The 72,089-nt window shown below is 39.0% G+C and overlaps 1 protein-coding gene across 2 annotated transcripts; it reads right to left on the bottom strand.

Annotated features, from left to right (window-relative positions):
* Positions 1 to 44,323: 44,323 nt before the first annotated feature.
* On the bottom strand, positions 44,324 to 68,332 carry NEDD1 (NEDD1 gamma-tubulin ring complex targeting factor). 2 transcript variants are annotated; one of them, XM_050323433.1, is made up of 15 exons: positions 68,187 to 68,332; positions 67,045 to 67,188; positions 65,000 to 65,094; positions 63,498 to 63,614; positions 62,221 to 62,361; positions 57,151 to 57,380; positions 55,945 to 56,146; positions 54,843 to 55,029; positions 51,994 to 52,125; positions 51,772 to 51,819; positions 51,082 to 51,314; positions 50,231 to 50,375; positions 49,761 to 49,917; positions 47,354 to 47,420; positions 44,324 to 46,660 (listed from the first exon to the last, which is right to left on the bottom strand). In XM_050323433.1, the coding sequence occupies exons 2-15, from the start codon at positions 67,178 to 67,180 to the stop codon at positions 46,556 to 46,558; spliced, it is 1,995 nt and encodes a 664-aa protein (XP_050179390.1). In that variant the 5' UTR covers positions 67,181 to 67,188; positions 68,187 to 68,332; the 3' UTR covers positions 44,324 to 46,555. The 2 variants fall into 2 exon arrangements, with proteins under 2 accessions (XP_050179390.1, XP_050179391.1); XM_050323434.1 differs by having other exon boundaries at positions 67,045 to 67,191; positions 68,187 to 68,306.
* Between the last annotated feature and the right edge of the window lie 3,757 nt (positions 68,333 to 72,089).

The following is a 72,089-nucleotide window of genomic DNA, read 5'->3' as shown; positions in this document are numbered from 1 at the left end:
TAATTTTCACTCAGAATATTCTTAGGAATATAAATCGCTCTAATACAAAGGTTGCTAGCCGGTGAGATCAGATGTGCAATCTGCCTAATACCACGTGTTGGATATAGATAATAACATGTTATGCCTTATTTCTTGTTTTAATTTTGGCAGTGGATTTGTAAGGCTGGACTCTTCTATGAGTGATGTGATTGCAAACACATGCCTTAACCTTCCATTCCAGCCTCTGCCCCCCAGGTGTTCTTCAATGCTTGCTATGGAAGATCGAGTAATTACTGACATTTCTCAAAGGAAAGGATAAAAAAAGTGGTAAATGCAACAAAGAAGTGCCATAGTGGCCTGGAATAATTTCAGAAGGGAAATTGAATGCAGGGCACAAAAAAATTTATATTGTATTATACAAGTCTCATCAGTACAACTGAAGAATAATTAGAAGCTCATAAACAACCCTTCTGGATTAATTGCAGTCTGTGTGTGGTCATCTGTGACTGAATTTCAGCCAACAGAAGGAACAGAAGAGCAAGTACAGGACCTTAAACTAACTGTTCTTCAAGCAGCTAAACTAATTTGCCCGAGGTCTCCCATGTCCCTCACAAATCCCAGTTTTCCTCCATATTCCTAACACGTGTCATTGTAACAGCCCATATCCTCCTGACATTCCCAGAGCCATACCAAGTTTATATGGATTTCTTCAGTTTCAGACTAAGCCAGCTGATGTGCTTTTGTTCGATTTAAAATTCAATTCAATTCAAAATTTTGTTCAATTCACTTCTGCACACAGTATGATGTATTCAGGTTGATTCCTAGACTCCTCAACACAGTACTCCTATCTTGCTTCCTTTTCTCCCAAACAACGATGCATCTAGCTTTTTCTAACAATACATACTGAAAATAAAGGCAATAAGAGCAGAACTCTCCCTTCCTTCTTCACAGTGGGGACAGACATTAACGTGGGTCTCTACTCCATGTCAACACCAATTTCATACAGCCTCTAAGACCTCAAAAATGTTAAGATCCTGCTTTAAATTGGCCAGAAGATCCATTAGCTATTAGAGTGTAGATAGAGATTAAGTAACGGCATATGCCTCATTTCCTTAAGCAGGAAGGCAACAGAGTAGGTAAAAGGATGCATTTTACAGAAAAATGTTCATGTCACTCTGTGTGCCATCTAAAATTTTCAAATTTTTAACTTATGTCACCTAGTGCACATCCATTTGAAAATGGCAGACAAAAAAAGAATGTCAATATGAAAAATACTCAGAAACATTTCTTAAGCCTAGTGATACACATCCCAACATTATGCAGCTAGTTTAAATAAATAAATAAAACCTGTAATGTTTAGCTGGATAACAGCAATAAAATTACTAGTGCTTTGCTGCCTTGACAGTAACTCAACATAAAAGATTTTTAAAAATGTTTCCTGTCATGTAAATGAGCTAAAATGCTGCTTCCTGAATAATAAATATTTGGACCATGCTGTGCTATAGCAAGTCCTTATAAACAGAATATGCAGTTAACAATAGAGATAATGGAAAAGCTGACACCTTAAACATTTTGTTATTTTGCATTTTTTTTCTGAAATATGACAGTAAAACACTGTATGACACACTTCAGAGAAGTCCAAGAAAAGGACTCGGCAATTAAATTTCCCAAATTAATGACATTTTTGACATTTCTCTTCCCTTAAGAAACTTCATGACATATGGTGGTTTTTTTGTTCTGCTTTTTGCTAGAAAAAAAACAATCAGAATAATGATAGTAATTGGTAAACAGATGAGTGAGTGAGAAATCCCAGAAGCAATCTCATGTTAAAAGGTCACACTAGATATTACTGAGGAATACTGCTCTATAACATTTTTGGTTGACTCATAGATAGTTTATTTAGCTCTGAGTGGTTTGGGGTTTTTTTCTTCAAATAAAACTTTCCAGAAAACAAGATGACACATTAGGAAGGTCTGAGCAGGTCACATAATCCAGCTCCTGCCCCTGGTAGGATCAATCACTTCTGCTACAGACATCAACATAACTTCTCCAACTTAGACTTCTAGCAGCAGAGACCTCCACAACCCTCCCCAGGTGTCAGAGGAGGTTACTTCCCTCACTCACTTTCACAAAAGTAATTTCCTAACATCTAACACAAATCACTCTCATTGCAAAATAACTCACTGCTTCTCCTGTTCTCAAGTAGGCCTTGTAATTGCTCATTCTCCCTTCTGTTATTCTTACCTTCTCAATTCTGCTGTTTATCCCATCTTTCTTTAATTTTAGTGTCCCAAATGTGATACAGCACTTTTGAAAATATCCTATTATACACAACAAAATGTACTGCTATTTATAAATTACTTTTAAACAGCAGAACCGTGTTGATTCACATTTAGCATAGTATCCAATACGGCTATCATAACCTTTACTTCCATTTTGTCTAAGCAGGTGTTCCTTCACCTTGTATTTGTGCAGCTGATTATTCCAAAGTGTAGCACACTGCAAAAGTCCTTACTAAATTTCACCCAACTGTTTATGAACTATTGCTTCAGCACGTTTATCTTAATCCTGTCCTCCAAGCTTCCTGCTTCTTCCTCCTCATGAGCACCTGCAAAGTAAATACGTATGCTGAGCAGACCCAAACTAAACCCTCCAGAAACACATTCATTCCCCTATTCAATAGCAGATGCTTCACACAATTAGTATGCACAGCTTCCTAACTACTGGTTCATGCAGCTGTTTCATCTACTACATATTTCTTTTGCTTGCTTTTAAGTGCAGCCTGGAAAAAAGAGGTGTCCAGGTGTTTAATGCAAGATACAATTCTCATCCACAGCCTCTTTGACTCTAAGAGGCCTGCCACTTTTACTATATTAAAATTAAATAAGACTGGTTTGAAAAGAGTGGCTCTCAATCAAGACACCCTGTTTGTTGTGTTTTTTCAAAGTATTTGCCAAAGATTGTAAGCTCTAGCACTTTTCTCGAACTTAAGTTCAAAACTGCAAACATTGTTTGCATTTCTCTCATCCTCTTCTTTCTCTTCCATTCTCTTTTTCCCATCTTTCTGAAAACCCATTCTCTGCCAATGTTTCCTTGAACATGAATATTTTATCCGTTTGTCTAAATGGGATGACATTCATCATGATCAGCCAATACAACAATCTTTTTCTTCCTCTTTCTACCCTTATATCATTTACAATAATCATGATAGTTACATGAGGAGATCACCATTAAATCCCTTTATTTTCCTTTAATGATTACCCATAGACTTTCATGCCCAAATTCCACTGCAGTCTGAACCTCAGAACAAGCACGTACAACCTTGATAAACCAATGTCACTCCTGTTAAAAAGGCAATATAAATATTCAAGTCTCTTCACCAAATTTTTTTGAAGCATGTAACTTTGACAGTTTTTCCTCTTTATTTCTTGCATATCTTGTATGCCATTTAGAAATTTTAAATGGACAGCAGACTGCTGCTTTCTTCTGTCCTCTCCCCCATGAGCCCATCAATCATGAAGTAGATATCAATATGTCCCGAGGTTACCAATTATATATATTTTAAAATCATTATGCCATTTTTACAACACTTCCTTGACTCTCATATCGAGTTTTCCAGAAGAGAGAAAAGCCACATTCCCATCCCAACAACCACTAACTCAAAGTGTCATAACCAGTGTCATTCTTGCTCACCTACCAAACCAGATTTTAACAATGGGAACCCCAGAAACAAAAAGCCCAGCTGGCCAGTGTAAGTGTGAATCTTGGCTGAACAGCAATGTCTCCCCCCTCAAGCAGGACCTGTCTGTGATAAACCAAAGCAGTTTATCACCTCCAAGAAAAAGGATACACCCAAACCATATCTGTGACCCTTTCACCCTATTTTGCCTCCCCCACATACAAGAACTCCACTTTTTAAGTCCCCCAGACAAAGAAACTACATGCATTGTACTCTCTCAAATAGAAATATTTTTCATTGAAATCAGAACAGATTAGCAGCAGTCGTTTTGAAAAGAGTATTGAGACTTCCAAAACTGAAAACATCACTTTAAATCTCTCAAGTATATAGTCAATTGTATTTTGATTTTAAATGCTATGAAAGTATGCTGGAAAAACTGAACTGTCTGTTATTCTTGTTGTTAGCAAAAGATAAAAGGAAAGAAAATTAAAGCTTGGTTGTTTTGGTTTTTGTTTAACCTCAATGCTTCCAAGAAGTGAGATTCCAAGAAATTTTGCTCAAATTACTTTAAATCTGTCAAAAGGAAAAAAAAAAAAAAAAAAAAAACCACCACACCACAATGAAAACCAACAAACAAACAAAAAAAACCCACCTACAGTCTTAGACTTTACCAATATTTTTGGACTTCTAGAAACATGCAGATCTTATTGAGGTTGTAGTTTATTAGGACTTAGTAGGGTTTTTTTTTTACACTCCTTCAGACACCATATTTACAGAATAAATTACAGAAAATTTCCCAAGATCAGAAACCAATGACTATATACACAGTGTCAAGAGCCTGTAAGCAGTGAGAGATAGCAAATAAACATTTTTCTAACAGAAAAAAAAATATATATGTTTTTTACAAGTATCTATAAACCCCACACTAACTACACAGATTAAGAGCATGCATATGGATGTGCACACACAGATCCCCATCTCATTTTATTAGTAATGAACTAAATCATTGGAGATTTGTAATAAATGTCATTCATTGTACTCTCCTGTAAGTTGTTGGGTAGCTGTGGTATGTGTCCAAGTTGACTCTTCTATAAGCTTGTACTAGATCAAGTCCAGCTTGGAAAGTAGGAAAAAAGCATCTGCACTGATTGCAGTCTCCAGTCTCAGGGTATCACAAGCCCATAACTCTGCATGTGACCTAAGTTTAGCTATTATCTCAATTTCCAGAGATGCTGTGCTATACAAAAACAACTGGCTTCACTGGAATTTGGGGTGGTGAGTATAACTAGCAGAGTTAAAACATGGATTTTTCAGGGGTCATATTAAATTTTAATATCTAATACTAAACTAGAGTTTAGAAGACGTTTTAGCTGACAGACACAGGAAATGCTATATAACCTCAAATTTCTTCTTGTCTTTCCCTTCCTTTCTCTCCTCCCCCAATAGTAGATATTGTATTAAGCTTACATATGAAGATTCTGATTTCAGCAGTTCTTTGGGAGGGGAAGAAGGATTCCCCATTGTTTTCATTAAAGTTATTATATTGTAATCTAGAAAAAAGGCATCACACCTCACATAATGGATGCCAAAAAAGGAGTAGCAATAACTTTCAGGAATTACTAACTGCCAAATTCTTCTTACCAGCAAGAGCAGGGCATATGCGAGTAGTGGTACTATCTCAGCCACATTCTTTCCTGTGTTTCCTCACCCACCAAGATGTATCTGTCATCTTAAACACGTGACCAGCCGAACCTTAGCCCCATAGGTGGGAAGCAACCTGAACTGATTAATTTGTTTACCAAGAAGTGGAATGCCATTGGATTGCCTCTAGCCCACTGGTAGTAATTAATTATACAAACATGCCCTATATAAACCTTCCAAGGGGATTCTAACACCCACGCCCCCACAATCCATTCTCAAATGCTGTTTTATGTTAACTGCACAAAATACACAAAACTTCACCAGAACTGAAAATGGAAAATGCAGTTGCTAGTAAGAAATTAACTCCACTGTTAATACTCTCTGCCCTTCCCTGAATTACAAAGACAGGTAAAAGATGTACATTTTGCAGATTTCTACTCTTTCAGCTTTATTCTTTTGTCACTACCTTAGTATTGCCCCAATGTAACTACAGGATTTGGGGTTTTGTTTGGTTGGGTTTTTTATAAAAGATATTTGGTAAAGTCCAATATCACTCACAATATACCAAAAGCATAAATATTAAAAATAAAAAACAAAATTATATTGAAGTAGCTATAATATTAGCAAGCCTTTCTTCTTACTATGTAACCTTTTATTAAAATCTAATACTAACACCAGATTAATGTGACAGCCATGAGTATACAAACCAAGTTACAAAGGAAATAAGCTTTTATTACTTTTTCAAAGATACAGCTAGCTTAAAAGTAACAGAGGGATGATGAAAATTGCTAAGGGGGGAAAAAAAAACCAGAGTATTTCTGCAAAAAAAATTCAAATTCCTAGGCAGTTAATTGGATTGCCAGGCTCACATTTAATACAGCAATTCTCCTTACACAAAGTCTTTACTTGTCCCGTGTATTGCCCCATGTATAAGACAAGAGAATTTAAATAAAACTTTAGCATTTGAGGCATTTCAGTACTTATGATGGAGTTATGCGCTAGTACACAGCATCAATACAGACAGTAACCAGGACCTGTAACAAAAAATAGAACTGGATTAGTCAGACGCCAAAAATACGCATAATAAACCACCTCAAAATAGGTTTTGTCCTGCTGGAATTCTCCAGGAGTGCTATGACTTCAAATGCAACAGTTGCAGAGCTCCAGCTGGAAGATTCCTTCTCAAAAAGTCATCAGACATCGGTGAGTCATTCTTTAGTGAACACTAATGATAGGAAGCTTCAGTGCCATTAGTGAAGTCGAATGTTAAACTTCTTCTAAACCACTGAACAGATGTTTCAGCCTTTATGTTACCATGACTTTTTTTCTAATTGCCTCTATTACATCCTACCAGAAACCTGTTGTTCTGGCAACTCTGCACAGGACTTGAACTTCAGATGAAACTTTTCTCATCTCCTTCCACCTCTGCAGTTCCTTTTGCCAATTCCCTTGCAGAGGGAACAGGAGCTAACACTTATCCTGCTAACAGAGCGAGGCCTTACAAGGAGATGAAGAGACAAGACTACAGAAGTAACAGCAACAGAGGAAGGAGGAATATTTGTCACGGGTGTGTCTGAACACCAGAAAAGCACAGTGGTAGGCTAGGAGGGAGCACTGAGCAGAAAGGGGCCAGACACCAATCCAACTAATCCAACTATCCTGTTTACATTGGTCCCTCAGCAAAAATTCATTGTCATGGGTTAACGGCCTGCTAATCACAGAAGGGGTCTTCAGAATGAGATGTAACTAAGCCTTTTCTCTCCTTTACTCCTCCTCACCCTCCAACCTGAAAGGTTTAAATGAAGGCCATTTACTGCACATCCTTCTGCCGTTTAAGAGTCCTACAAGGTTAGGAATGAAACCAACACACTTCTTTATTTTGAGAGTACATGACTGCAAATGGCTTCCAGCTAAAATACCAGAAATCTTTTCAAGTAAAGTGACTTGCTATGACTCATTTGCTAATGTCATAAGCCTGTGGCACAAAGCATCTTAAACAGTTTTGTCTAACTCCTTATTAAATAGAGTCAGTTTTTATATTACTATGGTTTTGTTTTCCTTCTGCATCTCAAATAATCTAATTTCTCAACAATTAAGGAGTTTGCTTTAATATACTCCTGCTGATTTAGACAGGAAATAATATAATTAAAAGAGTATAACCTTTATTAGGTCAGTGATAGTTTCAATAGGTTGCAGTAAATTAAAAATTTCGTTATATGCAATTAACCAATTTCATCAATATAATTGTCTTTCTCTTCACTCTTTTGGCTTAGCATATTTACTATATGCAAATAATTATATTGAGATATACACTCAGACATACAATTTCCACCTACTAGACTTCTATGTTACTTGTAGGTAAAAGTCAGTAATGTGGTTCTGAAAACCAGTTTAAGAAACTACACCTAAAAAACAGCTTCCCATCATGGACAATAGTGTAAGAATCACCTTGACAGCTGTGTAAGTAAAACACATATCTGTCCCATACTGGCTCATTAGTTAATCCTTCTCTAATTAAGCAGAGCCTATTTGTTTTCCAGTTAGAGAGCCATGACAAGAGTCAGAAGCTGGACTGAAATCTGAAATGCCATGCCACAGTGCAACACTGCTCCACTGGTTGATAGAACATTGGTCTAAAACTTCGTGTTTCCAACTTTGCAAAAGAGGGAGTTATGTTATGAAACTAGTATTAAAAAAAAAAGTTCAAAAAATGTTATGATTGTCTATCTTGCAGAAGGGAAGCAATTTTCAGCCAAGTAATTGGTACATTTTCTTAGTGCATTATGTTTCTCAAAACATGTTACTGTAGGTGGAGATTAGCATCCCTTTTCTTCAAGAGGAAAATTACTTGTCTTCTATAGTGACTGGAGCTGTCATTCCAAGAGCTGACAAATGTTAACAATCTCTGGAGGTGTTCTTTACAAACATCTCAAAAATAAATAAATATATTCAGATAAAGGATACAATGACCAAAGAAAGGTTATAAATAGAAGAAAAATACCACAGTTTGAATATTCAGATGCATCATCCATTCCAACATAAGGACAACTATTTTAAACTATATTAACATAGCTTAATTGTCACAGTAACAACTAATATGGAACTTTGGCAGAGAAAGAACACATTATTTATTTATTATTTATTAACAAAACAAAAACTTTGCTGGACCTCCCATTTTGCAGATAACATCAAAGAGAAAATGAAATTAGATAATAGGGTTTTTCCAGCCATCTAATCCAGTAATCTGTGCAGACAGATTAGTAAAATCCTTACATTTGCATTTAGAAAACTTTTCTTTAAGAAATCATGTGTTTGTTGTTCCTCATCATATTCTCACTGCATTTTCTTGAAGCTGTTTCCAGTGCTTGCAACAACAAAACATGAAGCTGTACTGCATTATCTTACATGCTGAAAGCAGATCCACAAAATCCAAACAAACTAATTAGCTCATATCAAATTATTAAACCACAGTACCTACCATAATTTGTTCAAATTATGATGCCAATGCCCCAAAACATTTTCTATATGTATAACACACTTAAATATTTAAAATTTCAACATTAAAACTCATCTCTGTTTGAAAAATGTATAGTAATACACTAATATACACAACATGAAAAGACACACAAACACTTTTCCTTCTTTGCAAGATACTGTCAACAGCAAAACAAGGTGTTTTACTGAGATTCTTTCTCATACCATCTTTCTGTAATACTTTCAAGTAGCAGCTATTAAAATTAGTACCAAGTGGTGAAGCCTCTTTTCCCAAGGTGAGGCTTTTCCTAGGAGCCTAGGAACCTACCAACATGTCAAAAAACCTTAGCTAAAACTACAGCTATGCATGATGTAGGACAACCTTCAGAGAACTACAGTCTGAACAGCAATCAAAATAATAAGGAAAAAATTAGCAGTCAATACAGCTCACTAATACAATACCCAAGAAAAGTAGGAAAGAAGGAACAGACTAGGAGATTCTCATTATACTTTCAACTTTTCATTTCTCAATCTCCCAATGTAAACCAAGGATTTAATTTTAATATAAAATTTGTGCTCTATCAGATGAATAACAGAAATACAAATAAATCAGCCTAGCAACTAGTTTAGCCCAGGGCTATAAGTAACTCTTTCAAATGAACCAAGAAGCATGAATTCTCAATGCATTTAAAGAACCTCCTTCTTGGAAGAGATGGACCTCCTTCATCCTGCTCAGAGTTAGAATTGAGCACATAATCATCATGAGATGGGTTCTGGCCAAGACACAACTCCATGTAAATTCACAGACTAAACAACGCAATTTAGAAATTGCGGATAAAAAATTTGCTGTGGGGAGGAGAGGACAGAAAGCTTAAGATATTAATGACTTCAGTCTTACTACAGAATTAGTATCTCAAGAATAAAGAAGACAAAGTAATGCAGATTGAAGGCATGCAAGCAGGCAATGTTTTTTCAGGATCAGACTATACCTGCTTTGTGTAGTAAAACAAGAAATGACACCTTCAAATCAAGAACTGCAAAATACCCCATTGGATACAAGGCAGAGCTTCATGTGTTCTTAGCTTTTCACCTTCTCCATTAGGAGGTCTGAACTTTGCCAGATGCAGCGCCCGATTTCAGCATTTTCTTTCAGTTACTGTGGAAAAAGATCACATCCCCTCATTCCACAGGTGGAAGGGACACAAGGCAGCCCACTATGGATGAGGTACACCTGCCCCATCTAAGAAAAATGTCTCATGTATCCTCCCACACTTAGCCAATTATTTACATCCTACAAAGTTTAGGAAACAGAATTATTCATCAAGATCAGATTTGCAATGGAAAGGTAGACATCAAAATTTTCTTCTGCTGATTAGATGAAAAAAGAGAACAACCTAGACCATTTAAGCCTCTGAAAGGCTTAAATGAAAGACTCATTGTCATTTTCTTCATTCAGTTCACTCCATGAAAGTTCATAGAGTGGAGAAAGGAAGGAAGCTGTGATATCCTATCAGTCAATAGAAGGTCATTATTTAAAAAGTAAACATAATTAATAAAAAGAATAATATGTACTGTAGAAAATAATTACACAATATAATATGCACTATTTTATATAGAATACATTCTGCCTTTATACAGGTTAAGCGCCTGAGAAAAATACTGACTGTTTCTCCTAAAGACAGAATATCACATCCATACTTTTTACATCTGTAAGTAGAACTGGGTTTACTCCTTAGGTGACTGAAGCCTGCACTACAGTTCATACACTGACTTTGTGCAATGTCTGTTATTAGTGACTTATTTGATCATACACCTTCCTTGTTTGCAAATAGGAACAGCTTTTTGTCATTAGCCACGGTGAGGTACCAGTTTAACTTACACTGGAACAAGGAAAATTTGGGAGTAAGCCAAACTTAAAACTTTCTGATACTAAACAGCAGGTTGCCTGATGTCTTCAGCATTAGGATTTAGGTTCACTGCAGCTCAACTCATTTTGTATCAGAGGAGATTTATATCAAGCAGTGGGAAAGCATGTCGGCTTCTGGTTCTGTCTTACAGAATTACCATCAAGAACACAGATTATAATAAGCAACAAATAAAAGCAAAGTTAGGGGAACATTTCATGTGCTATCAAAAGTTGCAAAGGTTACTCTGGTGCTAGAAGTATTTTCTGAACATCTTGCCCTTTGAGATACTCTTGCAATGAAAGATTTTCTTTTCTTTTTTAACTGAATTGTATCGTGAAGTGGAACTCTATAAACATGCAAGCCAATATCAAACTACATCATTTTCTTTGTCCTACCCCGTTATGAAGTAAAATTTACTGTTCATTCATCCTTTTTTTGTCTTCTTAGGCTGAGTTTCCCAGCCTAAGGTGTAAAACAGTGCCAGCTGCAAACATTGACAAGGGCCTTTTGATGATCTCCCATTTAAGCTGAAGCTTGGTATGCACCATGCCCTTACTCACATTTTAGCTTAGACTGGTTTGGGTTGGAAGGGACCTTTAAAGGTCATGTAGTCCAAGCCCCTTGCCATGGGCAGGAACATCTTTGGTATTATGAAGAAGGCATCATTTTTTCTGCATAATCCTTTCCCCTGAAAATAGGTACTTTTGCTACACAGAAATTGAAATTTGTGTTCGAAAGACCAAGCCTCTTTCCTTCTTTTATAAACCACAAAAATAATTATCCCACCACAAACTCACCAAACAACACCAATTTACTTCTTTTTAAATACAGGTTAAAAACTGCCTATCTCATTAGCACGACAGAAATAAGGATTTCATCATCAAAAATCAGCAAAGTCTTCTGCAGAATATCAATTTAATTACAGTATATCAACCCTGCAGCTCTGACAGCTTACATTAATTTAACAACGAAGAAAATAATTAGGGTTTCTTCACTTAACCAGTTAATAAAAAATGTAGGACTAGCTACTGAAGTCTGGAACAGTTTGTTGCATGTAAGACCTGCATAAACATTCTTTAGAAACTACTACATGTCCTAGCCTTGCTTTGCAATTTTTGCATTATGGTATTTACATCCTTTACAATTTTTTCAAAAATTATTCCTATTATGAGCATTTTCTGGCTTTGAAAATGATAGTATTAGACTACTTAAATTGAGGAAAAAAGCACCTTAAGAGTGATACATAGCTAATTTATATCCTGAAAAGAAAATCACAGTTTCTATCTGGGAAAGAGCAACAGAAAACCCAAGTAATTGTGATATTTCCTCTCTGATTCGTAAGCAAAAATATTTTCAATAGCAATCTCAAATTTTCTCTTTGTTCAAATATACAGATGTGAACATACTTTTTCAAACACAACACAACTACATAAAAGCAAGGAAATTTCACTGCCTTAAGATAGAACTTTATTGGGAAATGTTTGACATCACCAAGTCAAAGAGAGCCCACATCCAAAAAAATCCCTATTGTTCTACCACATTCCATTCCCGTTACATCAGCCCAATATTTGTGACAAATTAACTCTACCCTGCAGCCTAGTGAATTTATATCAACGACTTATTATGGAGGAAAGTAAGAACAGCACAGTCAAGATCTCTGCCCATCAGACAAAGAAAGCTGTCATTCTGCTTAACTTCTACAATGAATGTCCCCAGACCCACGGGAGAGAAAAGAAACACTATTTGGCATTTAAACTTGAGGTGCCAAGGATGCATTAAAGCGGAAAACAAGCCTGGATTGATTACTCCGATTTAAAAGGTCACGAATTGCTAAGGTTTTTTTGTTTGTTTTAATGCATATTTAGTTGATTTACAAGGCAATTGTTTTAAATTGTAAATTATAACCTTGTATAATGGGTACTGCCTTAATTAGATTTTAACTATATGCTAATCTGAAAGGGAGGGGGTTGTTTCATGCTTTCTCAAGGTCTGCTAATAAAGACTGCATATCCCATAAAAATCCTGATTCAGAACAATATAACTAACTTTTATAATTGAGTATATTCTTATGGTTTAAAGTGCAGGGCTTTCACAAATGATTGCAGACGTCCACCTACAAATGATAGCCTTTCTAAAACATTTAAATTTCATTTGAAAGTACCATTTTTACTTCCCTCACATGACCAATGATTTACAACAACCCTTTTCCAAACAGACATAGAGAGGAAAGAAGAGCAGAGTAGAACACAGTTACAGTAAAATAAGTAGACCAACTCATAAAGGCTTCACCTGTGCTATGTGCTTTCAAGATACACCATTAAAATCAAAGTTTAGCTTGGTCTCAAAATCAAACCAAAGACCTTCTAGAATCAGCTCTAAAAAAACTTTTTCACCTTCAACATTTCACTCAGGCTTTGCTCATGGACTCACACAAACCTGTAGCTATCTTTTTTTCTCTTACAGATTGTACTGATAATTTCATTTTTATTCCTAACACATTTACTACAGTGATGACCAAAGAAAAGATAGAAAGCTTATCAGTACAATCAGTAGTAAAATAGCTGCAGCGCTATTTTCACTCATGACCTCATCTTTGAAAAACAAACTTTTTCAAAAGCATTTCTCCTTAAAGAAAATAAACGTTCTTTAGGCAGCAATGTCAAATTTAAGTCACTGGAAATGGAGAAGAAATAAGGCCAGGATGCCTGTTGCATCCATTAGACTAGGAAATTAATAACAACCAAACCAGCCTCACCCTTGAATGTCTGGATTTGAGTTTGCAGATCCCCAAGGCAGAGGAGCAGTCAGAAGAGAGCAGAGGATGGCTGCACAGCTAACAGGATGTATCAATCCAATACAGCCACCCCCGAAAAGCTGCTTTAATTTGGTGGTTACCACCTATTGCTCTAATATCTTGGTAACAGGAAGAAACATAAATATGTGCTTAAATATGCTGCTGACATCACACAAAAGTTAAAGGCTAATCTTACTTCCTTTACATCAATTACTCCAATGGAAAATTGGTATGGGGGCAGTTCTGTTGAACCTGACCTTTGCAGCTGCGTCGCTGTCTGCAACCACTGACCAAAATTACTGCATAAAGACTGCTCCACCCCTTCCCATATCTCAATTTTCCACACACAGCTACCCAATTTCATCTTTAGTGTTTTGATTAATAAAAGTATTATCACATGGTCTAAAATGTCTTTAAGGAAACTAGTTTAGACTTACTTAACTGTTTGAGAAAGGCTCTATGTTAGAGCATGATTAGCAATTTCTTTACAGGTAAGCTGTCCCTACACAGCATATACAAAACCTATGAAAATCACTAGTACCTTCTCATGCTTCTGAAATAGCTAAAGACCAAAGATTTAATGAGAAGAAAAATAATGCCCATACACTTTTCTCCATTATGCATAAGTTCAGAAGTTCTCTTCTGGACCAAAGTGCATCTTAAATTACTTCTAGAGGTTACCTGCACAGAAGTCCAGAAACTGATCCATCCAAATGCTCAAATAATGTGCAATAATGTGCACATCCAAATTCTCAAATGTGCACTGAACTCTGAGCAAAGCTGCACAGAAAGTCTTACCCAGCTATGCAATGAGATGTGGGAAGCAAATTAATTTTGATTTGTCAAAGCTGCCCATCTGGAGCTGTTAGTCACTTCTACATTTACACTGGAACTTCAAAGTGCACCTCAGTGAAAATACACGTTCCTCTTGAAGCTGCAGACCTAACATCCATCTTAGCACAAACTTACTTAATTTCTGTCCTGAGCAGCATTCCAGACACTATATACCATAACTGACTTTTGTTATGGCTTTTTTTGTTCTTGTTTGGTGGGTTTGTTGTTGTTTTTAACTTGGGGGTACTTTACCTCTACTAAAGCAAATTGCTTCTTCCCATAGTGCACTGTCAGTGCCAATCCTGCACACTAAAATAATGTTAAGTCTTCATAATGAGATTTTCTGTTGGGGCCCAGAAACACATCTGCAAGAAAGGATTTATTCAGAACTAGGTTTTTACACTAAAATATTATTGTTCCTGTTCCCTCTCCCTCACAGCTGTTGATGATTACAGACTCAAGATGAAACATAGGCAGAGGCTGGTTCTGAAATACAGACCTTAAATATTGCCCCTTTATATCACTATTTATCTTCTGATCTGACTCTTGGTATCCACAGTTTATAATCAACAAACATTTTTAAAATCTTTCATATTTTAATTACAGATACAGGTAGAACATAGGGAAAAAGACCTTCACACTCAAAGAGCTGGCTCTCTCCAAAACCCTGCCTGCCTATTTCACCCAGTAGATAGACAGAGTGCTGTTGGAAGGAAATTTAAAATGTCCTCTGGTGATAATAACTAGAATTTCCCAATGTCAGCCACACACTTGTGCCCAAAGTTGCTCCACTCAACATTGTTGTGTTTCTGCATGCTGCTGGTGCGCCTGTGAAGGAATTCACTTCAGTGTGCTGAACAGCTGATTTCTGAAGCTCTTACCTAGCAATGAAGAAAGTATGTACTCAGCTTCTAGGAATGAAAGGACCCTAGGGTTTAAGTGCATCATCCACACACATTTTGGAAACAGGCATTTGTTTAATGCACATGTTTGTCTTTAAACACAACCTCTGGACACCAATATTACATTAACAGTAACCACCATTAGTCAGGATGCAACAGTAAACAGAACTGATACAAACAATTACCAATTCTTTCTGACTAATTGAACAAAATTATTCATGTTGAAAGGGACCCCTGCAGGTCATCTGGTCGAATCCCCTACTTAAAGCAGGGCCAATCGCAGCAGGTTGCTCAGGGCTGCATCCAATCAGGTTTTGAACATCTCCAAGGATGGAGATGCCACAAAGTCTCTGGGCAGCCTGGTCCATTATTCAGTTGCCCTGAAAGAATAAATCGTTACTGCATCCAAACTTATTTTCCTGTATTTCAGCTAGTGCCCATTGCCTCTCATGATGCCACTAGGGACCAGTGAGAAGAGCCTGACTCCAATCTTCTTTACTCTCCCACCTCAGGCAGGTTGTTACACACAGGGATAAGATCTGCCTGAGCTTCCCTTCTCCAGGCTGAACACTCTCAGCTCTCTCAGGCTCTCTGTGCATGTCAGATGCTCCAAGGTCTTTGATCCTCTCCATGGCACTTTGCTGGACACACTCCAGTATCTTGTAGTGAGACAGACAGCACTAGACACAACCCTCTAGCTGTGTCTCACCAAGGCTGAGTAAAGGGGAGTGGGATAAGTGCGTGTCTAATTTTAACTAGTGTTCATACACTCTTCCCACATGGCTGAGAAGGAATAACCAATATAAAAGCAAGAGCAATCCTTTCTCATACTAAAAGCAAGAGCAATCCTTTCTCATACTTCTAAACTACAGAATTTGAATTTATACTTCAAAAGTTCACACTCCTGTGAAAGTAAAACAACTTTCATCCTGAGGTGTAAATCTAAGTTAATAAAATCTTTGGGCTTGTTACCACATAACCCATAAAGTAAAATACAATCACAACTGTCCTTATGCTTGTCCAAGCTTATCATGCTGATACCAAAAGCAGTATACCTGAACAAGTGTATTTCTCCAGTATCAGAGAATTACAAAAGAAAAGGAAATCATAATTCATATAAAACTGTTATGACCTCCAGCCTTCAGAACTTCTAGGAAAATAACACCAAATTAGAGACTTACAGCTAACAGTTAATAATAGTAATAGCTAATGCAAAATCTACACGACCCCATTTTTATATTTGTGTATGTATATAAATCACACACATACCCATACACACGATTCTAAAAAAGGACCCAGTTCATCTTAGATCTTAGAACTTCTGAGCAAACACAGGAGTAAATATAGCTAAAGTTTAAAACTCTTCCTGTGATGATTCATTTGTTTTTGCCATGTGTCTTGTGCAATGGGATCTATACATTAGGATAATGAAACTGCCTTCCTCTGCGTGGGCAGTACCTAGTGTGCTGTCAAGGCTACTGAAATACAAGTAGAAACAATAAGATTAGAACCAGCTTTTGAATTCAGGATATTTAACCAAAATTTAGAAAATAGATTTCCTGTCCTTTTTTTTGGAAGCCTAATTCCACTTTACCAGATCACACAGTTCAGCTCCTCATACCAGAAATTTATGTAAGACACTGCATTACAAAAACAACTCATATGAAGGGCATTTTTAAAAGAGTATTGGTGCAGTTATTAGAAGAAGCCACTTGCTCCTTAATGGGAATACAGGTTCTGGCTGCCTTTTAAAAAATCTGGTCTAACTTCACACAAGTTTTCACTTCCTAATGCTTAATATTTTAGAACAGAACTGAAAAAAATTAACAAATGCATGAACACATCCCATTTTGGTACTATTGGGAGAAATCCTTGTAAAGTAATGTGGTCCTATAATTCAAAATCTTGCACAGGCCCCCTCTATACCTTCAGGACTGTATATAATACCATACAAGTGGATGCCTGGAATATCCTTGACCTAAGAAATGCTGGAGTGACACACATGAACATATCCAGGAGACAGTCTCTAAGTAAGTGTCTGGTTAACTTCAAGTAATTGCCCTTTTCAAGATTATAACTTTTTCTTTGTCATCTGTGAGTATACATATAGATACGTATTTATCAGCAAAGGTTTAAAACTACAGCAGTAGGTAAATGCAAGCTCACTCTGTTCGTGGATTAGGAAGACATTTCTTAGCAGGATACGATCAGACAGCATCATACATACCCAAGTCCCATAGCTTTTCTGTTGATTTTTTGTTGGGTTTTTTTTCTGGTTGCTATTGTGTACCAGTAACCTCTCTGCAAAAAAACTTTTCAGTACCTATTCTCACCTGTTTAGGTATTTTACTGCCTTTTTGCTTTCTTTAGATTTTTCCAGATATAGTTATGAAGTACTAGTCAGTCAAAAAATCTCATTTTTCTAGCAGGCATTCATAAAATTGGAGTTTAGAGAACAAAAATCCCATACGAGCCATTACGTCTTCCTCACCACCTCTTAAAGTCCCAGAGTTAAGCTCTTGCGATCCAGCAAAAGATTGTATTTATAATCCAGGAGACATTATTTCAAGTTAAGGTAAAACTCTGCCAGTGAAGTTCAGTCAAAGCAGAAGGTATTTTCAGGTCCAGCCCTAACAGCATTTTATCTCTCTGCCCCCCTCCCTCCAGTCCCCTGCCACCAATTATGGTTCTCAGGTCCACGTACCTTCATGGAACTCAGTTTAGTTCAAGCGACAAACAGGAACTGTTTTGAAAAGTGATTAATTCCACAACAGCACTGAAGTACTCCAAAACAGTCACTCAACAGACTGTCACTAGCATAACATGGTATTATTTTAATATACACACTGCAGATATTCTTCCTTTATGTTATAGGATCTTTAGGTAAGAATCTGAATTTGACTTATACCTGCTTTGCAGAAAGAACACAAATTATGTCAAATCTCTTTTTGTTCAGGAATAAAACTTGCTGCTAGAGACTAAATACTGAAGTTTGAAGGTACAGCCTTATTAAATATTAATATTCAGCTGGATTTTTATATTCTATTTCAATATATTTGTGGCCAATAACCATCCATTTTCCCTCACTTGCAGAAGCTGAGCAGGTGTGCAGGTAACTGGTTACCAAGACAACATACTGGCAAGGGATTAGAGCAGACACTTGTATGTGTATAACTCTGAATAATGCAAACACTGTTAAGTGATACATTTTTCATTATTTGAACATCACATGATGTTTTATGCCATTTAATTTTTTTTTTTTGCCTGTTGAACATGCTCCTGTTAAGAACCCAATTCAAACCTCACAAGCAAATGTAATTATGGTTTCATTATAACAATGAAAATACCACTTTATGCATTCCTTCCACGAGCTCAATAAGTACTTATACAAACATCTGTTCCATTTCCTACATCTCACATTTAGAAGAACTAGGCAGCAAGACACAGACATCTCTAAAAACAAAAGTAAGATGAAGAAATGTATCAGAACTTTATTAAATATACCTGCACTTACTTCACCAAGAAGTGAAGGCTGGGTACTTTGACAAGGCATATCTTTGCAGTAATTCTCATCTCATTGCTCTAGAGACACATACGAGTCCTCCAACAATATCTTAAATTTTGGTTTGTTAAACGGTGGAAAGCACTGCAGAACATTTTTAAGTTTTATATCAACAAACTGTGAATTCAAATGTTAAGCAACAACCTTTAATATAAGAAGTGAGCACAGGTAAAGAGGAGCCACATATTAAAAAGCCTTTCTGTTCTTAGGGATGACATGAAATGCCCCTATTCAAAACAAAACCTTTAAGGAGATTTGAATATATACCACCACATACTAATTTCAATGGTTCGTTTTTATTTTACACATACTGCCAGATGACAGAAAACCTATGGCCCTCTCCATACTTCTCATAATAAGAGCACACTTTAACTACCAAAATATGTCATCTAGGAATGCACAAAATAATGAGAAATGGCCCTTTTTCAATACAAGATCAAACAGCTATGTTTTATTATTCAGCAAACCTCAACCCTCACTTTATTCATGACAATAGTCTATAATATGACAGAGAAAAATGCTTAAGTTTCTTCATGGGGATGCAAAACATTAAGTGCTACTGTCATTCTGCTTTCAGCAACATGAGGGACAAAGAGGTCCAAGTACACAGTCCTTCAAACATGTATTTCTAGAACTGGAACTAGAAGCAAAACTTTAAGTGCTGCTACTTTAAATTTGTAAATTTCAAAATGAGAAAAGTAAAACCTGATGTATATTAATGGATACTCTTAGGCTTTTCAAAGGCAAAGAAGGACAGAAAAGACAAGTTCATGTGCTTTTCATCCTCCTTCTGTACTGTAATTGCTTTCTGCTATGAGCAAACCACCTTCCCTTGCCCAAAAACATAGCAACACTTGTTCTGTCTCAACAAACATTTTCAGATATATTTCAAAATCTTTATCAAAGTGAAATTTCCCCAAAATGCTTAAAGTTACCTGGGTTTAAATCTCATTTCCAACTTTTCACTGAGTTCAGGAGACATAGAGGCATCTGGTGGACATTATAAGCACTTCTACTAATAGAAACTATCCTTTCAAATACCTGGTGGCTAAATAACTCACATGTCCCAGTGCCTCTGACAGTCCCACTAAAAACAAAAATACCTTTGAAGAACCTGCACATTCAGGAACTAATGGTAGACGGGAACTAAGGGTAGAGCCTCAACAGCTGAGTGCCTAAAAACAAGCTTAGACAGCTGAAGTTTGTGGGGGTGCAGTAAGTGTTTTTGTGTTTCTCAGTACTGTGGCTTTAAAGGGCCTTCAGTCACAGAAAGCCAGCAGAAATTAGACTGCCTGAGCTTGAAAAACCTTACTCTAGATCTTTACAGACTAAAGATGCAAACCATGGAAACACTTCAGCATATGTGACTGACCACTGGAGAAATCTCACTGAGTTCAATGAAGCAACTTGCATGACAAAATTATGCTTTTAATTAACTACTTCCAGAATAAGCGTTTTTAATTGTGCTTTAGACTGTCAACTTGACTGGGTTGAAATTCTTAGACTAGCTTCCTCCAAAGAAACAGCCATCTGTTTCACGTTGCAAACATCACTAATGTCTCACCCTGCTTTATACTGAATTTAAGAAAAATACCTCTTAAAATCAAAGATGAAATCATGCAAGGAGACCCTGGTAGGGTTAATACCTCCATAAGTTCACGGAATTCAGTGCAACTTTACAACAGAATTAATTTATCTAACTTCCGTAAGTGTTTCGTCAGAAATGTCAACAAAATATTAGACAGGTTTTGTCAGGATGCCAAGGACACCCCAACTACCACTGTCCCTGCCCAGCCCCCTGGGCCATCAGTCCCTGCCTCAGCAACTTGGCAGGAGTGCCAATCTCCAGCTCCCCACAGCCCTGCCCTGCCTGGCCACTGGACTGCATTGTCCACTACCCACAGTAATGAAGGAAGATAAGAGACAACATGCATTCATTGAAATTCCAGATAAACCAAGATGTATTGAAATTAAAAATGGTGTAAGTGTAGCTCAGACTATAATTTTTAAATAATTCAACTAGATCTCTGCTTCTATTGCTTTTCACAGATTATTTGTGCCTAGTGTGCAACAGTGGCATAAAACACAATTAAAGTTTCTTGCCATTAGAAGGCAGACCAGTATCTGGCTTAAACCTATCACAAGCACAAAGTGCTGGAGAAACCTTGGCAAAGAGCCAAATTCCCACCCAGCCACTTGCTTGCTCACTCTCTTCAGCAGGACAGGGAAAGAAAATAGGATGACAAAGCTTGTGGGTGGAGATAAAGGCAGGAATATTGCTTACGGATTACCTTCACATGCAAGACAGATTTGACATGAGGAAAATTCCTTCAATTTATTGCCAAGAGAAACACAGAAACATTAAACCCTTTCTCCTTTCCCTCTCAGACTCGATTTCAGTCCTCCAGACTTCTCCATTCTCCAACTCCTGAGCAGCACAGGGGGAACAAGGAGACAGAGACATCAGTCAGTACACAGTGGTTCCTCTCTGCCACCTCCTCCCTCTCGATCTTTTGTCCTGCTCCAGCAAGGGCTCTTCCCAAAGGCTGTAGTCCTTAAGGAAAAATTTTGGCTCCAGTGAGGGCTCCTCCTCAGGCTGCAGTATCTGCGCAGACACCGTGAAGCACCTCCTGCTGATGCTCCTCCCCCTTCTCTGACCTCTGTTTCCTTCTGCTGTTTGTCACACTTTCCCCCTTCTTTTTCTGTCCAGCCTTTTTTGCCTCCTTGTCAGCTGTGGCTGATGGGCTCTCCTGTGTCCTGTGGTGGGTCCACTGGAGCTGCCATGTCCAGCACAGGCAGACCTTGGGCTCTTCTCACAGAGACCACCACTGCAGCTCCTCACCTTCAAAACCCTCCAGGGACACCCAGTTCAATGCCAAACAGCATTCACATACAACAGCTAAAAGTTCTTGGAAAGAGATAGAGATTGAACAGTATATCCAAGTCTCAAATCTCAGACAGAATCTAAACATCATGGCATCACCCACAAAGAATTACAGATTAGAATGGGCCAAAAGATGAAAACGACCCTTATGATACAGCACAGAGCTCTGGGGATGTTAAGGAACAGCAGGACAGAATTCATTCTCTCAAAATAGAACCATAAAGAAAACCATTTCAGCTCTTAGGGATGGAGGAAGACAGTTTATTGAACTTAAAATCTGGTTCATCTTCACAATATAAGCAAAATTTCTCAACTGCATTTACTGTAGGACTGCAAAAGGCTAAGCAATGCTGACCTCAGTGGCAGCACAGAACAGTTTGTGCCAGAGACATCACAGGCAGGTGAATAATTATCCACTCTGCTCCAGCCACTTGAGAGCTATTGGGTTTTGAGATTTTGTGATTCTTAACCTTTGTTTTATTGTGCTCATATCATGATCGATTATGTAGGGTTTAGGTTGGTGCATTTGCCCAAGTGTTTGTCTTTTCAGTTATCTCTGCGGTTGTCAAATTTTGGTCTCTAAGCTTTCTTCACTAAAAAACATATGCTTGTATCAATACACACTACATTTGTTTACAGCATTTCCCTTGCTGAAGGGGACTCTCTTATATGCCTTCAAAGAAGGGTTTTCAAAGATGTAATATAAACATGACCCTGTTCAATTTAATTACAATGGAAAGAGATAATTCCTGTGGTCTCTGGCACTCCAAACATTACAAAACAGAGACTTCAACTAAGAGCTAATCAGATTTTAAAAAACTTGTTTGCAAAACAGGTTTAGTTTAAGCATCCATAAGATTCTAATATGTTACATTTTATTTTCTTGAGGTTATGTATGTTATCTTTTCAAGTTAGAATCTAATTCTACATTTTTAATAATAAACCTAAAGCATTTAAACTAATAGCTTTAAAAGATTCCATACCAATAACAGCCACCCTATTAGTCATTATCACACAACATAGCTGCCTGTACAAACTGTGATGGCCTCCAGTAAACAAAACTGGAATAGAAATTAAATTTTCACACTAATATAAATACAACTCAGCAACTACTCTTTCATAAGTGATACTGTTTATATATCAAAGTAGTATTTTTCAGGCAAAATAAATTATAATATCCAATAGTTCTACCTTTCCATATGTTTTGGGTGGGATTTTTTGTTTTGTTTTTTAAAAATCAAAGCACTGCTGTAATTTGATCTTCTAATTTGTTACCACAGCCTGAAACTTCTGAATTGCAAAACACCAATTTCTGCATCCTGCTGCTGATTCTTCTTTAATGAAAGAGAGCAAACACTGCTGGTCATCCTCTCCAGCCTTTCAAACACCTTTTACACAATCAACCTGATAGTTCTACTGAATCCTGTAAAGTTAAACTGAAGAATTTCTGATAAGGTTTTCTATCAGATCCAGTGCCACTCGAGAAACTGAGCATTAACAGTGTTTACAAAACTGCTCCACTATTTCCTCCCACTAACAAAGAAAAAAAAAATAAACCAACTATACAGATTATAAAATCTTGTTGTCTTCCATATTTTCAGTGTCTAAAACCAACAGAATTGTGGTTGTTTCAAATCTCTTTCTTTTCATAGCAAGAGACAGTTACAGGCACCTGTAAAGGTAACATTTTCAGCTGAGAACTCTTCCATGAATTGCTTTCCCTGGACATCCACTTTCTGTCAATGCACACATCAAGATGATGAGTGCTACAACACCCACAGTGGCAATTTCTCATCATGTTCCTCTAACGTGTCTGACCTAATCATCCAGAGGGACAACTAATTGATTTTATAGTTGTGGCTAAAATTTAGTCCACTTGAAGCTGAGGCAATATGGCCAGAAGAAGACAAATGCAAAAATTTAGCAAGGATGTCAACTCATGCTTAAAGGGGTATGGTATGCCTCCAGTGTGCATTACAGGCTGAGACTGTGTTTTGATACTCACATGGAAAACAATCAATTGCATTATTTCTGCGTACACAATCATCTATTCTTTATGCTCACATTTAGCACAGATGTAAAACATCCCGACACCCTACAACAACCTCCAGTTATAGAGCAGAACAACGGAAGACACAAATCTGGTGTGGAACAAAAAGAGTCAGAGGTCCAGGACACTGTCAAAGGGCATGGAGGACCTTCAATAGCAGGAAGCTAGTTAGATCTGCTTTCTCTGATGATCACAATTATAGAAAGAAAGTAGATTGCATCTCAGATGAAAGAAAAGGAAAAATCCCTGCTGACTCCCCATAAGCAAGCAGCAGAATTCTTGAAGCCTACCTAGCCTTTTTATATTATCATGGTACAGACACACATAACCAAACATTTACTCCTTTCCTGAATACTAAATAAACAGATAGTTAAAACCATGTATCTTAAAGCTCATGCTATAAGCTCACCTCTACCTGTTAGAAGAACATACTGCATGTCATCTTAAAAAAATCACCACCATACACACAGATACATCAGCCTCGGTAAAGTGAAACAGCCATCTACTGCAGGTGCAGGTCCAGCTAATCCAACCTACCTTTGTTTTACAGTTTATGCAGTTTGCCCTAGGAATGCTGCTTGCCTCAGCCAGATACTTTAGGAATTAAATTCCAAAAACCTGAGGTTAGTCTACCAGGGTACCCAAACCTTTACAGAAAAAAACCCATGAAATCAGCTCAGGTTCACAGGGACTTGTCTCCTGCCCTGATTTAGTTCTAACAGGCTGGTTCTGCAATGATACTGGTGGGTCTGCATTGAATTCTTTAGCACTCTGATTCTGGGAAGGCTTGCTAACTCACCATGAGCATAGCATGAAAATCTGGGTTAATTTCAAGTCTAGTGCTCCAAGCCGATAAACTCCCCAGAAAACCAAGCACCTCTTCATGGACCTGACCTGGCCCTAGCAGGATTCACATGGTTAGGCCATGTCCAGAAACAGTAGTATTTCTGAGATGAACTCTGTAACAGCACAGCTCAGCATAAATCTCATAGTACTAGAGCTACCAAACGCTGCCAGAACTGAACAGGTTCTTCATGAGGTCAGTTCTCCCATAGCGTTTCATTTTCTGATCACACACTCACAGCTGGAACCCCATTTTGCACCTGGACAAAAGATGTGGACATCTTCCTCCCACCACTCAGCACTGTCTCCTCAGGTCACAAACTGCTTCAGCTTCCAGAGTGCTACAGTTTGTCAGGTGGATGGATCACAGTGGACACATCTTACACAAGGCAGCAGACACGGATATTTAAGGTAACAATGGCAGCATACCACTCATAATTTTTTCTGTGCCCTTTTAAGCAAGGTGCCCTAACTTAATTTCTGCATTTCCACAGAAGCACCAGACAAAAACTAAAACAACCCCTGTGCTGCTTTCAGAAGGTAAAAAAGAGTCCATGAACTGTCCACACAGAATTAGACTGGTACAGTTTAGATTCATTCAGAACTCACTGCATAGTTATGTCCTTATCGTGGAGCAATTAGAGCTGGCTAAAATGTTTCTAAAACCACGCTGCTTTTGCACCACTACGATCATTTTTTGTTGTGTGAACTTTCTTCAGAAAGAAAAAGCTGGCATCAAAAGTCTGCAAAGCCCCTAATTGCTAGACTTCTAAAAAAACCCAGAAAGAGAGATCAATGCTTTCAAATTCTTCCACAGAAACACTTTAAAATTCTATGGCTTATTTTGTGATCTGCTCCACTGGCAATGGAGGTGCTCTGGGGCATTTCAGAAATATTGAGCCTCTCCCTCAGTAGGTCACAGAAGGCCCAATACTAAAGAAAAGCATCTAGCTTCAGATTAATTAGAAGGTTTACCTGCAGTCTGCAGTGCTTTTTACAGAACATGCATGCACTGGCTCTCTTTTTTATTCGAAAGACAACCCATATCATCCTTCTGCACTCCCACAATAATTTTATTTCCATAAAGTCATTAAAAAAACCCACCAGAGACCCTTCATGACATGTGTGTAGCAAGTTGAATTTCTTATTAAATCAGCCTCTATCCCAAGGGAAGAAAGCCTTCTAAGAGAAAGATCCAGCCCCAAATAGTTACTAACTTCAAGTGAAGGAGAAACAGTAAAAGGAGATATTACATATGGGAAAGGTTAACTGCTGATTGTGTTCTGCTAGGCTAAAACTCACAAGCACGTGTCCGCAGAGTTCATGAGATATGGAGATAAAGGCACTGGTTGCTGGAAAAAAAGACAAAAAGCCCCACACACCCAGCATATGAAAGAAGCATGAAGTTCTTCATGGAAGTAGAGTGGATCTCATGTGCAATGTACACATTGCTTCCAAAAGAAATTACTATCTCCATCCATTAAAAACCAAAATGAAACCAAACCAAAACAATCTGATGCTGAACTGTGGAGCAGACACATGACAGCTAATAAGAATGAGTTTTCAAGGATAGAAATTACTGAGATGGAAGCAAAATCCAAAAAGCTTATTGCTGTCAAGTCTGGGTGGCAGAACAATCTTAATCACAGAACACCAAAAGAATTGGTACATGAAATTGCAAGTCTGATAGCACGGATATTAAATAAATCCATCAAATGAGGGAGTACCACATGACTGAAGAAAGCCAAATATGGTGTCTATACTTGGGAGGAAAGATAGAGGGGAAAAAAGTCATTTTGGTAATACAGACACATCAGTCATCTACATATAGCACACAAATCTTGAAGAAAGATGGAAAACAAAAGCATATCAAATGAATTACAGAAGACTGATCACGGCATACTAGTCCAAAATGCCTCTTTTCTATTTTATTCCCTCAAAAAATGTTGTGAATATAATATGTTTGGATTTTAATAAATCAATTGGCAAAGCGCTACACAGGCCAAACTGGGAAAAGTGGGAAAAGTCAGCAGAAGTATAAGATGTATAAATCAGATCAACTAAACAAGAGCAAGGGAAAAGTACCAGAAAGAAAGCTCGTTACTAAGGAAGTTCCTTCACAATGGTCTCCAAGGACATAGAGTTGATGATCAGAAGGGAAAAGTCATGACAGTGAACACTTTAAGATGCAGCACCTGTAACAACTGCGAGTGCAAGTGCAGGATGATTCCAAACCATCAGCACGGTACCATCATGAGACCAGGAAGGTGCAGCCAAGAGAACAAGCAAATGCAACTGATGTTGCTTTCAGAACGATTTTGAAGAAGGGCCCTGAGGCTGGCCAGAGGCTTGAGGAGGATCACACTACACTGAGACTTCTAAAGGCAAGCACAAGTTTTCTCCAGCAGACTTAAGTCTTCTATCTCAAAAGTTAGGTTGTTCTATTAAAACCCCCCAAAACCAGAATACTCCAATTGAGCGTGAACCTGGTCACCTGTTGCTGACCTTTACACTGAAGCAACTGTGCTGCTATCAGTAAGCTCAAAGGTATTTCAGGTTTGTCTACAGGGGCTCACTTGCAGTAACAACTCTACTGTAAGAGGAATACATGGGCATTTGTAATATGGGTACAAATAAATTTAAACTCAAAATTACATGGGTTTGACTGCTAAAGAGTTTGCTTCTAGAGCAGCTTTTCAGTAAAACAAACAATGGGCAGTCATTTGACTGATGTGAGGATGAAGCTGAGCTGGTTTTGAGGAGAAGCTTCACCTGCAGAGGACTATATGGCGCACCTGACAGTGTTAGCAGAGAATGAACCCCATGACTGGGTAGCATTGCCCACCAATCAACACCAAACCAAGCCACATCTGCCTGTGCCATCCCATTCTCTCCTTTTCCCTCTGCTTGTGTGTGTCACTCACTTGCTATGTCTTTCTCAATTCAGATGGCAAACCCTCCAGGGCAGTAACTTGTTAGGTGTACATAGGGTTCATGACTGAAGCCCTAGTAAAGCCTCAAGGCTTTAGCAAACATACTTAGAAATTATGCAGGTGTGGATAAAGCAGTGGAGCTTAACGGGTGGGCAGGATCCATGAGCACAGTCAGTGAAACTGATGTCTAATGTGGTGGTGCAGTGGGAATTTAGACTGGTTGAGGGGTTAGATCAGACAATTTTTATTTGCTTCCTCCTGTATGGAACTGGTAAAACTCATACTACAAACTCAATCACAAAATATTGCATATGTAAGAAAAGAAGCCCTCAAGACAAATCCTGTTCTGGATAACTTTCATCCTATTTAAATCATGTCTCAGGTCAGGTTACATCTATAAATAACAATATGTTTTGTCAAAACAATGCAAGAATGGTGTAAATAGATACAGATAAATATATATAAATATTAAATTTTTTATATATAAAACATATATAATCAAAGTTCAAATAAGGTACACATGAACATTTTACAAGACAAAAAGTATAAATACTCTCTGAATCTCAGTGGCAAAAGACACTTATCTTTGCATGAGAAAACTCAAAGTGCAAATGCAGTGGCAGCACTTGTGTTACGTGAACAGGCAGAAATCGATGTGCAAAATCTGGTACCCAGCCCCTGATCCAAAGACAGAACTTAGCCTGTCACAAGGATCCCTTCCTCAGGCTTGTGTAGCTCTTTATTGAAACCAGGGAGGGGTGAGGTTTGAGGACCAAAAGAGACACTTAGAGACGCATCTGTGAGCAGCCACAGAATATTCCAGTAGAATTCCTGTCTTCCAAGGCAACCTTCCTCTCTTTCCCACCTTGAGTCACCAGGGCCCATGTCCAAACCCCTCCTGTCTCATTCCTTCCCTCTTTCCACCTTCTGACATAGCCTGGCTTATATTTCATCTGCATTTAAATAACCTGCTGATCACCTAGTGCTTTGGATACAGAAGCTCTTTTTCTGTTTCAGATTGCAATTTAACCTCAGCCTGCAGCAACAAGGAACTTCTTAGGAAGATGTGCTTAACCATACAGTAAATCCTGGGCTGCAACATTCTTGCTTGCTCAGCAAGGATGGGACATGTGCTGCTTAATTGCACAGAGATGACAGGTAAGCTTTCTGAATGTTATTACTGACACATATTTTTCAGAGACTTCTAAACTTGGTGAGAATTAAATAGGAGCAGCAGAATATTTTCCTCTAAAAATGCAGACTTCTCCCAAATCTACTCTGCAAAGCCCATGACGCTGTGGTTGAAGGGGTTTTTGCAAGTGACAAAACATTTTTCCCCACACAATCATTCTCAAAAATAACCCTAAACATTTTGATGAGGCAACAAACAAAAAAGACAGCATGAAAACTTTCAATACCAATATTTAAGTTTTTTACAGCTTACCGTGAGGGAGCTAGCCGGCCTAACAGAAAAAAGAATATTCCCATCTTACAGTTCAGTAAGCCAAATGTTTTCGATGCCTTGAGTTCCATATTAAACTCACTCCAAAAAAAAGAGACTACATGCAGAGCAAAGGATATTTACTCTAGCAGAAATACCAGAAACCATTTGGAATTAAGAAAAAAAGAAAGCCTTCTCCATGAAGTTTAATTTTGAAAAAGACTTATAACTCAAATTGGGTTATCTGGTACAGATGAAATTGGGATGAAATATTGGGCCAGAACAAAAAAACACAACCAGCACAAGCACTACTTTCAACTTCACGGAAACCACAAACAGGAGGCTTAGAGAACAGAAATACCAGCTCAATCAGCTCCAGTGGGAACTGCAGTCAGCAGAAATACTGACTCCATTGTATTAAGTAGGGAGGGAAGGGGGGGAGAAAAGAAGAAAAAGAGTCACATTGACTAAGATCTGAACACAATGTTTACAAAACTAACAGTATACGCCAGCCTGGTAAACAGCAGACTGGTTCTCTCTGTATACTTCAAGTCACCATAGCATGCTGAGCAGACTGCTTTAACCAAACTGCAGCACTGTAAAGCCTATACATTAGAGAAGGACCAAGGCAAGCCATTCCAGGTTATGCTAAAGTTCCATTTATGAAGGGACAAATTTCTCCCCTTTGACCAGGGTTAGGCAGTGTAACAGTAAATATAATGATAACCACCCCATGCACGTGCTTCCATTTTTGATGGCAAGGCTAAAGGTAAAGAAGCACTAGAGGAAACAGCTTAACAAATACTAACAATGACAGCAACACCTGCACTGTGCAGAGAGGGAACTAGACAAGTGTTTATTGCTGCTGCTGATTGCACAGAAAGAAGAGCTTATCCACAATGTACCAAGTTAGCCAAAACTGTCTTTCCTCCCATACTAATGTAAGATGGTTGAAAAACCTACCATGCAGTCTGGCAGTGCTCCTCTAGTAAATTCTGAGCCAGACAGTTTCCACATTTACAGCACAAGGCTCAAAGAATGCAATAGGGAAGAGCTGGAGTACTGTTCATCGGTTTCAGGGGTGTATGGGAAGGCTGCAAGTAATGGTGGGCAACCAGATAAAAATGAAAGGTACTGACAGGACATCCCCCACTGGGGATTCAGAGATGATGGATATCAACTTGATTGGATTGATGAAGAGTGAACAATAGTATACGAAACCAGACTTCATTGGTGCAAATATTTACAAATTATTGTTTCTTCATTTGTTGTGGTTATGTCCCATGCAATCCAAACTTGCCGTGGTGAGGGGTGCAGAAAGAGGGAAGGAAGAAGTATAATACAACATTCCCTCTGTATCCCATTCCAAATGCCTCTGCATCCAGCTCCTGCTGCTCATGCATGCATCCTTTCTCACCTTCACTCCTCTCCATAGTGCAGTTTTATGTGAGTGTGAGAAAAACAAGGCTGCTGGAGCACACAGGTGGGACTCTCACATCTAATAACTTCTCAAATATTACTGCAAATCCCTTACCATTCTCTCCAGAGACATCTTACTCCACTTATTATTTCAGTTCCTGTTTGTTCCATTGTAAGTTTCCTTTTATTTAATTTCATGCAGCTTGGCAGAGTAACATCAAGCAATTAAAATGAGGCGCATATAACACTCACGAAAATACTGCAGAAGCCTCCAATGTTCTCTATATAGTTTGAATTAATTCACATTTCACAGATACTGGCCTACAATGTGTCTTTTACTCTGCACTTCATTCCCATCTGCAGATATTATAGTTAAATTATATAATTGAATCATTATTTATCAGCACAACATCTAACTATCCACCTTCGATGTCTCTCATGCTAGAGTCGGCCCAGAGATGGTGAGTCCCAAGGCAGAAAAGTTTCAGCAGCAGGAATGCAAACACTGATCTTGGCACTCAAGCACGCAGTAGGTTTTCACTCGCTGTGGAAACTGCTCATTGAGTGTGGGACCTCACCACACCAAAAACATAACCTTTAATTTAAGAACAAAACACATTCTCTATTCTCACAGTCATGAAATCATTGACATGGACCAAATGAAGTCCAATGCAATATCATCTTCCTTACTCTGGAGACAGCCTGAGCAAATCTGAAAAATTAAGAACAGAGTCGTTCAGCTAATCAAGTTGATTCAGAAACCTAAACGGGGGAGGGGAAACAGGAGGTGAGGGAGGAAGGTCTTAATCAATTTTGTGTCCCTGATGAGCTTCTCAGGAACATTCAGTTAAAACTGTCAATCTAAATTCAAAGCTGTTGAAGTGTTCACCATCCTTTACGAAGCTATAAAAAGTCAAAAGTCTTTCCAGCTCCTCTTTCAAAACTCAGCAATGTAGTGAAGCAGTGTCAATATAAAAGTATAGCATCTTAGCACAGAACATATAGAAAAATTACGTGAAATGCTACTCAATTCATAAGCTTCAGGCATCTGTTTATATGCTGCACTCCTCTACGTATCCATCTCGCTTTTCCATTAGAAGTTGCTAAATGATTTCTAGTTTACTGTAAAATTACACAAGGATATGTCATACCTCCTATCGCATCTTTGCAACTCTATGCTGGTGCACCAAAAACTCCAGCTCAGGAAATCTTCACTGCAAGTCTAATTTGCCCAGCACTCACGGAACGTAGAGCAATCTCTCTGAACACTGTGTTTCAAGGTATCATGCATGTACTCACTCAGTCCTTACAGAAGCGCAGTTAAAACACTCATGAGAGGTTGAATTTCCGAAGCCGCTAATAAATAAATCATCTGCAACTTCAAATCACAAGGGGGCACCACATTCACCGCACTATTCCAGGCCAATTAGCACATTGTTTGGGAATGAGCTCTTAGAACAACCAGTGAATTACAACATGAAAATAACAGTTTCCCAGTTGTTCTAATTAATACAGAACAGGAAACTTGAACAAATCCTCTGCTGGTATAGATCAATCTACTTCAGCTGAACTCTGTTACAAATAATTTCAGCTTTATTACTTAGAAAGTATGCAAGTAACAATTCATTTCAAATGAAAAATCTCTGGCACTTTGAGTGGATCATCACATGACTATTAAGATAACAAAATTAATCACAGGTTTTCTATCTCAGCTTTGGTGGTTTTCATAGTTTCTCAGTGTTGTAGCAATGAGTCAATACTTCCTCCCTGTAAGTAAACAGTAAAACACTGCCTAGAAGTTAAAGAAGTTTCCCGAGTCTTTATATTAGCACAGTTATTTCTAGATTATGAAACTCCTACACTGTACCCATTGGTTATGTCTTTCCCCCAGTTTCAGGATAACCACCTCTTCACATAATGCAGTTTTACAATCTCAGAAAGCAAGACTACAGAATCACAGAATCAAATAGGTTGGAAAAGACCTCTGAGATCATCGGGTCCAAACTATGACCCAACACCACCCTGTCAACCAGACCACAGCACTAGGTGCCACATCCAGTCTCTTCTTAAATACCTCCAGGGACGGTGACTCCACCACCTTCCTGAGCAGCCCATTCCAATGTCTCTCTCTGTAAAGATTACTCTCTCTGTAAAGAATTTCTTTCTAATATCCGACCTAAACCTCCCCTGGCAGAGCTTAAGCCTGTGCCCTCTTGTCCTACTGCTGCTTGCCTGGGAGGAGAGACCGACCCCCACCTGGCTCCAACCTCCTCTCAGGTAGTTCTAGAGAGTGATGAGGTCTCCCCTGAGCCTCCTCTTCTCCAGACTAAACAACCCCAGCTCCCTCAGCCTCTCGTCATAGAGCCTGTGCTCAAGTCCTTTCACCAGCCTTGTTGCCCTTCTTTGGACCCGCTCCAGCACCTCAATATCCTTCCTGAACTGAGGGGCCCAGAACTGAACACAGTACTCAAGGTGTGGCCTCACCAGCGCAGAGTACAGGGGAAGGATCACTTCCCTGCTCCTGCTGGCCACACTGTTCCTGATCCAGGCCAGGATTCCATTGGCCTTCTTGGGCACCTGGGCACACTGCTGGCTCATGTTCAGCCTCCTGTCAATCAGCACCCCCAGGTCCCTTTCTACCTGGCTGCTCTCCAGCCACTCTGTGCCCAGCCTGTAGCGCTGCAGGGGGTTGTTGTGGCCAAAGTGCAGGACCCTGCACCACTGGATTCAGCCCATTTATCCAGCCTGTTCAGGATCCTCTGCAGAGCCCTCCTACCCTCCAGCAGATTGACATTCCCCCCCCAGCTTGATGTCATCTGCAAATTTGCTAATGGTGGACTCAATCCCCTTGTTCAGATCATCAATAAAGATATTAAAAATCCAGCAATGCATCTTCAGCCAAGCAATCGGGAAACAAAGTGAACATCCTAAGTTTCACTTTTAAAAGCTACTGTTCCTTAAAATGGGATAATACTTGTTTCAAATTTATTTACAAGTTGTTTATCCGACTCATGCATCTCAATAAAATTAGAGGTTCGTTATTCTGCCCTGCCTTAGCCACATTTTTGGTGCTTTATTTTCAGCTAAAACCACAAGTTCATCTCTGCTTGCTTTGCCAATACATTTCAAACCAAATAACCATCAACCTTCACATATGGTCTCAAGCAGACATTTGACTTTGTTTTTGTTTTCCTCTGCTTCAACACCTCCTCAGATTACTCAGCTTAATTCTCTCATACCAAACACCCATTAGCATCCAGTCTTGTTTTATTTACTACCTCCTCCTGGGTTTCACCCACTCAAGATCTCCCTTATGGTTCTTCAAATCTGAAGCTGCATAGTGCCGAGCACACGGTGCTTGTTTTCCCTGTACTACAAATTCGTGCTACAAGCATCAGTGTGACTCAACTCCAAATGAGCATTAGAACAGTACTTGCATTAATTGTTAGTTATTTCCGACAGCCCTGGAGAGTCTTCACATTAAGAAATGGTCTCTTGAAACCATTTTAAGCTTGTTCCCCCGTTACACGGCAACCAAAGGCCAAAATGAACAGGAAAAAAAATAACAGGGCACACACTAGAAATACACATTAAGAAAAGCTACACAGAAGGCAAAGAAGGTGCGACTCTACTCTGTTTTAACAGAAAATGTCCACAATGAAACTACTATAAACTGAGAAGATCTTGTTTTAAGGAAAAACAAAAACACTGAACTCCAAATTAATTGTCAAAAAAAATGATGTTCATATAGACCACAGGAGAAAGTCATGTACATTGAATGTGAAATATTCCCCGTTACACTGTTTTAAAGTAGAAAAAGAAAAAAGAAGGGAAAAAAAGGCAAAAAAAAGGCACAAATCTTTTGTCCAACAGACCCAAGGAAAACCTTCCTTCTGGGCTTGTTATTCAGTAATTACTCACCACACCATGTTGAACACCTTCCTGAGGCACCAGATTCCAGCTAATATCAGAAACAGAGTATAAATCCAAACTACAGTGCTTAAGCCAGGACTTAACCCTAACATTTCAGAAACATGAAGTAAAGTAGCAGTACCTTTTTCCCAATCTGGCAAACTTTGCTTTTATGCAGGTTTGTGATACTGTTCTTTATTGCTTTATTTCAGCCTATTTGTCAGGAATATACTGCTTTTCTCCAAGTAAACAGAATAGCACTCTACTACATTTTCCAATAATAAAAGCAGAAGCTCAACATCAGTGCAGTGATAGATGAAGAATAAATAAAAGCCATCATAAAGTAGCTAGAATGAAGACAAATGCTTTAAAAATAAATATTTAAAATAGCTCATAAAGAACTATGCAGACACTGCTTTAACTAACATTATTAAAATCTTTGAACTCTGAACCATTGCTTTTGCTTAATGTCATACAAAATGTGGGTGTTCCCTTGTTTCTGATGTAAATGCCAATGGCCATTACCATTAGTAAACAAGTGAAAGATAAAAACAGTCCACAGACTCTAGGGAAAAACAAGAGAAATGGAAGAGAAGGTTTTTCAGTCATGTGAAAATGACTCCATGACTTCACAGGCACCTTGCTTTTCCTTGTCCTCACTCCTTTAAGCACTCTACTCAACAGCAATGTTCAGCACAGGCAGCAAACCTGAAGTGAACCTGGACATGCCTGCAGACTGATGAAGGGCAGTATGTACACATACTACCCAACTTTGAGCTCTTAAATTATCTACCTGGACTTCTAGTCATACCTCAATGGAGGGAAATGTTTTCCCAGAGACTTACGCTCCCATGTGCCCTCACAGAAGTGATGTCTTCACTGGGTGGAGAGAGGACCCAGCAAGGCCAGCCGACAAGTTCAGCATCCATCCTCTTCTCCAAGTATCAGGGACACATTTTTAAGCCAGACCCACTAGGAAGACAGCCAAATAAAGTCTCACATGCTACATTCAGTGTTCAAGGTCCCCCTCCAGACGCAGCGTGTAAGAAAGCACGCATCACCAGGTCTCTGACCAGTGAACCCTTCTGCAGATGGATGACATACACCCACACATACTGCTCCTGGCCTCTTCCATAGCAACTAGAAGCACCAACCATCAAAATTCTCCTTGTTGTGCCTGTGGTGGCATCACAGGTGTAACACATCTCCAAACACCTTCTCCTACCCAGAGTGCTAATATAGGAGAGCAACCCAAAGGCTCATAAGTGAAGATGTTACCCAGGGATGTTGCTCTCTGCTCTACCTCTCAGCTCTGCACTGAACATAGCATGTAGTTTTAAGTCTCACTCTCAATGAAAAACTGAGGAGCAAAGGCATCTGCAGTACCTATACCACCTACTGAGACCTTTTTTTACCCTAGGACCGCAGTTGCATGCTACCAAAACTAACAAATTACCCCAGGAGAAGGCAGTGTCCTCAGTGGCATCCACAAATCAATCCTGAGAAACGTGTGAATGACCAAAGAATCCACAAAAATTAACAAAAAATTCCCCTCCTTCCTGAACTACAGCCATTTTACACATAAACACAGTCTTGGAGAACTTTTGTCAAGTTGAAATGGCTACAAAGAAGAAAAAGGTGTCTCTGAGGACATGCTCTGCTGTGCACTGAAACCTAAAAGAGTGGAAACTAGAGACAGAGGCTTTAAAACCTCACTGTTGCCTTTAGTTCTTATTTCCTCTCCTACCAACCAGAGGCTGATAGGAAATTTTCATATTGTTAAGAGATACAAACAGGATAGTCAAAGTAGCTCAGAACCCAATCAACACCTTACATAGTGGCCACAAACAACAATTCTGATCACAATTCCTCACCCTGTTGAATTAGCTTAAGGTCATCTGGCCTTATTCTTGGTATTTTTTTCCTATCACATATATAAAGAATAGCTTGACCTGAATTTCCAACAAGTGAAAACAAGTGTATGAATCCATGCTAAAATGTCCCTGTAAGTATAAAAGCCAAATGCTAAAGTTGCCACCTGGCCCCTGTAAGCATCTGGAGGACTCCCACTCTCTGCTGCAAGATACATGAAGAACCACTAAAATCCTGACAACGCTGAATAACCTTATGCCATAGTTTCTATCCAGGCTCTGGAAGGCACTAAATAAGATTGTCCCATGAATCATTCACAGGACCAGAACCAACATGAAGGCTATATATATGTATTTATATATATGCTACACAAAGGTGACCATCGAGAGATTATTGGTTCTGTGAGCAAGCTTTTGGAGTTGAGAGATGGTATCCTCAAATTCCTCCAAAACCCTCGTGAAAGGGAACAGGAAGATGAGACTGTATGTTTTCACTCCTTTAAAAGAAAGGACCAAGCTACACAGAGCCTTAATTCCACCACAATATGCCGCCCCCCCCCTGCATACTGATGCAGCCCAGCCACCCTGGAGTCATGTCTGGCACTTTCTCTTAGTTATCTCACACAGATGAGACATTAGCAAGGATGGCTGTTCTCCAACAGCTGTCAGACCTTGTGTTAAGGTGACTATTTCAAGATTTAAAATAGCTTTTCTGGCAAATGAGAGTGAATTTGATGATTACTAAAAGATGACTAAAAGGTGACATGTTCACAGGCCACTTATCACGAATAAGGAGAATTTTACCTCTAGTCCCTTCTCTACTTGAACTGAAACAGAAATACTGAGTAATCCTTCTGTTGGGCCGTCTTGAGCTCCACTACGTAACCTTTCCTTGCAGCCAAGAGGTGCAGCAGGGCACCCCAAAATGTCAAAAACCACTTGGACCTTTGACTATAGGGTCATATTCAGTCTTCCTCTACTATCAGAGACGTAGAATTACAACAACACTGGGTTAGAGAGGGTCTGACCCTCTATGAAAGAGATTATAAATACTCCCTAAAATAGTTTAAACTACTTTTCCCCTTGCTCTTAGCTTTAGGAGGTTTACTCTTTTCACACTGGAAGGAAATGGGCCAATGCAAAAGAGGTCATCTGGGAGCATCCTCTTTCTTCTTTCACTCTCCCTTCTATCCCTAGAAAGTAATGTAACTCCTGATGAATATGTCATATCTTAATTACCAAGAACAATAATCAATTAAGGAAAACCATTAAGGTGATATTGTTTTCATGTAGCTCTAAAACGAAATTTAAATCACTTTGCATCCCTTCAGCGTAAATTCGTTTAAGAGGCTTCTTCAAAACGGACCCAACCTGCTACACCAGACCACTGCCGTGCCGTGCCCATCTCAGGAGGATGGGCGCGGGCAGAAGGACGCCCGTTTCGCCCGCAGTGGTCACGGCTCACGCTGATGGGTAACTTACCGCCTGCGGCCGCCCCCGCCGCGCCTGCCCCGCCCGGCTCTCAGCTCGGCACAGCCGCTCGCCCGCGGTCGCAGCCCGGTTTGCGGCCGGGATTCACCCACGGGCCCGGCGCGGAGCGGGGAGGGGGCGCCGAGCCCGCACCCAGCGCGGGGCGGCCCTGCCCTCTGCGGGGGCCGGGAGGTACTGCCGGGCCGGGCTCACACCTGCGGGGCGGCGGCGGCGCCGGCACTCGGCTCTTACACCAGGGCGGGACTAATACGAAGGTGTAAGCGAGAGGCTGGGGACCCACGAGAGCCTTTTCATCAGTGCCGGGCAGACGCCGTACGGGGCAGGATCCCGCAGGTACCGCACCTGCCGCTCCCGCCCCGCGGGGCACAGCGGCGCCCGAGGCGGGAGCGCCGGCGCTGCTGCCCCTGGAGCCGCCGCCCTCCCAGCCCGGGGGCTGCCCTGCAGCCGGGACGGCGGTCGCAGGCAGCTCTCTTTCCTTGCCTCCCTCCCTCCTGCCCGCCCACGCTCTCCGGCGGGAGCGGCTTCCACCTGTGCCGCCGGGCAGGGAAAAGGCTGTGCCTGAGCGGCCTGGGGAGCTGCGCGGCGGGGAAGGGAGATCTCGCCCGCCCGAGCCCGTGGGCTGCGGGCACAGAGTGCTGTGAAGCGAGGCCTGGATCCGCAGCGCAGCACCCGAGCACCGGGGCTGCTGCCGCCCCCACGACGACTGTCTCATGCCCCCCAAGCTGAGCGAGGTCCCACTCATTGCCCATTAGCTCCATCCTTCTCTCCACCTCTGCCATGTCAGTGTTCATCTCACAACCCCGCAGGTACCAATTTATTGTCATGTTTTTAAAAAAGCCCTCAGACAAGCTCTCTGAAGCCTGATCACTTAAGGTATCCCACCCTCGGGGACGTTAATTTGATCCCTGATGCTGAAATAGCAGAAGGAGTAGTTGTACTGCTTTCTCCTCCAGAGCTTGCCATGGCATTATCAGGAAAACCCAATATGTGGCCGAGATAAGTATATGGATAGAAAAGTTTGTTTACGTTTAGCCTTGGTGTGATGGAGTGGATGCTCATTGAAAGAAGCATTTCAAGGACCTGGAGGGCTCCTGTTATTGAATCCTCAGTGCTGTGACTCAGTGTGTGGCAAGGGCTGTAAATCCTTGAGAGTTGTTTTTATTCTTAGATGCTCTTAACACACAGCAACAGTGGCAAGAAACGTCTTCATCTTTTCCTCTGCAGCTGGAGCTGGCTTCTATTAGCCGAGCCTTGCGGTCCCTAGGTTAGGCTACTACCTAGTAATTTATTAGAAAGAGCAGCTTCAGTGTAGAAAAACATGAAACAGCTAATCTGCTATGTAAGGGAGACATTAGAGGGATTTTTTTTTTTTTTAAACACATCAATTTAGAGGAGCAGTTGCACTAGTATTTAAGGTTTTCCCTTCAATTGTACATCAGCTTCAAGGTCCCCATCTTCAAGGGAGATTAGCAGGTGAACCAGGTTAATTGCCCAGTCATCAGCAGGTCTGTCTCTCCTCCCTCCTTCCTAAAAGATGCTATCTATGATCAACAAGTAATAGGGTATCTCAAGGCTGATGTCGATTCCTGGGAAAGGAGGACAAAATATACACAACACAGTGATCTGAGAGGTGGACTGTCCCCAGTAGTCATACTCTCTGTGCAAAAAGGACACTCTTAAACTGATTGACAGCATTGTAATCAACTCCCTAAGAAAGACAAATCTCCATGGTCCTGCTCAATACTCTGCCTTAGTAACTCTTGTACTATGTATGCAGAGACTAAACTGATGGAAGGCAAAAGTGACAAGCCAAGTAAATCATCGGTGAAATCTAAGCATTAGATGTGAAACATTTTGGTTGCTTTACTGTTGAGGAATACATTCAGTGCAGGTAGCTCTGGGTGCAGCTGCAGTGGGAGCTGCAGGTTGAGTTCTGGGTGGCGAGAGCCACAGGCAAGGGGCCGTGACCTGCCGACCCTTTGCATAACAAAGGGCGCGGGGACCGTGGCGCCGGCCAGGGGACCGGGCACTTCAAGACGCGGCAGGAGCCGAGGGTTCCCAGACTTTGCGCGCTTAGATTGTAAGGGGATAAAAGTCCAGGGTTTCCTTTGTTCGCGGTCCCTCCTCAGAGGAACCAGCTCAAGCTACTATTTTGTTATTTAGTTATTGCACCACGATTAAATTATTTTAAGGATCAGGACGTCTGAGACTCTGCTATGGGAAACCTGGGATCAAGCCGGTAAGAAAACCTGGTCTGACTGTGTGAGAGTGGGGTGTGTAGCTGCCAAGGGGCTTCAGTCCCAGCTCGGGTGGTGCAAGTGTGACTGCCAGAGTGACTCCTGGATGGTCGGACAGGGAAGATTCCTTAATATTTTACCTTACCCTGAGACCTCTTGGCAAAGATGATTATTAGGTGGTGACTAGACTTGTCATTTCAGCAAGTGTAAAAGCCTTGGTCATTGTTGAGATTGAAATACTGACAACCTACCGATTCCCTTGCTCAGTATGAGACTACTCCTCCCATGAAGTTTGTTACACAACTGCCACTTAAATAAGGCAGAAACAAAAGTCAAATGCTTTCAACAGCGAAATAAATGCACATGCTTCATGACTAGGCATTGAATGTGTGAGAGGACAGCAGCAATTAAGTACTGTCAATTAACTAGAAGTGCATTTCGACTTTAAGAAGATAAACATTTTTAAAAAGATAGAGCAATGCTTATCCTGTTTTATCCCAATGGTACTTCCATGTGGGTTTCATACACAAATCCCTGTATTTCGAAAAAGCATGGCATAGCTTTCAAAGCATGCATACCACTGACCTCTATACTTTCCTTAGAGGCAGCGACACCTAGCAGTCACACCGATGCCGCTGCTGTTTGCCTAATATCTGGTGTAGAAAGTAACCCCAAAACTAAACAAAATAAATAGCAAAAAACCCCATAACTAAACAAAATAAATCAACTATGAGATGTGTAAACACAGAAACTGTAGTATCATTGTTGGAGTATTATCATAGTATCGTCATCTGTCACAGCTGGGTTTTCTGTCACTTCAGAATAGCACAGGACAACTCAAATACACGTGACTGAGGTGCTGTAACCTCCCTGCATTTCTCCTGTTGATCCTGGCTTTTTTGTCTTTTCCATTCTGAAGCATCAAAGTTACCATGGAAACAAGCAATGGCATTTATATAGATATTCGTGAGCCCTACCCATGGGAAGTCAGTCTCGATTAATGGTGTGACCTGCATCTGGTGGAGCACATCCCTGTGGAAGGACACCCTGCAGCAAGGTACAGGCTCTGGTAGAATGAGACAGTGCCAGCACCACCCTGGAGAGGGACTCTATGAGCAGGGCCAAATGCCTCCGAGGAGATGGAGACTTGTAATTCCTTCTGCTGTTGCTGAGAGGCAGGGAGTCAATAGCTTTCTCAAAGCTGGAGCAGCTGACAGGACTCAGGGGACAAATATTTTGGACACAGTGCAGTGACATTTTTTTTCCCCACACTGTGGGGAAGAGTGGGAGTGTGACCTCCAGCATCACATGCAATTTCTTTAAGGCAAACGTGTCATGGAAAGAATTTTGGGTATTGTGGCATGACATAGGGTCTATTTAATTTAAGCTTGCCTTGATTTGCTGACTTCTCTTGTCAAGAGGATGTATTTTAGTAATAAAATAACCAGAGGACAAATCTGCAGACACTTGTGTAGTGTTGAAAATTTAAAACTTGAGTGCAGACCAAAGTGCTCTGACTCTTAAAGCACTAGAGAGATCTAGCACCATTCTGTTTGTTCAGGTGGACTTGAATAACAAATTGCATCAGTATTTTGACTCATAAGGAAGTTCAGTGATGAGAACTGGAACAGCACGAACTCAGAACTGCTTGAGTTTAGATGCTATGAAATTAGGGGGACAATTCCATCTACTTAGCCCAAAACTTTCAAAAAATGATTAATTGGGTTTGTTCGCCCTAATTTTTGATTGGCCAATCTAAGACCTTACGAAAATATGAAGAATTGGTATTCAGAAAACACAGCTCACTCTCTGCTACTTGATAATTATAAAAAATATCCCCAGCTGGACACCTCTGGGTATTCAGTAATTCTGGGAAGTAGTGTTATAGTAATGCAACTGAGCACTAGTATTTATTTATAGTACTAATTTTTAAAAATTAATTCCGAAAACTTCTGTCCTGTGTTAGTTAATATGTATTTTTATAACCAGGAAAGGCACTTGTATGTAAATAACCTGTATAGGAAATTGTGTTCTTTTCTCATGTGTCCTTTTCTCTGTGTAATTTCTTTCCTTCTCCATTACTTAGATGACAACTAGGGACAAAAAGAATCAATCAGAATTATCATTCTTGCAAAATAATAGGCTGAAAAAACATTGTCTCTCGGTGATTTCCATATAGAGACAGAACTTCATAGTGTAAGATATTGGAAAGGAACCACAATAACTTTCAATTACATGTGCCTTGGTATTTTTAGCTAGAGTGAGAGAACAAATGGTGAATTCAGGAGAGAGAGCCCAAGGCACGAGCGTTTGTAGTGCAACTCACCCGTTAGAACTAAAGGAGAAAAACATTCTGCTAATAAGAACAACAGAAGTTTCTACTGCTAGAACAGATATATAATGACCTCCTCAGAGGTAAAATGATAGTTTTAAACTCCCTCCAAAGTCAGTTGTGGCTACAGCTAGGCCGGTGGCTACATGGGAAGGCAGACAATACGGAGCTGAGCAGTTGTTTCAGAGAACTCCTATAGTACAGGATGGAGAGTGGATGGCTTAGGACATTCATCAGCCAATTTTAGAGCTCCAGGCCAGACACACAAAATTCTAACATGGTTCAGCCTCAAAAAATATGGGCTAATATTACCGTTCATATTGCACCAGCATTTGGAGACAGAACTGGTTCAAGATGGGCATAGCCCAAAATAAACAGGGCAGTTGTTGCTCTACCCAACATCTTCAGTCATGATAGAGTTTGTCCAGAAGAGAGAACTTGAGTTTAGGTCTGAATGTTTTAAGTACCAATAAGGCTAAGGAATAAGTATCAGCAGTCTACACTTCTCTTTCCTCCACTTTTAGTCAGATGTTGTCTATATCCAGGTGAAGAGAGAGAAACCTGGAACTTTCTAGAGATCTGAGTGGAGGTTTCTAAGATTGCTCTCAGAGTTTAGGTGCCTTCTGGACCAAGAATATTTTTTCTTGTGTCATCATCTGATCTCATAAAGATGCTCTTAAAAATCCACAATTTATTATATGCACTGCCCCAAAAGTTTCCCTGTTTATTTTGAAAACATTAGATATGCAGTCTAGCTCTAGAATAGCTTTCTACACAAAGAAATGAAAACATCTCATATGAGCCCCCAGCTTTAGTAAAAGTGGCTCTTTACCGAAAAGTGTTATTGGCAACTTATGCAGACAGCCCACTACATATGGCAGATCATTGTCCACATTGGGAGGATTGTGGCTCTTTGTCCCACAACTGTATCACTACTTGGACTGCCAAAGTTAGCTAAAAAGGATGTGGTTTCAATGACTTTTGAAATTGTCATTGAGCATAATTCCACTGTTAAGTTTCCTTGTACCATGGCTGGGCCGGAGTCAAATATGAAGTGCACAGGTACTGTCTGTACTTCTTTGGCTACAGAGACATCCAGACTCACAGCTACTTTCACAGTTAATCATGAAAATACTACAGAATTTTTTATTCTGTTGGTCTAGCTCACACCTTATCTTTGCCAGTGCCTGCCACAGGATGCTCAAGGAAGAGTATGAGATTTTTTTTCTCATTTGTTCTTTGAGAATTTGTTAATCATCATCCCCCAGATGCACCACAAGTTACATGAAAATGGCTGTACTCAGCCAGACCAGAAGGTGCAGCTTTTGACATGCACCAATAATGACCACACAAACACAAGTGCACTGGTGGGCAAGCACAGACCCAGCACCTGTCACAGAGCAGTATCAGATCTGTTACCTTTATATACAAATAATCTGCAACCCTTTTGTATTTTCAGATTAAGTATCTAGGGTATCTGGTAGCAAGGAACTGTACGCTTTGGCAATGCAGTCTGTAAAACATGTTCTTTCTTTCAGTACGCTGTGTTCCTTGTATAGGAGGGGCAGTGAGCAACTTCCAGATTCATCCTTGTGGTGCCTATGAACAGTACAGCAGTGCCTATCAGGCACTGGTGGACTTGTGCCATGAAGTAAGGACATGCTGGCATCTTGCATTTTTATAAGAATAAATCAATCAGTCAAAATCAGTTTTCAAACCCTACACACCTTGAAACTGCAAATAAACTTCTCGTCACAAAGTCTGTATGTGCACAAGAGAAGGGAACTAACAAATGAAACATCTCTAAGTTAAACATTAGGAAGATGCAGGATCTCCAACTCACCAGGAACTTAATAGACAAGATTATTCCCCCTGCCCAAAACATCTGCTTGAACATTATTTTTGGCTGTGAACTTGATCTCTTTGTTATGACTGTAAATTTTCAATTTGGTAGAAGGAACTGCTCATCTGTCCTTTACTCCAAAAGCATGAGGTATTGTGAACATCTCTGTGAAAATCATTTGATGGTCTACATAAACCCACAGAGGCAGAAGAGAGGTTACTCGAGAATTTTAGACAGATTGCACCTGCTGAGGCATAACAATCACAACACATTATTCTCTTTAATAAGCAGGTCAACACAGCTTTTTTTTTCTCAAAAAGGTTAAAACAAGCTTTATTTTAACATACAAATCAGATTGTGTACAAGGCAAAAACAAACATACCCCTATAGTGATAGGCATATTGTGTCTCCACACAGCAAGTGTAGCCACTTGTGCTATAGTAATCCTGAGATATGGGAAAAAGCCCTAACAATCTTTTTTATAAGGCAAAAATACCTCCTTTTAGTCACTCTTGCTATAGTCACCTTCATTTGGGAATTAAGAAAAAAGATTATTGAGTTCCAAGGCAAGAAAACAAATAACCTACAAGCAAAATACTCAAGATTTGTCTAATTCCCTGCTGTCATCGGGGTACACCAGCAAGAGCACTTGGGGAACAAATCAAGAGATGCAAATATGCAAGGTTAATTCTTTTAACACTGGAAAGCACGTAGAAGAATGCCAAGATATTTTTGCTACCTTCAACTACTACTGTCTTCAAGAACTGTTTGGTCTGTGTGTCAAGCTTACACATCCTCTTAACTTAATCCTCTACGCTGTGTGTTAAGTTAGTAAAAACATCCCAACTATCTTTGCTTCCTTTCACTATGAGGTTATACATGATACAGAAATATCTTTAAAAGCTTGTAAGAGCAGTAGAACTACAGACATTTAAAGTCATGTCTCTAACATTAAAGGCTACTTGAACACCTGTATTTTGCCAAAAGACTGTATTTGTCATTAACTGACATTAAAAAAAGGAAGTCTCTTTTTAAAGTAAAAGTTAAGGGAAAGTTATAGATAGGTTTGGGTGTGTTTTTAGTTTTGCAACATACAAAAATAAGTTACACTATATATTATGGCTTTCGTTATCTACTCATTTAGTAGAAGAGTGTTACCGTGGATTTAAACACTAGATGTTGTCACTAATTTGCTGTGTTCTTCAGACTTTCCTTCTTTGAGTTTTCAACTTGTGAAAAGAAACAACCACATATTAGAGGGAACATTTAAGAAGCTTCCCAAACAATTTAAATAGCAAGGAGCACTTGTAGAAGAATCTTTCAGAGAATAATTTATTTTAAATTTTAATTTCATTTTTAAAGTAATTTAAAAATGAAGTTTTAATTTAATCTTCTTGGCATAAATAGAGGCCAAGCCAAACATCCCCCACACTTCAACAGTCAGAACTTCATACTGAGCCTCATTTCAGAAATGTAGTCACACCAGTATGATACTATTATGCTACTGAAGAAATGATCTCTCTTTAATATTTGTTATGTTAACCATACGAGATAATAGTTAGATTTGGTATGCAGCTATCTTAAAAAGGCTACAATAATGTATAAGCCAACAAGATTGAAAACTACAACACAACTGCTCAATATTAAGTCTTGTTCACTACAAATAGGGAGAGGAGGGTGGGCACAAGATGCCCGATCAAAGACTGAAAAGACCTTGTTTATACACTGCTGTATTATTAATGGCTGTGCATACTTACATTTTGAAGTCTAAAGTTGAATTCAAATTGGACAAGCTATGAAAATATTCAAATACATGTAAATAAAAAGAATTCTAGTTTCATAACTAAAGTAGTAAAAAAAAACCCACTCATTGTGCAGTTGAAGTAGCATTTGCAACAACAAAATTTACAGCAGACAAACATAAATTTCACACTTACAAATTCAATAAGCAAGATCGTGGCACCAAATTTGAGAATATTTTCAAGCTCTCAACTCAGGACAGAAGAGTTGCCAGTTGAATAAATGTAACTGACTACTTTCCAGCTCCTTGTAAACAAGGCTCCATGCTGAGCAAAAGAGGAGCTTTCTCTCCCCTTTTTCTTAAAGAGAAGTATCTGAAAGGCAAGCTGCAGTGATTGTTTCTGACAGCAGTAGACTATAAAGAAGCAGATAGAAAAGTAAGTATATAAAAATGTTCTTACAGAAAAGGGATCTGTCCTGGTTTGATTTTGTTTATGAAAAGGCACTTCATATTGCTAAAACTCAGATAACACAGTTGTCCTTTTAGTTCTTCCGTTAGAAGGCTGCATTTCAAGGTGGTTAGTATGAGTATGCAAATGTTCTTTATACAGTGTCTGTTACAAATTTTATAATTGCATATAGTATCTTACACCAATTATTTAGAAGAACAGATTCATGTTCAAAATAATATCAGGTCTTGAAACAATACTTCAGTAATGATGGATGATCTGTCACAGGCAACACATCACCTGTAGTGAGTTCATGCTAATAAAATTAGCGATATAAATCAGAAGTGAGTCCTCAGTCTTTTGTTTTCCTCTCGTAGTCTCTCAATTTCAGCTATTAAGCTTTCATTTACAGAGTACCTTTCAAGTAAAGCGTGCATTTCATTCTAGAGAAAAGAAAAAAGTCACAATCAGTAGTAATAAAGTTAACAATTCCAGTTTTATCCTATCCATTTTCATATCTCTTTTGAAAATTAAATAACATAGATAATTCTGGTTTTAAAAACTTTTGATAAGAAAAAGTAAGGGGGTTTTTATGCTGACAGTATTTTGATCATTAATACATTAGTGAATATTTTATCAAAGGATATTTTGCAGACCTTCAGGAAGAGAATCTACTAATTCAGATTCCATTAAAATGCTCAGTATCCAGACAAGGTCTTTTTTAAGCAGATCAAAAGAACAAAGATTCATAAAAAGGTGAAGCTAAAGAATATAGAACAGTTCAGTATGCATACAGTACCTACAAGTAAAGCTTTCTATTTGAATTCCATCTGTCTCCTCCTTACCTCAGCCCTTGGCCCTTTCCAAAGGACAGCTGAATTTGTTTCCCTTTTGCCTTTTTTATAACTCTTGAAATATGGCATTCACACTTACCCAATGCGTACGTTCCCTTTTTTAGCAAGCATAAAACAATTTAACAGATTCCCATTCATACTTTCTCCCTCCTTCACATCAAATCCTCACTTTTTTGGTCTCAATAAGCAAAATAGATTTTCAGTTTTGAGAGAAGATGGCATGCCTTGGTATTACCAAAATGGAAAACTGAATGTATTTCCCATCATGGTCTTTGTACATACCAACTGCATATGGAATTGTTTGATCATCTCCACTTGCAAATTCACAATATCTCGATGGCATGCTTCTCTGGGGGAAGAATTGCAAAAGGACAATGCATAGATTTATTTAGGAAACAGTCTTTCTCTCCAATCCTCAGCACCCAAAACTCTACAATTCCTCACTTAATAGCATCGTGAAACAAGAGTCTAAAAACCTTTAAATCATGAAACATAATCTTCTACAGCTTATTTTCTGGAATAATTTTGTTATGACATTGATTTTCATAAGTACCATTTTTTTCAGCATACAAAAAGGCGTAGAATCTTTTCTGTTTAGAAACCAATATATACATATATGGTAATATCAAGATTGGTTTTTTCACTTGCAAGCTATAAGCTTCTCTCCTTTTTACCATTCAAAGCTGATTTTCAATCCCTAGATCACAAGCCCCACAGAGAAAGATATGTATCTGTAATTGAAGATACAGCTTTTCCATACATGACTTTCAACATTTTTGTAAGACGGCCCAAAATATCAACTGTGATAAGTGATACATTATTCTCAAGCCCACAGAATGCTCCAGGTTCATCTACATAAAAAGTAGTGGCAGTGCTGTCTGTGAAGTGACATGAATTTGTTAATTCATGGACAGCCATTCCACATTACAAAAACCAGGCTTGAAAACAGCCTCTACCCACTACATTAATACAACAGTTCCAGATGCTGAGGAAGAACAAGAACAGCTCACAGAAAAGCAGGAAAGCTCACAAGCCCTTCCTGAGCAGTGTATCACAGTGCAATCAGCTGAGACTGAACACTGTGCTATGGATACCAGTGGCCTGAGATAGTAATGCGTTTCTTAAGTAGACACACAGATCTTATTTCGTTCTCCTTTCCTCAAACTTATACCAAACCCAAAGGGAAAACATTCTTCACTTTCTCTTTACACAGTTTATTGTGCTGCAGAACTCCTATTGGAGGCAATCTTCTTTGAGTGTATCAAGTATAGATGCCAGCTGGCAGCTTAGAAATTCAAAGATGTAGGTTATCTCCCAAAGACAGGAAGATCAACAAACAAACAGCTGTTTGGAACCAAATGAATTATGTAGTCCTCCTGGTCCTTTTCTAAAGGTTTATGGGGTTTTTTCCCCCATTACTGGAAGAGGAATGAATTTCAGGCAAGAAAGATAAAAATCCTTTCCTCCAATTCCACGGGCTGAAAGGCAGTTACATCAATAAGAACCTTGCAATGGCTCCATCCCTCTTAGTGACCCCATTACAAACAATCTTTTACCTTCAGTTTGAATGTATCTACAACTTACAACTGGGAAAAGGGCCAGCAGAGCCTTCCAGGCACTCCAGGATGTGTAGGTCAGAAGAGAAACACGGTATCTAAGGCTCCAGACTTCAAGATACTGGAAGTAAGACTGGCAAATGTACCTTCCAACTCTGGGATGCCTAACACAAACTTTTAAAAAACCACATCTGCAATACATAGACTGCATTTTAAGTCATGTGAAAGTTACAGGTTTTAATCAGATGTGTGATTATTACCAAAAAATCCCAGGAGAGTTCTACTATACTATATTTATGCAAAGACATTTACTAACCTTCAGTGTATTTTTTCTGTTGGCAGATAAAGAACAGCCATAGCACATAGACCTACTAGGCTAGTACTTCATTGCTTTTTGTCATCAACATAGCAGTGTGTTGATGCAATCAACAGCAATCCTTTTCCTCTGCATCACCTCCATCAACACACTTCATCTTAAACATGGGTTGGGACATAACACTTCATCTTAAACATCTTAACTGCTCCAACTTCTTCAAACTCCACTCTCATGCTAATTTGGCTTCTTTCAAGACAACTGGAATGATGGTTAGATATCCACAAACTAAGTGATCTGACATCAACCATCATATACAGCATGGACATTGTTTTAATGAGGAGCTTCACCAGTAGAAATACACACTCACTATTTTACCTTACACGTGCTATGCTAACGACAATCAAAGCCAACACAAATCAACCGTCTAAATCAAACTCTCCACGGTGTCAGCCTGAAGAGCAATTTCTCCTGCTGGAATGGGGAGACGAGCAGGGAGGGAATGAAATCAGCACAAAGCTTCAAGAAAAACAGGAAGGACCTCGTTATGCAGATTAAATTTACCATCCGAGAAATGTTCAAACACTCATTCGGAAAACACGTTATCAAAGTCATTCACTGGCAGCCCTCAGAGACATCAGTCTAATTAGTCATCAGTGCTATCAAAAACTAAGTTTCATACCTAGATTTCCAAAAACAGGACTATAAATGGGCTATAAATTTTCTAATCCAAGTAGAAATTTGTTGAAGCAGATGCTAAAGCATCTTACTAAGAAAAGGCATCATTGAAAACAACAATATTCTGCCTGAATACCCATACCTGAAGTCATCCATTGTTTCTTGTATCATGTTCTGAATGAACTTTATTTGCATTGATGTCAGAGGTGCATTTGGTCTGCTACTCCCAATGGTTTCTACTATTTTTTCTGACAATGAACTTGCAAGTCCAGCAGTGACAGGTGATGTTATCTTTGGACCTTTACAGTTAAAAATAAATTAATTGAACAAATAATTATTTTTTTAAATAGCAGTGTAATGAAGTACAAGAGGTTTTTTTATTTGTCAATATTTTGAGGTTTGTCAGTATTTTACCTCAAAAATTACTTAGTTTAAAAAATAGATTCAGAATTAGTCTTTTCATAGGCAACTAGGGACATTCTAGGAGGGCTAGTTGGATTTATAGAAGAATCAAGATCAGATGTTCTTTTTTAACATTAAGTCCATTTTATCTGATTTCACATCAGTTTACAATCAACCACATCTAGAACTGGGTCAAGATTGTCAACTTACCTGTTGAGGTAGTACCATTTACTGGTAGTTCATATGCAGGATGGGCCTGAATATTCTTCATTAATCTCTCATTTGTATCAGGAGTGGATGATGGTGGAGGACTTAAAGTTATAGATTCTATGTTTGATGAGCTTGGTTTTGAAACCTGACAAAAAATAGTGTTTTTTAATAAAAAAGATGAAATCTACATATCACAATTGTCTAATTGCACTTGAAGACTAACTTTACATGAATGCACTTTTGAACATTTTTGCTTTTTGGAATCTACTCAGAAATATATGCTTTTCATTTCCTAGCAAGATATTGAAAAATTGCTAAAACATTCAAAATTGCCTCAAGTGCATACACAGAAGTGAGTGCAAAAGGCAGGGGCCTCTTAATTCTGTGATGAAGTTATAGCATCATTCCTAGCAAACTCAACTACTGAAAAGCAATACAAAAGCAGCTAAGGTCTCCACATGGGCATATCAAAGATATCTCAAGAAGGAAAAAGAGAGAGATGAAGAACAGGGAAAGAATAAGGTGGAATTGATCCAATAAACAACAATTATACTGATGCAACCATCTAGTGATCCTTCTTGATTTTCTAGAAAAATCAAAATACTTCTCGGGCTCCCCCAGTTTTGTTTCCTGTGAACTTATGTAACCTGGGCTTATTCAAGAGAAATATCCATTTATCTTCCATTGCTGAAGGGACGCCTTGCACTTAAACTGTGCAAGGTTTTACAGATTTGTATCAATAGTGTGAACAGAGTTGCAAAATAAGATTAGATGGGGCATTATTAGGGATTTTTTCTTCAAGTAGTAGTATTCTGCCAAGATTCTAACAAGACAACTCATAATAAGAATACCTGCTTTAAGACTTCTTTAGTTTCTTGTTTTCCAAGATTAATTTTCTTAGTGTCAGTCTCTGGATCTTCTTCTTCTTCTTCTTCTTCTTTAATTGGAGACCCTACAAGTGCATGTATTGGGCTAGACTGTACCCCTTGTGCACTACTGCCCACTGGGTTTCTTTTTACAGGAAAGGCAGCAGTGAGCTGTGGGAGAAAATCCAAACCCGCAAGGTAGGACTGAAAGTCCAGACCTAAAATGAAACAGAAAGATGAAACACACAGGTCAATAAACAAACTCGCACCTAATCTATCCCACAATTAAAATGCATGCACACTCATACAAAGCCAATTAACAAAAAACCCACAAAACCTCAACCAACCAACCAACAAAAAAGCACCCCCAAAAAACTAAATCCTTAAATCCAATTTATGCTGACACTATCCTTATAAAAGTAATGAAACACAAAAAGCCTCTATAAATCACAAAAACTTGCATAAAGAAAAAATAAAATAACCACTTTAGGATCATACTCTTGATTTCCTGCTGCCATGTTCTATCTTAGCACTTCAGTGTGTCAGACAATTTCCATCAAAGTTCATTTGTTTCAGTGTCTGCTTTTTTCATGTGTTTGTTTCCAATGGTATGACAAAACTAGCATGTGAGAACTAGCATAGACCTCCAGAAGCCTAGCACTGGCATATGCTTACCATTTCCTTTTCCTTGAGGTTCTTCAGTCCCTTTATTTGTGATAATATCTAAAAAATACCAGAACATAGACAAATGAAGTATTTACTTGCGCATTAAATCAAGTTCATAATCAAAGACTAATTAAAATATCAAGTAGGTATCGTGGTCAATAATACACAAATGACATGTCACACTATATGCAGATGAATGATGCTTTACAAATTTCAGTATTAGCAACTTACCATCTCTGACCGGAGAAAACACATCTCCTAAACTACTTCGACCCAAATGATCAAAACTATTTAATTCGGCACTTTTCCCATGATCTGTTTCTTTAGATGGAATGACATCCAAGCTGCAACTATGGGGGAAGCCTTAAAAGACAAAAACATTCAATTAGTAATTGAAATTTTCCGAAAATAACATACATTATGCCTAAACAATCTCCAGCAAGCATGATACCTGCAAAGTCCAATAAGCACTTTAGAACCATCTACGGATACCAGTTAGAGGGTCAACTTTAACTCCTTCATTTGGGCTGTCAGCAAAGGTGGATGTAACTAAAATCTAAGGTACTTTTTAAGAAACCTAAGATACAGCCGGAACTAGTGACTGCACCTTCTGCTAAGAAGGTAACCACATTCAGATGACCAAAATTCAAATTTGCTCTGCAACAAGACAAATTTTCTCCACTGGGGTCAGTAAGTATTCTAAGGGAAATTCTGTGTCAGATCTCTTTTAAAGCTTACCTAATGATAATGCTTATTTCTAATATTAGGAAATCAAATTGGAGTTACAGCTGCAGGCAAAAATTAAAAAAAAACAAAAAAAAAACCACCAAAAAACCAACCACTTGTTCCTAGACTTCTCACCACTCTACCAGGGAAAAAAAGTTAGCTTTAGTAGGCATGGTACCAAGGATGCTTGTCTGAAGAATGGAAGCATATTTTAAATCCCCTTCCCCAAAAAAATCCAGTAAATATTCAAACCACAGTTTTTAGAGATGTGAACTGAACTGCTCAGCCAGCCATCTAAATAACTTTCACAATGTAATATGTTTGAAAACCCCATCAGGACTGCAAGCAAGCCATTATTCTGCCCTCACTGTACTGCTAACTCAAGAAGTGTCTAGATTTTGAATGTGAGGTCTAGGCACCGAGCATTAGTGCTGTGCAATATATAAATAAATCTTTTATAAATAAATCACCTGTACATACAAAAGCTTTACTTTGCATCTACTTGAATTAAAAAAAAAAAAAAACACCAAACGAACAAAGAAAAAAAACCCACCACTGTTTATGAAACCTCTTAAATACTTCTCTGTGTGGGATTACTTGAGGAAGTGATCCAAATGTGACTGTGTGGATACCTGCAGTTAATCATGTCCAAGTATCTACATTAACTGGAACCTGAGCCAGGTTTAAGATTTCACTTTTAAATGTATTAATATATCACATTTTCCAGTCCTTCAGATGTGTCAGTTGCGGCACATACATAGGACTGCAACTTGCTAGTGAAGTAAATACTTGGCATACGGAGTCCAACTAGAAGTATAGTATCAACCTGTGCCAGAATCTAGAGGATCTATGTAGGAAAAAGCACAATGTAAAATAGGGCAAAAAAGTCTTCTCTGCATTTTTACGTTTTCCCAGTAATCTAAACGTGGTAAGTACCTGAACCAGAGAGTTGCTAAATAGAAGTTTATGGAAAGCCAGCTCAAAGTACACCCAAATTTCTCATCACATTCTGACAACTTATACTTTTGCACTTTAAAAATACCTGTGACAGAAAGCCTCAATTTTGTTTAAATATGCTATCAGACCACTTTACTGAACGCCCCGTATTTCTCCAAAGTTAAATCCCACAATCAGGGTCTAGAAGAAATTCCAGAGAACAAATGCAGTTTGTAGTCTTTCATCCATTCCCATTTTTAAGGTTAAAGACCTATCTTCTGAGTATTCAGAGATCTTTACTTCTAAAGTGAACACTCAGTTTAAGGACAACTATTTGTATTACTTGGTAAGCCTTTATTTTCTTCATTTATTTATTACGCATGGTCCTGTTTAAGGGGTAACAGCCATCTTCAGATAAAGATAACAAATCATATATTTTAACTGCAATAAAATTTTCCAGCCCCTTCAGTAATGTTGATTAGTAACACTTCTTGCATACACAGGAAGCATTCTACTTCACCTGATACTTCACTGCATACCCAAGGGAGGTCATTAATACACGTCCCTATGGACTGCAGTGGCTTATTGCTCAATTACTGCTGCTAAATGTATTTCTCCTCATTTAAAAAGGGAGGGGAAAGTGCTGTTGCTTTTAAATGGATTGAGGATTTCTTTCAAGAAGCAAACTAACAGTGCTACCGATCTGATCATATTTTCAGAAGTCTTGAATTAAATAAAATTTTTAAGAATACATTTCACACAGTAGCAGAATTTTGGAATGCTTAAAACTCTTACAAAGAACTTGTTAATTTCAGAGGCATAAATAGCAAGTACTGTTATACAACTAATCATACTTGTATCTATATTTAACCTCTTTCCTACCATGTGATACTGGAATTACGCCTCTCACAAAAATACAGTTCAGTTCTCACTTGGGTTTTTTGACTAGGTTTTTTTTCCTGTGTTTTGTTTGGTTGTTTTTTTTATATAAGGTCTGTTACTCCTATTTATTAATAGAACTACAAACCATTAGCTCTGCATTCTATGCAGACATTGCATCAGAAACTGCATTATGTACATAAGGATAATCTACAGGAAGTCAGAACAAGATAATCCCACAGTATCACCATGATTTTCTCCTTTAAAGTGTCAATACAGACTTCTACTTCAAGCCCAGAATTTAAGACTTCACATGTTCTAAGCTTATAGTAGGATCCAGTTCACTTCCTACAGTCTTATAGTATGTGTAATGCAGTAGGAGAGAAAAGAAGGTGCAGATGTGCATGCACATACATACCAGTACTCCACACAAATGCTCTCCCCTCAGAGAAAATTTATACTGTAATGGTCAAAATGGGAAATATTCCTTCTATCTTCCACATTATGCCAAATATTATTGCAAGAGTAGGAAGACCTACCTGTTTTCTCCTGAAGAATCTCTCCTCCCTTATTCTCATTTGGCAGCGTAAGATGAGAGGAAACTGTTGCTGCTGTCTGAGAGGCAATGTTTTTGATGCCAGTATTTTGAACTCCTCCAAGATTACTACCAGCTTTGACTTCTACTCTTTTGGATCCAGGTTTATTTGAAGAACCCGTAAGGTTAGACTGAAGAAAAAAAATAGACCTTATTAAGAGAAGTTATTCCCTTAGCTAAAAATAAAAATATTAGCCAATATACTTTCTGTTTCAAAACACTTAAAAAATTCAGTTCAAGTTGCAAAGGTTGCCTAGGAGATATGCCTTTACAAGTATGAAAAAGGTGTCTTAATGTAACTTTAAAGAACACGGAAAACATCTGTATTAGTACATAAATGGAAACAGAATTTAAGGTAACAATGGAGTGACCTGGCATGAGGCAATTTTGTTCCTAGGTTTAGACATAGGAAAAATAAGAGATTACATTATTAGGGACTGCAAATTTTACAGAAATAGTCAACCACTAGCAGCAAGTGTGCTAGAGGATGAGGAAAGTCTCAGAGTGGTAAAGAATCCATTTCAAAGTTTCCCTCACTCTCCACTAAATGAAAGCATGGGGTTTCTGGATACAGTAGAGGCTAAGTCTTGGAAGAACCTCTTAAGCCTTCTCTGTTATTTAACTTCTCCACTGCTTTTATATGTGCCTGCAAAAAACCATATATAGGACCATACAAAATACCTCAAGATGAGCAGCTCTGGGTCTTCCCCTTAAGTGGAAGGGCCATTACAGACCTTTCTGCTACTGCTGAAAAATGAACCTGAGGTGCCACAAACTGATCTGCAATGGCAGCATATCCACACCAGGAAATTTAATAGTACTCATTTCTACACTGAGGCTAGGAGTTAAAACCCACTAAAACAGCACTTAGGACTGAGCAGTTTATAATTTCTATGTGAGCATGTTGGCATTATCCAATTTTGTTGCCATCTGTAATGCTTAGAAAGTGAATGCTAACTCTTTTTTTTTTTTTTTGGAACTTAAACTTATGCTTTGCTTTCTCCAATCTGCATATTGAACAATGAAAAGGAAAGCTTTTTTTTTACCTTGGAAAAAGTGCTACTAAACTGAAGACGTATACATTTCACACAGCCTTTGTGAGCAATAACTGTTTTCACTGGTGATGTCAGTTGTCTCAAGTCATACTGGCAGATTTTTCCCCGGGAACATCCTATAGCCAAAGTAGTACCATCAGGCATGAAGTCTACTGTTGTCAGAGGAAAATCAGCCACTATTGTTGTCAGTAACCTTTAAATAGGAAAAAGGACAGGATAAAGAAGCTTTCAGAATTCAAAAGTTAGACTTTTATAAGAGAGTATCTAAAAAAAAGAAAAAAAAATATATGAAAGCTTTCATAATTCAGCTACAGATCAGTTCCACTTCTCCAGTGCCAAGTAAACTCAGTGACATATGTATGAAACACTGGATTATGTTTATACTAACAATTCACGCTTAACAGCAAAAAAACTGCATATGACCCAAAAGATTTCACCAGGACAGGGTCACACCACCTTCCTAAACTGCAGCTCTCACAGCAACATTATTTACTGGTATCATTTCCAGCAGCAATCACACTACATACATCCTCTAGCTTCCCAACTGTATCAACTCTAATCTTGCCACAACTCTAGGAAGAACTTCAGGTCCTAGTTTGCATCCTTCTACTACACCTCTCCAAAATACAGACTTCTGCTGTTATTCAGCTAGAGGAAAAGCACCACTCACACTAGAACCAAGGTCCCATGAAACCACTTGCCATCCTACCCTCTTACTACATAGTACCATCAGCTGTGTCCCACACTTGCTGCTTTTTCAGCCAATGCTCTCCCATATTTAAGGTTCACTATTTCAGCAGCTCTGTGCAACACAGTTACATCTTGTATATTGAACTAGAAAAGCAGGCAAGCAAAGTTCAGGTGCCTGAAGGTCCTCACAGATTGTACTGCCCCTCAGAGAAGTTAACTGCTCTGTATGAACAAGAAAAGCCCATAAGCACTTGCAAGCGGTCACTCAGACGTAGCACCTCTATTAGTTTCCATATACCTTTTTTTTTTCTATTGTTTGCTTGGTTTTTAACTAAAAAAGCAAAATGGACTATGGGACGGGTTCCCCAGTATTGATATGCCAACCACTTCAACCATTCTGAATGTGGACTGAACTAATTATGTCATGTCATAGCTAAGCATGCTTTTTCAGTTTTTAAAAGAATCCTTATTTTGGTTTTATAATCCCAAGGTCTTTAATATACTCACTTTTTACTTAAAGTGTCATAGAGAATAACTCTTTTATCCAAACCTACAGTTACAAGCAGCAGCTTATTGACTGGAGAAAAGCAGATTTCTGAGGCTGGTGCTTTATGAGTATTTTCAAAATTATGATATGGGTTCTGGCTATTTACATCCCACAGAGTTACATTTCCACTGTCAGAAACACTGCCCAGCAAGGATTTCTTAAAGGATGAATATTTCAAGTGTCGAATAGGCTGTAAAACAGACATAAAAAATGAATTTTAATAGCAATATCAAACACCATATTAAATTATTTTACAAAGGCTTCCACTCTGAAATATAAATAGTAAAACCCAGAAAATTCATTTCGCATTACAATGCCATTTTTGCTATCGGGGGCAGACTTTTTTTTTACCATTATGGGGTATCATATGAGCTGATTAGCAAAATGAAGAATGAAGAAAAAAAACTTCTAGAAAAGTTTCTTAATTCTTCAGCAAGTCATACAGGAAAAACTCACACCACATCTAAAATTAAAGGAGCAAAAAGGTACATTATCTCACCCACTGGTCTCCTGCCAAAAATGTTAAACTTAATTCCCATTCACTGATTTTAAGCACTTGGATAGAAGCCAATTTGATAAGACACACAGACTCCAGAGTTAAACAAATATGTAGGTCCTGAAGAAGAACAGACTTCAACCTGTGGACTAGGACCACAGAAGAGGATAACTGACAGATAATATGCCTGGTTTATCATACACAGTCTTGCTATCATTCAACCACATAATACAGGAACCTTACCTCTCAGAAAAAGGTATTTTGTTTCCACTACATTGCTTAGGAAGATGTTTCAGAACCTCACCGATCTAATACTAAATTACATTACTCAATTTCCTGATTAATTTTACCTATGACCCATCTGCACCAATTTACTCCTGTGGTCATAGCGCCCTTACACTTAAACTGTTTCCTAACTCCCCAGTACTGCTTTCCTGTTTTAATGAACAGCAATCTCACCTTCATTCAAGCTTTATTTTGCTACAAACAGTAGGTCAGAGAGTTCCCCAAGTTCCAGTACTATCACAGTATCTTTGCAGCCCTCCCAGTTTGACTCTTCTTTGAATATGGACAACTAAAATCTTACATGATCCTCAAAATATTTTGCAAAGGCAGTAGCATTTCCTCCCTTTTGTACTGTAAATACTCACCCTGAAATATCCTAGACTGCATTTTCTTTTTTGCGATCCAGACTGCTTGGGTTGCTTATTGTCATTTTATATCAAGAAATCCAAGTCCTTCTTTTCCTTGGGAATTTTCAAATCCTAGTCTAGTAAGAAAAGCCTCAGTTGTAACCTAAGTCTGGTACCTTGATCTCTATTCCATTGTAGTTGTTCCCATGTCTATTGTTTCGATCATTTTTGGATACTGACACAATCCCCTCTTATCGGCAATACCTTCCAAATGTGTTTCCTCACAGCTCCACTTGGAATCACAGAATCATTAAGGTTGGAAAAGATCTCAAAGATCATCGAGTCTGACCGTTAACCCAGCACCGCCACGTCCACCACCAAGCTATGTCCCAAAGTGCCACACCTACACATTTTTTGAATGCTTCCAGGGATGATGATTCCACTGCTTCCCTGGGCAGCCTGTTCTGGTGTCTGACTACCCTTTTAGAGAATAATTTTTTTTCCTAATATTCAATCTAAATCTCTCCTGGTGCAACTTGAGGCCATTTTCTCTTGTCCTATTGCTTGTTACCTGCGACAAGAGACCAACCCCCACCTTGCTACTACCTTTTTTCAGGTGGTTGTAAAGAGTGGTAAGATCCCCCCATTTTTCCAGGCTAAACAACCTCAGCTCCCTCAGCTGCTCCTCATCAGACTTGAGCTCCAGACCCTTAACTAGCTTTGTTCATCTCACTTTTACTATCGTATTACTGAAAATATTTAACAAGATTAGATACTCAAGTAGTTAGTATCAATTAGATAGTTTGGTTTATCAGTAAAACAAGTTTCTTACCCATCCTCTCTAATATTTTCTCACAAGGCAGTGAATCAAGTATTTCATTCTAGCCAAAACCAGCTGTTACTATTTTATTTGCCTGAAAACGCTCTCAAAAAGCTATTGTATTGTTCTAGCATAGACCACACCACAATACTGGCTTTTATCCTATTTCTCTCTTTAACTTCATTTTAATGGAGATATGTGTTGGTTCATATGCCTCCAGCATCATTTCCAGCACTTGCACTGCATGTCTCACTGGAAGCCTAATTGCTTCAAATTGCTTTAAAGAGGTGGCACCTTCAACTGCATATTCCAATAGGATTGAATATGACTGTTCATCATTATTATGGTCTTCTACTGGACACAATGGAGATATCTTTATCATAATTTTTCAGGTTTTTATATTGAAGAAATACTGAGAGATTCAGGAATGACAGCTTCAATTACATACATGATCTACATGGGAAACATTCCTGTCCCTCACAGTTCTCTGCCATTTCCTTTTCTTCTTTATCCTTTTAATCTCACAGGTCTGGACAAGTTCTCCATTTTCTTTCACATGAATACATTCCCCATATTACCACTGCTCCCCATTTTTAGCTTTAAAAGTTGAAGACAATTTCACTTATATGGAGTGGCCAGAACCCATCACACTTCTTTACAAATCAGCCAGCTGTTCAAACAGCTAAACTAAATCCTGTTGCTAGGAGAATAGCACCAGGCAGCAAAGACTTGAACAAACATTATGTTTTGAAACAAACCTTAATTCATCCTCACAACAGCAAGTAGATAAGAATCTGGTAGTCTAAATGAATGCCAACAGCAAAGACAAATTATGGGATCTGCAAACAACTCTGTGCAAGAACTCAATTCTAATAAAGCACACAGGTGTTTCTAAATTAAAATCAATTAATAGAATATAGGCCAATACTCCTATGAAGAGAAAATTGTTTAAAGTCAGAGAAAGCACTGCAACCTTGGGCTATTCTACTACTTGTAGAATCTACACAATACAAGAAATTAACTGGCGAGGAAACTACATTCCATCATGCTGAATCAAACACAGACAAGCTAAAATTTATAAGGTTAGTTTGACTTCACATTCCCCAACTCTAAAAAAAGTTACTAGGGAGTGGTGACCCCTCCTAAGCCAGACAGCTAATGCCAGGATCAAACAGGATAATACACTGTTTATCTATTCAAGCTTAGTCTTAAAGAAAACGAGCCCCTAAGCCATAAATCACGTAAAGGCTTTTAAAATTTAACAGAATTACACAAGTCTTTAGATATTTGCTTCACTGTAGGATTAATCCTGCAATTCTCTACAAGTGCCAATTAAAATCCAAAACAATAATAAAGCTATTTTTGCACATAAAAGTAAAAATCATTTTTAGGATCGAAGATAAGCTGATAAACTGAGATAACCAACTAGCTAACCTATCACAAAATTACAGCTCAATTCCATTTTAAATTAAGGCTGTAATCAAACAACTGCCCTCCTTAAGAAAATGTTATATACCCTTTAGAATGTGAACAGGAGCTCTGTGTTTGCAATTACTTCAACACTTCAAATAGCTTTATCCATCCTAAAGGTCACTCAGCTTTGCAGTAGGTCTTTTGATTTCATCTGACAAAATAGTTATTCACGGCGTGTCACTTACTCCTAATCACTTTTTGGTGGAAAGCACTGAATATATCAAACAGGTTGATGCAAGTCGTCCTCACAAGAATTTCTCCATTTTCCAATTAACTGGCAGCATAATCCCCACTCTGGATATTCACCTGAGCTGCACAACCCAGCCACGGACTTCCCTGTAGCTCCTGCCTCACATCCACATTCTTCCTAAGATCGTAACAATCAAATCAGAAAAATGAACTGACTACACAGATGGATTTTTAAGCTCAAACCAAGTATGAAGTACAATTTTGCTTCAATTTAAGTGTGAGACTGGTGATAGATCAAAGACACTGCAGCACCTAAGAGCAGAGATAGTTTGAATTTAACAGAGATTTTTCAACAGAAGTATACCATAATTCCCAAGATGCTATGAGGTTGTAAGGGATTTTTCACCAAGTTATATTGTTTGTGCTAGACAGGAGAAAAATTTAACTTGACACTATCTGCAATCTAGGACTGAAAAAGTTGTTGCAGTAATGGAAAAGGAATAAGTCACAACTTCAGTATTCTTTGCAACATTAAAGGCCAGGTTTAGGACCAAAGCAACAGTTCTGCATCCCCTAGGCAGCTCCTACCTCTGTGAAAATGATTCAGTAAAAAATGAAAGAATGCCTAAAACACAAACACATGGCTGTCTGTAAGACAACACTCACACCAAGAGCACACACTGGAATTTCCAATGAGACAACACAGCTCATTTACTATTGCAAATGCTCTCATATCAAGGGAATTGCCCTTGTGACAACCACAAATTCTTTTAATATCTTTTGAGTCTGCAGAAAGGAACTGCAGTGCCTACCAAGATCCTCTAAGTAGTACACATGCTTTGTGTTAGTCTTCTGCACAGTCTTCCTTCAAACTACTTCTCCCAAATATTACCTGAACACCTAAATAGGTAAGATAAAATCTCATCACTTTTCTCTTTGATCAGCTGTGCAAGTTTAATCTCCAGATTAAATAAACTTATTATTCCAAATACAGGCTTATATTCACCCTTACTGTACAGATGGCTTTCAATAAGTCAGAACCCAGGCTACATGGTCTTTGTCCTTTGCAGCAATAATTGAGTCGTGCATTGAAATCCTGCTTTGGTTTGTGGAGCCAACTGTGTTTTGATCAGCTCTGAGATCTAGAAGTTTGTTCTTGAGGAACCAGTGTCTACCAAGTAAAATTTGCTGTAACCTTTATAGAAGCAAAGGTACTTGAGAAATTTGTATTTCAATGCTACCTATTATTTAAGGCTAGAATGCACACAGTAGTCTGCTTTTTCCTTTCCTTAAGGGCACTCTTAAAAATTAAAATGAAACAGAATAACAAAACATAAAAGCTGTCAATAGGTACCTTCAGTTTCTAAAGACTGTCAATTAAAGCTTGGCAGTTGAAAATAATTTAATACAGATAGCCTACCTGTCGGCTGCCATAACCAAAGGGAGTACTTGATAAATTGGTGGTAACATTGTGTAGGATAATTTCACCACTCAAAGATCCAGATGCAATGTAGCCATCATTACAATTATATACAATGCATGTGACTTCATCTTTATGATCCTGTAGGGAACAGAGGTTAGAGGGAGAGAGTTAAAGATGTTCTTCCTAATTTGTGCTTTTGCAGGAAAACTTCAGCTTGATGTTTGTTTTTTTTTTCTGACCATCTGTAACACTTTAAAATATTATTTAAGGGTTATAATTGAATATCACAGAAAACAGCAGCAGAACATGCTGAAGATAAATCATAATAACTTTAACCACTTCTGATTTTTTGCAGAAGATGGTTTTAATAAGTTAGTAAAGCTAATGGTGTAATTGTATACAATGTTTTAATAAGACAACAAACAGCTATATCTACCACAGGTGTTATTATTAATGTTATTTTAAAGGTAAAGTCTCCCAGAAACCGATATTTGAATACACTTTCTGTTAATCTGATGTACTACTGCCAACTTCCCCTTCTGCATAAACACATATATTTAAAAACTAGCTTTTCAGTATAGTCATTTGCAATGATGATATTGTGTTTAATGAATATATAAGGAAAGATAATCGAGTACTTCTAACCCAAAACTTAGAAATAGATATTTTTAGGTATTGTATTATCTACTTAGCAATTTTGTTTCAAACTCTGACTCTGGAAGTCCATGAAAAAAGAATAAATCAAAGCTATAGTTTCATAGCCTCTTAAGTCAGTGGTGCTAAACGAGAGCAAATCATCTACTGAAGGCATCTGGGAAAGATACTAGACCATCCTATGTTTTGTGCATCATACAGAGTTTTTAGAGAATTCATACTAGATTAGTTAAAAGACAGCTATCTCCCAGTTTTCCATAACACTAGTTCTACTACAGTATTCCACAAGTACAAGTCTTTTCTCACTTCACATATCAGAAGGAGCAATTATCTGGAATGCATCCCTTGACAATAAAGCCCAAACAGAGAATATCAATAAAAAATTGCAAAATTAGAAGTCCATTCTGAAAATTTAAACATGTATTATTATAGAATTGTACTCTGAAGGCATTGAGTTATGCATGCTTGTTAAATCTGCTATTTACAGCACATAAAGAACACAAACTTGAACAAGACACAGATGTGTGCTAGCTCCTATCTGTGACCTTGATCCTACAGATACAGCTGGCAGCAAAACCTGGAAGACTAGAAAACTACAGTTCTTTCCCAGCGAAACTTACCTTAAGGCTGCGATAAATCCTTCTGGATTTCAAATCCCAGATATTGACTGTGCTATCAAGGCCTCCACTCACGATATATGAAGAACTAGAATTCAAGCTCACACATGTCTGTTTTGCCTGATGGAGAAGGGGGGAGGGAGGGAGTATGTTAAAGATAATTAAGGGATTTATTCAAATCTACTTAAAAGCACATTGATGTGTTTTTGTTTTCATCAGTCCCACTGACAGACAGAACTATTAGTAATCTACAGTCATTTCCCATAAAAAGGCATTTAAAATCCAGTCCAATTTGGACATACATTTAATACACCTTAAGATCTAAATATATTAATTAATAAACTCTCAAATGTTCACATTTTCCCATTCCCATTTCAAATTTTTTAGCACCTTTTCCTTCAATATGCGTTTTCCCTTTAAACTATAGCTCTGTAAAGGATAATCACCATCTTCTATTCAGTACTGGGTTTATAAAAAGAAAAAATCCTAAGTTAAGGAAAAAAAAGCTCCTTAGAAGAAAATCAAAAAGTTGTCTAAGTCCTGTACTTCACATTCCCTAAACATTACAGAGAATATTATAGCAGCAGACCTCATAATTCGGTTAAGTGATTCTTTTTAAAATAATCACTGAAGTACTAGCTTTTGAAAAAAATGTCAATCTTAATGATAGACCTACATCGAGGACAAATTATTATTCAGTTCTATCATGTTGAAAATTCACTTTTAAGTTCTCAATATTTGAGTGAAGAAAAAACAAGTCCATCTAATTATTGACATGGTAAAATTGGAAGGGATTGAATTAGTTATAGATCAGATTCAGTGAAATCTCCAGGACAAACACTCCATCTTTGAAAGTGTTTGCTTCAGCACCCTAAAACCAAGGTTTGAACAACTTTACAGAAAATTTCCCGGTCCAAAGTAGCATTAGAACGCTATCCAAGCAGAATAATTAGAATGGTTTAGAACACTAACAAGTCATTCAAGTGACCATGTCAAGAGAGTCTTTTTCTAAAACAAAGTTCAGCTTCTTGAAGTTCATAGTACCACGCTTCCATTTAACAGGAAAAAGCAGCTTTGACTGTAACAGAAGTTCTCCTGTTTATAATTCCATAAGCTGGCACATGTATGCTCCAAGAACAACCTCTGTATAGATTCTTATGTTCTTCAGTGTACAATTCAGATATGTACAATACTGACATTTCAAGGTGGAAAATGAAGTTTGAACTTGAGCTCTGTTCTGTCCCCTACACATTAGATCACATTTGAACCACTGACTGCCTCAGGTTATCAGTATTACTACATTTGTATTTTCCTACTGTATTTTCTTACTTTTATTCTCCCCCCCTTTATATATGTTTAACAATACACAAGGAAATGTTTTTGCATACATGCCCTAACTCATACTAAAATTAAACTGATCCCAATATACAGAACAGATTTGAGACACACAGGATGCAAGGTGAAGTGCATCAGAAAAACAGGGACAAGCATTTACTCATACTTACTCCTTCAGCTATTTCAAAGAGTGGAACAGGTTTGCTTTTACAGCTTGAAACAACTATTTTATCACCAGCAGCAGAAGCACTGGCCAGGTATCTATCTTGGTCACAAGTTAAGAACCATAATTTTAGGATACCAGTGATTAATAAAAGCAACAGAGAGTTTCCCTTACTGAACAGAAGACAGATTGTCTAAACAGCCTAAAGCACTGTACCTTGAAGAGACCTAGAAATAGAACCATAAGGCTATTTTCCAAGCTTTCATTAAGAAGCTCTTGAATTAACTACAGCCCTTACTTTCCAATAAAAGGCAGAGCAATTTCTTTCAGAGAGAAGATGAGAAATATCTGGCAGATATTATTTAAGAGCTCTTTACCACTACGGCAGCTTATCCGGTCTACAATTCTGTTTCACCACCCCCCATTGTAAGAGTCCCATTTATCACTGCAGTTCAAACAAATGTCTGATGCTGTTAGCAGACTATGGATTTAAAGAATGGTTCTGTTCATGACACATGTTAAATTACTTGACCATACAGTTTCTAGAGCACAGTGAGCACATGCCAATTTGTCCCCCTCTTTACTTAATGAAGAACACCAAAGCCCAAATAGTACCTTTCTCTGAAACCAAGTACCCTAAAGTAATAAGAAAAATATTCTATATAGAGCTATGGAAAAGGAAGACTGCCTCTGCACTCCCACCAAATAAACCAAGTAATTATTTAGATCAGTGCCCTCTATGTCTTCAGGCCAATGCCCACTGTGATTTTATATTTGCTTATGTAAGAATAATACAAGTTAACTGGCTGGCTTTAACACAAGAGAACCAGTAGGCAGAGTAGTGCTTGCTACTCCTTTCATTATTTTAAGGCACTTTTTTAGCTTATAGAATTATGCAGAACCAAAACTAATGCTCTATCCCTTACAAATTAACAAATATATGGAGCTCAATACTTCATTGTTTCAGTTTTGGGAGATGAAGAGGAAGCATGACAAGACCAGACCTATAGCTAGAGTTAATTAAACACATGTATGTGTGTATACATATACATGAAAATACTACATCTATGCTTCAATTTCTCTCCAAGCTCCACAGCTGAAACATTCACTTGTGTTCTGATTGTTTAAACTTTTCAGATATTCACTTATTTGCAGACTTAGAGGACAGACATTCAGCACTTGCAGGACTTAACTGCTATGTGCCAGCATACTGTCCTTCTTTCACATCAAGCTGAGGCACCACCACTTTTTCCTGTGACTGCCATACAAGCTGTTCACTTGACAGCACACTGAAACTTCTCATATATTCACCTGACAGTTAGCACCTCTTATCCTTATCCTAGAACAGGCTTCCAAGTCAGAGGTGAAAGATCTAAATGGGTCAGATCCCTTTTGATGCATAAATCACCACCATCCTATGGATGCTTTCCTACACAACCAACACATTTGTACTTCGTCTCAACAAGCTACCAACAATGCAAAGAAAACCAGTACCTACAGGGTAAGAGGTAAGTGCTATCAAGGGCTATCAGAATCAATGAGAAGCTGTTCCAGGAAAAAAAAAATCTTTGATTACAATTCCTCTCTACACTATGTATAGAATTCTACTAAAACAGAAATTGCTTTATTCAACCTTGTCAGTAAATTAAGTGTTGCCTTGAAAGCGAGTATTGTAATCAACTACTGAAGAAACAAATGAGCAAGGTTTAGAGCTGACAGGCAATTCAGGCATATCATAATCATTAAAAAAGTTTTTGCCTCCTAAAGGATGAGAAACTTCTACAGAATCATTTACCACTGTGAGTTGATTCTCTTCAACACAGAGAAGACACAACGTTTTCTTCACAGTATATAAAAATCTTTTTATACAAAACTTCAAAAAGGCATCAGGCCTGTGTTCTGTAAACACCTTAGTAAAAGAAACAAAAATGAAAACCTCAAAAACAAAACAACAAAAAACCAAAACAACCAAAACAAAACAAAAACAACACAAAAAACCTCACTGGAATTTTGCAGAACACCCACAAAACTGGCTGAAACTGTAAAGGATACTATTGCTGGCCCAGCACAATGAGCTGACTGGATGCGAAGGTGTATGTGGGTTGAACTGCTCCACCACAGTCAGCGATGTGGAATCCCATATTTTAATGTCATCTCCTGATGATGCAAAACGTATGCTTTCTTGCATGGCTGCACCTGCTTTTGCAGAAATAAGTAGGTGAAAATACATGCAGTAAAAATATACAACAGGCAACCTAACAAGTCATAAATAACTTCATCTGTACCATTTAAGGTTGTTTTCTTGATAACCGTGACGTTTACCCGGAGAGTTCAATGAATGCTGTTCAGAGGCATACACTAGTGAAAGCAGCAGCCAACCCACACTTTTGTTACTTGAATTCTTGCAGGAAACGTGTGTTTTCGTTTTCACAAAACCACCCCTTCTATGGTATCAAGAGACTAAAATGAAGCTTTTATCTCCACAGTTTACAGCTGCCTACCAAGAAATCGTGAGTATTCCAAGGACCCATTTCCCACCAGTAGATGGGGATATACAAACCAGAATTAAACTGTTGCAGGGGAAGGATGGAAGTTTAGACCTGAAGGACTCACTTCAACGTTAGTCTCACCACCCTAAAGGAGACATACGAGACTCCTTTAAACTAAACCTCTGACAACAGAATACGAGTGACAACGAGTTACCTTTCTTCGCAACTCACAAAACATCAAAAAACAAACAGGCCAAGAACAACGTACAGCTACTTGTTCTGACTAACACCATTTTAAGAGCTAAAGACGATCTAACCGATTCCTGGTTTGTAAAGTTTATTCTCCACGTTTTACTCCGGGTAACTGTAAACTGCCAGCAAACAAGGACTCAAAACGTGAGCCTTCCCTTCAGCTGAAAGCACAGCCGAAGTTTCCGGGACGTTTCCGCACGGCTTTAGGCCATTCATTCGCACTGCCGCCAGTGGTAACGCTGGCAAGACCAGTCCCGACACTCCCGCTCCACACCCGCCTTCGCTCGGCATCAGCCCGCGGGGCTGCTCCTCCCGCCGCGCACGGAGCTCCTCTCCCGCTCCGCGCTCCAGGCCCGGAAACCGCGGCAGGAGCCGCTCCCGCGTCCCGCTCCCGCGGCCTCCATCGGCACCGGCCCCGGCCCCCTCCCGCGCTCTCCCCGCCGCGCTGCGCACCTGGCCGCCCGGGCAGCGGGCCGAGCCCCCGCTGATTCCCCCGCCGGGCCGGCCCGGGGCCGCCTCAGGAACCGGGACAGGGGCCGGGAAAGGGGCCCGGACAGGGCCCGGCTCCCTCCGGGCACAGCGCGCGCTCCGGGGCGGCTCCGCGCGCCGGTCCCGCTCAACATACCCCGTCCCGGCAGCCCCCGCGCGCCGCCAGGCCGTACGGCGGCCCGGAGGGACGGAGCGGGAACCAGCGCCGGGAAGGGCCGGCGGGCACCGGGAACTCTGCCGGGTCACCGAGCGGTGCCGGGACACCGAGCTATGCCGGGACACCGAGCCGTGCCGGGTCACCGAGCCCTGCGGGGTCACCGAGCCGTGCGGGTCACCGAGCCGTGCCGGGGCACCGAGCCCGGCGGGTCACCGAGCCGTGCCGGGGCACCGAGCCGTGCCGGGGCACCGAGCCCGGCGGGGCAGGCGGGGTCGCCTCGGAGCGGTGACGGGGCGCTGAGCCCCGCTCTGGAAACCGCTGAAGGAAGGTGGCGCCGGCCACGTCTTGGCAATGAACCCACCGCGGGTCGGTTTGAGGGGCGCCGCACCCGGCATCGGCCGTGCAGCAGGGACACCGCGACACCGCGGCGTCAGGTCGAAATAAATGACTGCAGTTCACACACTGACAACAGAGAATTTCCCGATCTGAATCCGTTAAGTCAGTTTTTAATTGCAGGCTTCGTGTTAAGAACATACCTACTTGTAACATACCCTGTTACGCCCTTTTGAGTTCCTTCCAGTAACATCAGTTTCCTGGTTGGAATGTAGCTGTTACTCTGGTCATGCTGAATTTTACAGATGGAGAGACTTTTTTGTTATTTTCATCTGGTAAAATAAAAGCTAGCACTTCCTTTAAGGTAATATGTGTTTTAACTGCCTTTGCTTTCTAAACCTAAGCACAAATTTATTTACTAAAAGATTGTCTTTAAAGGAATATTAGAGGTGGAACCTGTAGCAAAACGGTGTCTGTAGAGATGTGGTTTCGAGTCAGTCTTCACCCTATGTACCCTCAGAGCCAGTAGATCTGAAATACCTGATTTACCTTCTTTTCTGATGGAGTCTCGATTTTCCAAGTTCGATTAATTTCTAATCTGCATAAGTGAACACAGAATCAGGGAAAAAGAAATCATGCCACTGTTACACAAAATGCCGTTATTATTATTTCCCTACAGCAATGAGCATTATGTCTTTATTGCATCTATTAATCCTCATTAACCAATCAATCACATTTTATATCATCTATCGTCTGCCTTCTCAGATAGCTGTTAAGGGATCCACAGCATTACTACAAGTCTTCTACCCTCACTCTATTGTCCTAATTTGCTTTTAAACCTGTCATGTTTCACTTCTGAGGCCAATATTCCTTATTCTGTTCTAGCTTCAATACAGAGAGTCTAAAGCCTTTTCTTTCCCACGACCATATCCTCTGGGGTTTTTTTTCCTATATCTCCCCACTGTGGAGCATATCTGTTTACAGACAAGTAGATGGGTATCTGCTTTCCAAGACTTGAAGGCTTGAAGTTGAACACTTAGAAATTTTGGGGGTTTTAAGTAAACATGATCAACATTTTTTGCTTCATTCTGTGACAGCCCCTCAATTAAATTAGTTTTTCCTGCTGGTAGGACCTGTGCTGGCATTTTTTGTATGCCAGTGACTGTGCTGTGTTTCTTTTTGGTATCTGTAAGAAACCACTAGGACATCCTTGGGGAGGGGACTGCAGCAAGAAGCCCAAATCGTAGAGCAGAGTGGTGCTGCCACTGCACGGGCCACCTGTGCAAGGCAGGACATTCCCAGCAATTGTGCAAGGCTGTGAAAGAGACTCCACAGGAAAGTTCCCTCACACCTGAGACAGACAGACCCGGTTTGGAGGGAACCTACCTTGCAGGTAAATCCTCTTCAAGGAGCTTTCAAATGAGGAGAATTGGCCCATCTCTGGGAATCTCAGCCACATATACAGTCTGTGACTTGTACAGCACTCCAAAAGGAAGTAACTTCTATCTTCCCAGTGCAGGTTGCACTCCTTTCATGAAGCTTTTTGCTGCATACATGTTCAGATTTTAAAACAGATTAAAAAGTACAATCGATTTCCTACCACTGAGAAGAAAAGAGAGCAGTTGCATTGCAGCTGGCATAATGACACAGCGTGGAAACCCATGAAGAAAGAGCAAGGTGTGTGTCAAACACATAACACACATCCAAATTGATCCTAGAGCAAGGGAAAAGAAAACAACACTGTATTCTTCCTGGCCCATGACTCCAGGTGTTATGGAGTCACTTCTAACAACTCCTCACACACACACTAACATGAAACCACTGACCTCCAGACCCAGGGAAACAGTGGAAGTGTAAGCAATACACAGGTGAGGAGGGGTAAAATTAGTAACAGTTTATATAATAATTTTAATTGTATTGTTGTTATTATTAAAACTTTTTCTGCACAGAAGTATTATTTCTTTTCCCATAATAATTAGATCTGGATTAATAATGATTCTTGGATTAGGGTAAGATTTCAATTCTACTAATACATTTTTGGCTTTAAAAATGCATCGGTTTCCTCTTTGCCCATAAACAAGGTTTTCATTGTAGCAGCAGTGACAAACTGGTTTCTGAATGATGAGCTGCAGAGCTCCTGGGCAATAAGACCAGTCAGGACAGTAGAGAAAAAAACCTTGGATTTCTTTAAAATTACTGTTTTAAGCGTTTTTGAAACAGTTGGTATTACTCCAGTTGGTAGTGGAATTCTAAGAATGTAACAGCTAATTAACACAATACATATTGTATGATGATAAAATGTATTCAGTAATTTTGTAGGATAGACAGACCATTGACTGTTACCAATAGCTCTGCCATATACTAGCTATCTGATGCCAGAATCCATGGGGAATGGAGCAAGCGTGATGGCCAAGAAGCAAGAAGCTTTGACTAGGACACTGACATTTTTTGGTGGCTGCTGAAATGTTCTTTTCAACTCTGGATGTCTGGCCAGGAGCTAAACCAGCCCTGAAGGTGCTTTGTGTCTTCACAGAGCTTCACCCTCCACACAGGACTACAGTGCCAGGTCTGTTTTTTGTACCATATTCTGGTTTCTCACTGTGTGACACTGAGATTTTTGGTGTAATTTGCTTCAGTACATACTTTTTTTTTCACTGCACATTAAGGAGAATCCTAAATCATGCTGACATGGGAGACAAATGAGAATAATTCTAATTATCTCTGGGGTTTCAAAGAAAATTAAATTGCAGTGGTAAATATTTGACTTAAGCACTTGCCTCTGAACCCTTTCACCCCCTCTATTTTAAAGATTAACCTATGCTTCATATTTTCACTTTTCTCATTTGATGATGTACTCGGTATCTTTTAACTCAAAGAAATCTTTGGCAAGCATAAATGAACCTCTCTACTGGCTTAATTAGTTCAGCATATTAGCTTATAATTCCAACAATTAATTCTAGTTCCATCATTATTCTTTTTAAGAATCTTTCTTCTTGGATTTCACTGAAAATGGATTTGGAAACAAATGATGATGCCTTTTACAGTGTGTCTCAACTGATTAATAGCATAAATTCCCTTTCTCTTTCATTCAAGGATCTGAAAATATTTTCCAAATGTTGATGCAGAAAACTTCAAATCCCTCACTGATGAGGGGATTACTATTATCTTCAGATAAAGAAACTGAGGCAAGTGAGGCTAATTACTACAATTATTTTCTTAGATTGACATCATCAAAAAATTAGATAAAAATTTCGGCCAACAAATAATGAGTGTGAATTGGAGCTACAGTGGAATTTAAAAACCAGTCACATACAATTGAATAAATCTGTGTGAAATTACTCATTTCCACATCATAAAATTAATTTAGCCAGACATAA

The sequence above is a fragment of the Myiozetetes cayanensis genome, unplaced genomic scaffold, assembly GCF_022539395.1.
Source record: "Myiozetetes cayanensis isolate MyiCay16 unplaced genomic scaffold, myiCay2020 scf3, whole genome shotgun sequence".
NCBI lineage: Eukaryota > Metazoa > Chordata > Aves > Passeriformes > Tyrannidae > Myiozetetes > Myiozetetes cayanensis.
The sequence above is the reverse complement of the archived record's forward strand: the minus strand, read 5'-3'. Positions and strand labels throughout refer to the sequence as shown.

Bases quoted from the DNA above. Each gene is read 5' to 3' on its own strand.
- NEDD1 (XM_050323433.1), bottom strand. From the start codon at position 67,180: ATGCAAGAAAGCATACGTTTTGCATCATCAGGAGATGACATTAAAATA. The intron at 55,030-55,944 runs GTAAAAAAAAAG...TTTTTTCTTCAG, and splicing joins TTAGTAGCACTTTTTCCAAG to TCTAACCTTACGGGTTCTTC. The intron at 51,820-51,993 runs GTAAGTTGCTAA...GGTATTTTTTAG, and splicing joins GTTTTCTCCGGTCAGAGATG to ATATTATCACAAATAAAGGG.